Raw genomic sequence first — 71,647 nt, 5'->3', positions numbered from 1 at the left:
AGGGGAAAAATGTGTATGTGTGTGTGTGTGTGTGTGTGTGTGTGTGTGTGTATATAAAATGGTGTTCAAACCCAGTGCCTCCAGCATACTAGGTAAGTGCTCTACCACTAAGCTATAAGCTACATACAGCCCTTTTATAGCAAGAGGAATAGGCCAGCCGGCCCTATGGTGCAGGCCTGTAATCCCAGTGACTTGGGAGGGTGAGTCATGAGAATCAGGAATTCAAACAGCCTCAGCAACTTAGCAAGGCACTAAGAAACTCTATAACATCCTGCCTCTATTAAAATATAAAAAAGGGCTGGGGATGTAGCTCAGTAGCTAAGCGCCCCTGAGTTTAATCTCTGGTGCAAAAAAAAAAAGAGGGGCTGGGGATGTGACTCAAGTGGTAAAGCGCTCCCTGGCATGTGTGGGGCACTGGGTTCGATCCTCAGCACCACATAAAAATAAAATAAAGATGTTGGGTCCACCAAAAACTGAAAAATAAATATTAAAAAAAAAGAGGAATAGGTCAACTTTGGCCAACTTTTTTTTATTTTTTTAATATTTTTTAGTTGTAGTTGGACACAATACCTTTATTTTATTTATTTTTTTTTTATGTGGTGCTGAGGATTGAACCAAGGGCTTCGCAAGTGCTAGGCAAGTGCTCTACCACTGAGCCATAACCCCAGCCCTCAAGGAAAATCTTTTACAAAGAAATAAACTCTGTGTTCCTGATACAAAAGTTGCCAAAGTTGGGAAGATATATTTATATATTTATATATATATATATATATATATATATATATATATATATTTATTTATAGTAGTTGGACACAATACCTTTATTTTTAGAAGGTCAGATAAACAGCTCAGTTTCATCATAACCAATATATATATATTATATATAATATATATACATATATATGATATATATTATATATATATTATATATAATATATATCATATATATGATTATCTGAATATATATATATTTATATTTATATTTAAATAAGATAGATAACAAAGATTTTCCTCAACTGCCAGAGAAATTCAGTGTTGAGGATCCACCTACATTGTTTCAAGACACTCTACCTGGCAAGCAGGTTCTGAGTTTTGTTGGAGCTTATATGTGGCCATTGTTCTGGCTGGCAGGCAAAGCCACTTCTTGTCAACCAACAAGACATCATATAGAGTGGAAATTTTGGACATCTGAGGAATTTTCTGACACATTATGTAGATTCACAATGCAAATATAACACATTTAATATCAATTGCACATTTTTACATGTTTATACAATGGTTGAGTTGGAGTCCTACTTGAAAGTTACTTATTCCTTCCCCAGGCCCCTTCACTGCAAGGTTTTTCCCTAAATAATTAAGTGCCTTGTTCTGTTTGTTGGGGGGACTGAACCCAGGGCCTCTCGCATGCAAGGCACTGTTCCACCAGGAAGCTACAATCCCATCCCCAGACCAGAGAGTCTTAACCCAAGTAGGTGCTTCAGGAGTTATTTACGTAGGAGTGAGCGGGAAGGAGGGGGAACAACAAGTAAGCACAGCTCTGTATGACTTTTGGGTCTTAAGTGGCCATCAACTCAGCCTTAAACTCACTTCTAACCCGTAAGTTTCTGTAATAGTCCATTTTCTGTTGCTATAACAAAATGCCTAAAGCTGAGTACTTAAAAAGAACAGAAGTTTATTCTACTCACAAATGGGTAGCCCCATTTCTGGTGAAGGCCCCAGGGCATCACATCACGGTGATGGCATCATGGCAGGAATAAGTGAGAGAGGGAGAGGTCACATGGCAAGACAGAAAGCCAAAAAGAGAGGAGGAACCCGTCTTACTCTTTTTATTTGTAATATTTTGGGTACCGGGATTGAACTCAGGGGCACTCAACCACTGAGCCACATCGCCAGCCCTATTCTGTATTTTATTTAGAGACAAGGAGGGTCTCACTGAGGTGCTAAGCAACATTGCCGAGACTGGCTTTGAACTCGCTGTCTGAGCCACTGGGATTACAGGCATGCACCATGATGCCCAGCCCCTCTTTCTTGATCTAGATGTCAGCTGTAAAACATTTTCATTTGGGGATCATTCATTAATTCACCTAGGATTTGTGCATTTTTCTATACCTGTGCTATATTTAATTTTTTAAGAAGTAAAACATATAACTAAGTATATATTCAGTAAGGAGAGTATATAGTATGCCATACTACAGTGGAAAGCGCTATAGAGAAAATTAGAGCTGAGAAAGGGGAGAGAAAGCATGCTGGGTTTGGAAAAGGGCTTCCAAGACCACTTTGTGGTCATGGATGGTGTCCCTGAGATGGTGCCATGCTCATTTTGTTCCCCTCAGCTCCCCAGGCTTCATCTCAGGCTCTTGTTACCTTCTCCCTTGCTTTTCCACTAATATTTTAATTTTCTTTTAAAACCTCACCCACCCCACCCCACTTTTTTTTTCCCTTTTTCTTTTTTTTCTGTACCAGGGATTGAACCCAGGAATGCTTAACTACCGAGCCACATCTTCAGCCCTTTTTTATATTTTATTTAAGACAAGGCCTCACTAAGTTGCTTAGGGCCTTGCTAAGTTACTGAGGCTGGTTTTGAACTCTTGATCCTCCTGCCTTGGCCTCCTGAGCCGCTGGGATTACAAACATGTGCCACAGTACCTGGCTTAAAGTCCTTTTTTTTTTTTTTTTTTTTTTTGGTTGGGGGTGGTGGAGGGTAATAGGGTAATAGGGATTGAACTCAGGAGCACTCAACCACTGAGCCACATCCCTAGCCTTATTTTGTATTTTATGTAGAGGCAGAGTCTCACTGATTTGCTTAGTGCCTCGCTTTTGCTGAGGCTGGCTTTGAATTCATGATCCTCCCATCTTAGCCTCCTGGGCCACTGGGATAAAATCCCTTTTTTAAAAAAAACAAAAACAATATGTGAATTCCCATCATAAGCATGTTCACACATCCTATGGTTGATATTTCTAGATTTATTGGGGGATTATCCTGGATAGAATTTATTTTTTTCTCTGATCTTATGTAATTTTGTTACAATGACAAACTCTCATCAATCTCTTGCAGTATTTCCTAAATTTATCTCACTTCAATTTTTGTTTGTTTTGTTTGCAAATCTGAAGACTAAGCTCAGGTCATTACACATACTAGGCAAGTGCTCTGCCACTGAATTACACATCTAGCCTCAAAATATATTTTTTTAAAAACATGAATCTTAAGGCTGGGGTTGTGGCTCAGTAGTAGAGTGCTTGCCTATCATGCTTGAGGCACTGGGTTCAATCCCAGAACCACATAAAAATAAATATTTTATCTTTGAATGAGGATTTATACTTTTTTTACTGTCATACAAATTTCTAAGACTATTCCTGAGTTAACTAGTAAGTAATTTTTATTAGTACCATTAATGAAGAGACTTTATATAATTTGTATCTTTCTTTTTTTTTTTGCTGCTTTCCTTTAGGATGCTTTATTTAAATGACCTCTTAATTATGGTGGTTAATTAACTTTTTGAATTTCTTGAAAATGCAATCATATTAATCGCAAATAATAATACTTCCTTCTTATATTTTTTTCCACTCAGTATCTCGCTGTATTACTCTGACTATAAAATTTAAAATGTGGTAAAGTGATACCTTTGGATTTTGTTCTTGAGCTTACTGTATCTATCCAGTAGCCGGCATGAAGTATATTTAGACTGATGATTTGAATTAGAGTAGCTTAATCATGTTATTAAAATACTTGTGTATTTAGTGTTTTTATCAAAAGCAGATGTTAAGTATTTTATTTTGGGAACATATTGGAATAATTTTTCTTTCTTTTTTTTATTTATTTTTTTGGTATTGGGGACGGGACCCAGGGCATTTTACCATTAAGCCACATCACCAGCCCTTTTTTATTTTTAAACAAGGTCTAAGTTGTTTAAGGCCTCAATAATTTGCTGAGGCTTAACTTAAACTTGCAATCCTCCTGCTTCGGCTCCCAAACTGCAGGGATAACAGGCATGTACCACCCCACCTAACTGGAATTTTTCTTATTTTTAAACTTAAACCTTTAGATTTTCTAACTTTAACCTTTCCTGAAAATCTTTATATAGCTTTTATTTTATTTGAGTAGATTTTCTCATTAAAATTCATTTATTGTTATGTTTTAAAAATGCTGTCTTTTAGGCTGGGCATGGTGGCACATACCTGAAATCCCAGAGGCTCAAGAGGCTGAGGCAGGAGGATCATGAGTTCAAAGCCACGGTGTGAGACCCTGTCTCCAAATATAATACAAAAAAGGGCTGGAGATGTGGCTCAGTGGTTAAGTGCTCCTGAGTTCAATTCCTGGTACCAGACCCCCCGCAAAAATGTTGTCTTTTGTCAGGCTTTAGAATTAGGATGCTTGTTTCATTGACTGAATTAGCTAGCTTTCCTTCCTTGCCTGTGTTCTCTAACAGCTGGTTATAAATGTGAGATTTCCTGATACTTTCAAGTATCAGCTTGAATTTTTCTTCATAAGAAAATCTTCTGAAACTTTGATGAGGGACATGGAATGACTCTTGGATTCCTTATTGGACTGCTCAGATTGTATATTTTCGTGATACTGGAGATTGAATCCAGGGGCACTCTATCACTGAGCCACATTCCAGACCCATTTTAAGTTTCTGAGGTTGGCCTCTTTCTGAGGCTGATCCTCCTACTTTGCCTCCAGAGTCATTGTTATAAGGGGCATATGCCACCACTCCGAGCCTTCCTGTCTTTTGTCTTTAATTCTGTTTCCCTAGAGAACTATAAATTCACTAGATGTTTATAATACTTTATTGTTCATTTTAATATTACATTTTTAGCTCCTCGATAATTATTAGGATGCTTTCTTGGTTAGATTTTCTGGAATTCACCAATTTGCTTCTTCAAAAGATTACTTCTTGGATTTATTTGTTAATACTATTGTCTTTCACTTTCCTCCTTTTTTTTTTTTTTTTTTTTTTTGGTGGTGCTAGGGATTGAACCCAGGCCTTTGGGCATGCAAGGCAAGCACTCTACCAACTGAGCTATATCCCCAGCCTCCAGTTCCCTTCTTTTGCAAGGAGTGGAGGTAGAGGTGGAGCTAAGGGAGTTGGACAATAGGCCTTGTGCTTGCCAGGCAAACCTTCAACCACTGAGCAGCTTTCTCAAGCCCCTTATGGTTTTATCTTTAACATTTTTTTACCTTATTTCCCATAGACCAAATTCATCAAGTCAAATGACCAAAGTTGAATGCTTGTACCTTATTTTTCTTTAGTAAAAGCACTTTAAAGTTACAAAGCTAGGACGGAAGTCTTATATAGAATGTTTTAATTATGTGTCTTCAGTTATGGTTATTGATTTGTTGGGGGTTGGGGGATGTTGTTGTTGTTGTTTTGGTACTGGAGACTGAACCCAGGGGTGCTTTATCACTAAGCTACATCCCCAACACTTTTTATGTTTATTTTTTTTATTTTGGGACATGCCTTGCCAAGTTAGTGAGGCTGGCCTTGAACTTGTGATTCTCCTGTCTCCAGCTCTGAGATTACAGGTGTAGGTCACTGTACCTGGCTTGGTTTGCATATTAAAGATAAAACTCAATGTTGTAAGAAAGGAAATAAGAAGTATGTTTCAGGGACGGGGGTGGTATTGAGGCCACTTGTAAAATGGGTTTGTTCTGGAGATGAAATTAGTTAATGCATGAAAACTTCTAGAACAATTACCAGCACTTAGTAAAATACACTTGGGAATTCAGTTCCCATTGTTTCATGAGCCTCTTCATCTGTGTGTTCAAAATTGAACCCATTAGAGCTGGGCTTGTGCTCAGTGGTAGAGCGCTTGCCTAGCCTGTGGGAGGCCCTGGGCTCAACCCTCAGGTCTTAAGCCATGCTCTTCCGCCAGACTCTCTCTGGCCACCCACAGCACACTGCTCACTGGTCACTAGGTACCTTCCTTTCAATGCATGCACCTCCTCCACCTTCAGACTCTGCTAAATTCCGCCATTACAGAGACGAATCCCTGCCTTCTACTTCTAAAACGCTGTCCACTTCCAGCTCTCACAGCCCACGGGCCCCACGTGGTGAGCCACTCCCTCCTTTCTGTGCAGTTTGGCACAGGCAAAGGTTTCCTTAGCTGCCTTTCCCTGGGACTCCCAGCTCCTCGTTGCCTCGCGAACCACATCTCTGGGATGGCATCAACTGCTTGGCGCATTAGGTCTTCAAGCCATATCAGAGGAAGGCCGGAAGGAAAGAAGGCAGAGCAAAAGCAACTTAGGAAGGCTGTTCCCTGGTGCCGATGTTCACAAGGTAGGAGACAGTCAGGCCAAGCTGCTGCTGTGGCAGGGTAAGGACAGATGCCAGCAGCAACAAATGGGCTTCTTCTGGTCCCTGGAGGGCTTTCCCCACTGCATGGCAGCCAGTGACATCGTTGACTTCTTCCTGGCCCACACCAAGTGGCTGATTCCAGTAAGGAAATTGGGACACAACGGGATCCTTTTTTTTTTTTTTAAAGAAACAATACCTTTATTTTATTTATTTATTTTTATGTGGTACGAGGATTGAACCCGGGGCCTCAGGGCCTCGCTTGTGCTAGACAAGCGCTCTACCGCTGAGCCACAATCCCAGCCCTTCATTATTGCTGTTTTTTATAGTAGAGGAGAGACCACTCAGGAAATTCTCTCCCTCTTTCTCTTCCAAAGGGTGGAGAACCATTGAGGTCTGTTGTGACAAAGCAACACCAAGAGCCAGCTTCATGCTCTGGAGGGAACACTTCCCTTCCTCCGGAGGGTTTCCAGAACTCTACGTGACCAAAGAAACCTCTCTAGTAACAAACTACAGAAATGACCCCTGTATAATCAGCTGGGTCACTTTATCAACCACTGCTCGGGGCTTCCTCTATTTCCAGAGCACACTCCTGCATCCCTTATCTTGATAGAAGAAGTTTACTGGTCTGGTGACTGACCTTCCCTATAATACTCTCCACGTTAGTCATTCTCCAATTCTTTGGAACAGGGGAGGATGTCTCCCTCGAGTCTCTGTTGAGATGGTTTCTCATCCACCCTCAAGGTAAAACTGTCTGCCAAGAGTTGGGAGCACATCTTGCCCTTGTCTAGCTTAGGACCCACTCAAATGACTCAAGGAAAGACAATGACCCATACTTCTATGACCTTTATAGGACAATCACAAGTCCCTTTCTCATTTCTCTTCCCTTTGCAGACTATTTCACCGGATGACAAAACCTACCAGTGGGGTCAAGCTCCAATGGGAAACTAGGTCATCAGACCGAACCTAGCCGCAGGTCCTGACCAGGAAGCCCTGGACAAAGCATTCCATAGCTTCCAGAACAGACTGCAACATTTTCAGATCAGGTTTAAGCTGACTCTCCTTGTTCAACACCTGAAGCCTCAGTCTCACAGTTAAAGGATTGAAAAACCATAGAAAGGAGCGATAGGTAATGAACCCCAGGAAGTATCCCAGGCAGTAGAAACAAAACCAAACAAAAAGTAATAAAATTAAAAAATAAAGGATGTTTCAAGTGGTACTGCGTATAATGACAAAGTGCTAGAGGGAACAACCTGTGGGAAGAACAAATAAAACAGGACAGCGACCAATGGGTGGACTGGAACTTGGCTGTTGGAAGCTGGGACCTGGAGCAAGGGTATGTGGAACTGGAAACACTGGAAGTTCCCCTTGTTGGTGAAAGGAGGATTTCAGATCCTGCGAGAACGTCCTTGCCAGATTTAAATGTAAACAGTGAAGGATGAACATTATAAGTGGGATGAGCTGAATTAGGATCACAGCTTCAGCCACCCAGGGGAGAATATAGGAAGAGGGCACCTGGGGAGCCAAAAAGTAGTCCCTCAGGATCAAGTTGGTAGAAGCGAGAGCCATAGCACACTTAACAAGTCCCTAGTTCAGCCCAAGTCCCATAAAGTAGGGCTTAGGCCCACTTCCTCCTCCCTGTTGACTACATTCTGTCATCTTCATGGTGACTACTGAATTGAGGCTAGAAGACAGGTTGATCTTATTCACCAAGGATGGTTCTGGGATCCCCAATAGAAGTACACATACCTGGGTGTTATGTCTGAACTTCATTTCCTGAATAATAAACCTACAGCAGAAACTGGGAGTTTGAAATCCTGTCTCACATAACACCAATGAAGCTTTCTCTTGCAGAGACACTGGCTAGATGAACCGTTACAGGTATAAGTTCTAGAATCTAAGTATGTGACTTTGGTAACATAATCTCTCTAACCATCAACTCCTGTCTACAAAAAGGGGATAGTTGTGTGGGACTGATAATTTTATGGCACCATAAGCGCCTGGCATGTGTGAGGCCTGGGTTTGGTCCCGAGCACCACAAGGAGAGAATATTTAAGACTGTTAAGGATTAAATAAATAACCCATCCTGAAAGCCCTTAAACATGGGTGTGAGGCACAAATATTTGTCTTGATCAGTACTGGCTGACATCAGGGAAGCAATGCAAGGTTCCATTCTCAAGTTTTAAGACATCATAATTATTTTCTTTTTGTTTGGAGGCAGGGTACCAGGGTTTGAACTCTGGGGCACTCGGCCATTGAACCACATTCCCAGTCCTATTTTGTATTTTATTTAGAGACAGGGTCTCACTGAGTTGCTTAGCACCTCGCTTTTTGCTGAGGCTGGTTTTGACCTGCGATCCTCCTGTCTCAGCCTTCCAAGCCACTGGGGATTACAGGTGTGCACCACTGTGCCAGCCCACCTTAAATTCCTTCTTAAACAAAGCAGGAAATAAGTGTTAAAGAGATCAAGAGATGTAAATCACTCAGATGCCTCTGGGCACACCTGTAATCCTAGTGACTCTGGAGGCTGAGGCAGGAGGATCATGAGTTCAAAGCCAGCCTCAGCAACTTAGTGAGACCCCATCTCAAAATAAAATAAAGAAAAAGGGGAAAAGGGATATGGCTCAGTGGTTAAATCCCCAGTACAAACAACAACAACAAAAGAGGTGGTAGTCTATGACCCAGCTATATCATTTCTTGGTATTTACCCTGAAGAATCAAAGTTATCCTGCTACTGTGACCCATGCATCCCATGCTTACAGCAGCACAATCCACAATAGCCAAACGATGGAACTGGCCTAGGTGACCATCGATGGAAAATGTGTTATATATACACAATGGAGTTTTATTCAGCCATAAAAGAAAATGAAAATATGGCATTTGCAGGAAAATGGAACAAAATAAGTCCAACTCAGAGGGTTAAGGGTGGTATGCTTTCTCTCATTTGTGGAAGCTGGAGAGGAAAATGAAAAAACAAAGGTGGAGGTAAGTCTCCTAAAAATAAAAAGGGAGATCAGTAGAGAAGGACTAAGGGTTGGGAGACAGACAGACAGGGAGGGAGAAGTTTGGGGAAGTGACATTGGTCAAATTCTATTGCTATATTGTGTGCATGTAACAAATCCCATCAATATGTACACCTATAATGCACCCATAAAAATGTGGAGGAAAAAAAATGTAAAAGTCATTTGCAACTCCAAATCTAATCCATGATCTTAATACATGCACATTCCATTAAAACTTCTCAAACAAGCTCAGTGGCAGAGCACATGCTTACTACACAAGGTCATGGGTTTGATCCCCAGGACCAGAGGATAATCTTTTTAAAAAACAAAACTAGGTTAAGGAGTAGGGGAGTAGGGGAGAAAAGAAGAAAGAAACAAGAAAAAGACAAACTGTATATTGCCATCTCAACAAATATCTTCCACTGTTCCCTGTGGAAAGATTTTCACTGGCCTGCCTAATATCCAGGGCTGCCACAAAAACCTACACGAGAGACAGTTCTTAAACTGTCCTTCCACACCAACCTCCAAGAAGCTGTGATTGGTGCAAGGCATGCTTAGTCCCCCAACAGATAACTTTAAGCATGTCATTGCCTAGCATTATCTGGTCATCTATTAAAAGACAGATGTCCTATAAAGACTGAATCGGGTGAGCCAAGTGGGAATCTAGGTTATCACAGGATGCTCTTTTTCCACCAACCTGACCTTCAAAGAGTTGGCATGGTCAGAATACACCATTCCCTTTCCTGGGTTGTAAGGAAAACGAGATCGTTTGCACAGTTCTTATTAATGGAAGTCCAGATAGTGGTCTCATCACTTCCAGAGAGGTGACTGATCTGCACAGCAGCTTCCCAACATCTTTTCCTCGTGGAGTCCTTATTTTGAACATCTGACCTACCAATATGAAGAGCAAGATTAAAACCAGGGAACCATTTACAACCCACTCGCTCCTTGCTGGACACAGTAGTGCACATCCATAACTTCAGTGATCAGGAGGCTGAAAAAGGAGGATCACAAGTCCACACCGGCCTCAACAATTGAGAGATGGTTTCAAAAACTTCAAAAGGATCGAAGAAAGGCTGGTCTTGGTGGTACACACCTGTATTCTTAGTGGCTCAGGAGGCTGAGACAGGAAGATCAAGTTCAAAGCCAGCCTTAGTGATTCAGCAAGGCCCTAATCAACTCAGTGAGACCCTGTCTCTAAATAAAATTGTGTGAAGCACTGGGTTTGATCCTCAACACATAAATAAAGTCATTGTGTCCATCCACATCTAAAAATGTTAGCTGGAAGATATAGCTCAGTAGAGAGTGCCCCCCCTGTTCAATCCCCAGTACTGCAGAAATAAAAACACTTGACTCTCTTGTCCTGCAAATATAAGAAAAAACACCTGCCTTTCATCTAGGAATCTGTGAGGACACCTGTGAGGTTGACCCTTGAAGTCTGAGCATCTCAGATCCCGGACCCAAGAAACCCTCCCTGAGACACAGACACACTTGGCTTTCAATATAAGTTTCCTTTTATTTTGAAATTGAAACAGCGGAATAAATTGGTTTGTGGCTAAAACAACCTTCGGGGGGAAGAAAACTGGAGCACTTATCAAAAGAACAAACTCTAGAAGTCTGAAGCCAGCTGCCTCCCCCCACCCCCCACAGAGTGAGGAACAGATTATGGGGTGGGAGGAAGGGTACAATCAAATTCAAGGTGGTGATGGCTGGCAGAGTTCCAGTCAAGTACAATTTTCAAAGTCGCCGCAATTACAGAATAAGGTAGCACTCTTTTACAAAAAAAAAAAAGTCACAAGCAGTAGCCCTCCAGCACCTCCCCTGATTTGCAGTCATTCAATTTCAGTTTTCTACATAATGTCTCGGGACTGTATACCAATCCACTGTCTCAGCACAGGGGATGCGATGTTTTCTGATTTGGGGGACCAGGATAAAGATTCTGGAGAAAGGGGAGAACCCAAAGGGTAGTAGAGGATGTTTGTTATGCTAAGTCATAATCTAGTGAAATTCATTCCAAATATCATTAGGTAGCAGTAGCTTACATAAAATTAGAGAAATGTTACAAGTAGTACCCAAGCCCTGGTAAGGGAAAATAATGAGTCAAGACTTGAGTACTCCAACACATGGGCTTTTGATTGGGGGCTTGGGGGAGGGGGTAAAGTCAATTGGCCGGGGAGGGTAGTAAGAACATAGGTAAGTGTCATTGGCAGGAACAGATGAAGGATGCAGCAAGCCCAGGGGTAGGCTGGAAAGCTGTACCTGTGAATAGCTAAATCAGTGAAGAAGATTGCCAAAGAGTGAAATTTATGAGGGAAAAGGGAGAAAAAAGCTTGGGAAATTAAAACAATCCAGAAGTCACTGGAAAATGTCCCCTCTTAAATTTTTTTTTTAATTTTTTATTTTTTGGAAATTATTTTTAAGGTAATATTTTTTTTTCCTTTGGAAAAAGAAATCTTTCCCCCCCCCTAACCTAAGCAAGTGGAGTTGCCACTACCTACTTTATCTCTATTGTTTTGCTAAGAGGTAGATAAAACAAAAGTGAAACGGGGCTTCTATGAGGAGGTCCATTAGAGGGTGGGGAGGGGCTGGGTCGCCCAGAGGAGCTCCCAGACTACGAAATGGGAGTCCAGTGGACCAGTCCTTCAGACTCTCCTGGGGGTGAAGGGTCCTGCTCCACCTCAACTCCTTCCAGAGCCAAGTATCCCCTTGAAGATGGAGAAGGGGGGGTCCACAGAGGTGGGAAAGTCTCAAAAAACCTGTGGAAGGGGTCTCAGCTCTGGCTTCCCCAGGCGTCGTGACTGACAGGTTGCCAGGCCAAGCCTGAGCTCACCTCCAGCCAGCCCCATGTGGAGGAGTCCCTCACCGTCTGGTCCAACAAAGCGAATGCAGGTGAGAGGAACAAGCTGGAGGAAAGGGGTGAAGCACCAGCAAGGAAGGCAGAAAGGGGGGACCTAATGGCCAGCCCTGCCAACCCGACCAGTGAGTGGGGATGCTGGCAGGCCTGCCTGACCCCCAAGACCAACTTTGTGGCACAAGCCTCAACTCACTTGGGCTGGGACTCATACCCTCATGCACGAGTCCCTGCCCTTAGTTCCAATCTTACTGTAAAGGATTGAGGTAGTTAATCCATTTATACTCGTAGCATTCATCACCTGTGATCACTCAGAACACGCTCACGAAGAGCTTCCTGCTATTTCACTTAAGGAAAAAAAAAATTCTTTCTTTTGTCTTGTCCGGATTCAACCATACTAAGACACCAGTACTGGTGCCATCACACTGTGACCCACGGAGGTCCACAGGGCGAGATTCAGGGCTGGGGCTGTAACCCACCCCTCAACCCACCTCTGGCCATGAGGCCTTTTCTCTGCCCTGTACCCCCACTGAGTCTGTGTCCAAAGGAAAGAAACGGAAGTTTCAGCTGGTGTTAACTCTACGTCTGAACATAAGGAACATTCTGCATCTAAACCATCGAGTATTTGGAAGAGAAATGGCTTTTTACGTCCCCTGGCATCAATGAGGATTTTTTTTTTCTTTTCTTCAATCTTCCTGCAGTCATGTGTCAGGCTGTGCGGTTTTTCCTTCTATTGGTTTTCAACAGGCAAAACAGTCGCATGGTTTGAATGGCAGAGCCAGGAGGATCTCCCCGCGAACACTTCAGGGGAAAGAAAGGGGGAGACCCCGCCCCACGAGAGGTGGCAGGAAGGGTGGCCTAGAGGTGCTGGCTTCCTCAGCTCCCTCTGGGCTCGGTGAGGTAGTTCTTCGTAGCACTGCTGGTTCCCAGATTGGCAGGTCATTTTATGTCTGGGGTGGGAGGAGGGGAAGGCACCCTGGAGAGCTATCTGAGGCCCCTCCTCACTGCCAGTCTGCCAGGCCTGAAGGGAACTCCACGGTGCTATCTCTGCAGTGGGGACAGGGGACGAGAGCAGTCCCACAAACAGGAGCCCTAAACATCCCTTTTCCCCAAAGTGCAACCAGGAGCCAAAGAACCCCCTTTCTCAGCTCCCTACCCCTTGGCAAGCACCATTCCCAAGTCCCCTCAGAAGGGAGGGGACTCTCTTTAGCTCACACAGTTTCCAGGCCCCTCCCCCTCAGACAGCACGGGGAGATGTTGAAAGATGGCTGCTGCTTTGATTCAGAAATGGCCTCTCTCAGCCTGTCTGTCTGTCTTTGGCACAGAGGAAAATGGACATAGAACCAACCGGAGCCCCCGCGCTCCAGCGTCCTCTGGGTTTCACCTGTGTGGTCTTTTCTGCCAACAGCGAGGCATAAATAAGAGAATGGCTCCCAACTTCCCCCAGAAGCGTGGAGCTCAGGAAAAAAGGGAAAAAAAAGAAAAACATGGAGAAGGACTGGGAGGAGGGGAGCAAATAGTAAACGGGGCTATAACTCCCTGTCCCAAAGAATGGCTCTCTCCTACCCAGACCCCTCCTAGGAGCCAAGTTCACAACCCAAACTACAAAAGGCAACGGGACCCTAGAGGGGATTAAAGCCATCAGCATGTAACTGGCAGATGCAGCTTCAAAAGTTAAGTCAGTGAATCAAACCATTTTGGTTTTCTATGTGTTTCAAAGAATTTAAAAAATATATCCTAAAGAGATGGTCCTTTCATAAAAATATACATGTTGCGTACACACAAGTTAGAGCACAGAAGTGTCTTTTTAAAAAGTCGCTTTTTCTCAAAACCATCCAGATATCCCGAGTGCTTCTCAGGATAGCTTGTTGTCTTCCCAAGGATTGGGGGAAAGGAGGTGCCCTAAGACCTGATCCTCAGGTCACAGAAGGGCACGCCAAGACAGATGCTGCCTCCAGCTAAACCTTAACCCCCTAGCCAAATTCCTTTTGCTTTCTGGTAGCCTAATTTCCACAATTTTCCTGCTGGGCAAACATCAGCGATGAGTGGAGCCTTGCCTAATCCAAGTAAGTTTTCTGGTCCCCTGCCACACTTCCTCGTCTCTTCTGGGAGCTCAACCAGCCAAGCCAAAGGAAAAGGACTCGAACTTCCAAGGTATGAAGGGAGCAGGCCCCCCAAGGAACTGAACACTGCAACAATCACATTTCAGGTACTGTGGGATTTTTCTTTTTCCTGATGATCATCTGAACCAGATATCAAAGCATGCTTGCTGCTAGAAATCAGCTTTAAATCACTAAATGGCCGAAGTCTGAATCTTATCTGCTTCATTTGGGGACAAAGAATACAGAGCCAGAGATGGAAAACTGGGAGACCCTTTTTATGGTTGGGACAGGTGGGAGGCTTAATTCTGTAATCCTGATCTCATCCCTAAAATGCTTTCTTGCTTCTCTTCTTTTGGGCCTAGAGTTCTGGGGGCTATGAAGGGATTTCATCTTGACAAAGTGATCAGACCTTAGCAAGGCAGAAAATTGTTCCAATCACCTGTGTCCATTTCCCCTGTCTCTCTTGGCCACCCACCACCCTAAATCAAGTATTTCCCTAAGTATATGGGTCCACTTTTTGAATCAATCAGATCAATCTAAAGATAGGGAGTGGGGGTGGGACAGTCATCTGAGGATCTGTTTGCCCCTTGGTCTATGAACATACTCTAAGAAGAATAGCAAGTTGGGATGGAAATGAATCAACAATTAACAAAAAAATTTAAAAAAAATTGTATATGACAAACCAGGTGGACCTCTCTGAGGGTGAGAGGGTGGCCTTGTCTTTCTCCCATGAATGGAATCTTGGCTCCCATATTTTTAGACAAAGAAATATAGATTTTTTTAAAAGGGTTTTTTTTTTTCGTTTTTTTTATCTTTTTCTTTTTTTTTCTTTTTTTTTAAAGTTATTTTTCTCTCCTCGATAAAACGGAGGCAATATTTTAAAATATCACAACAGTACCACTGGTGGGAAAACCGGCTGGGAGGCCATCTAACCGAAGGCAGGAAGAGAGGAGCCCAAAGGCTTGCAGGTAGGTGGACACTGCTGTTTTGCCCCAAGGGACCCAGGGCTCTGCGAGGCCTTTGAATCCTGTCAAGCAGGATATTTCAGAAGGGGATCCCAAGTCAGAGATCAGAGCTGGGCAAGGCTCTGGACTGTGCTCCTTGGGGCTGTCCAACCAGGGCCCTTCCCTCCATTCCCAGCCTCCTACCAAGGGTCCAGTCCCTGCCGCCTTTCCCACAGGGCCTGTTCTCCATAGGGAGTTGCTAAGGGTTACTGGCTCATGTTGTAAGAAATTATGAAACATAACTTTCTCATTTTTCTCTTTCATTAAAAAAATAAAATATTCAAGACTATCAGCTTCTCTTTTGCTTTGCTTTTCTTTTTTATATAAAATATCAGCAAGCCGCAAAGAAAAAAAAATCAAAAAAAATAATTAAAAAATGGGGTTCAGGGGAACAAAAAGGAAAATAATTGCTGAGGTAACTTCATACCTTGAGGTAGTTTACTTCGCACACGGCATTGCCTGACTCCACCCACGCGTCATGGTTGTCCTGTTGTCACTGTTGTTGCAATGTCGGAAGGAGGGAAACTCCGTGCATGGGATTCTCCACATGCAGAGAGACCTTCCTTCCTTCCCAGCACACTTGATAGTATTGTCCAGGGTAGCTAAAGTGCATCACCTGGCTAATCTGAACTGACAATCAATATAGTATTACGAGGAGAGGCCTAACCTCGTTCAACTGATGGCTGCTGTTCTCCACAAGGGCTAAACTTCCAACGGGATCTTTTTGAGCCTGGTAAATTAATAAATTATGCTTATTTATCCCTTTTGTAAATTATGCTGCTGGTATTCTGAATTTTGTTTTTAGGCACACCTTTCATCTTAATAATTCATGGAGTCAGAAGCCGTCAGTTAAATACTCCTTTAGAATAAAACAGAAGCAAATAATCTCCAATTTCCTGATTTTACCAGATGATGGACTTTAGCTTTTATCGGGAGCTCAAGGTTGGGTTCCAAGTCCCACCACCACCACTAAGGAAACAGTGCTGTGGTGGGCAGTATCCCACAACCCTTGCCTCTGGGAACCAGCCCTTATGGGAGCACATAGGCTGGGGTGAGGGCACCTTTGGGCCACTCAAGTCCTCCATGAAACTGAGACTTTATCAAGGGGAGTTCATGTCCCCTTCCCAGTGCTCATATCCAATCATTAAAATAGACTTTAAAAAAAATATATAAAAATCCGCCTGAGAGTGATGGGAATCAGGGACAGTGGTAAGGCCCTACCCTGCTGAGTGTTCAGTGCCACCCATGTGCACCTGGACATGATGGGGGACCCATAGGGTTTGGGGGATGTAAATGTGGGGGAGGCCCAACAGCCTGAGGGGGAATTTCAATTGTGCCAAATTTTTAAGATGGTGATCTGAAATAGACCAGTCACAAGAGAATTTTTCTCTTTTTTTTTCCTTTCATTGTGGTACCGGGGATGGAACTACACAGGCTAGGCAACTGCTCTACCATTGAGCTGCATCCCCAGCCCAAGGGTACTTCCTTTTAAACGTGGATTACTATATATTTAATCATCTCTTTCCCTGCCCCTACCCCTTCTTTAATTCTTTGCTGTTCCCTGTTGGTGGGTTAGGGAGGGTTTGGAATCAAGCTGCCGATGAAGATGTGTCTTCTCTACACAGTCAATACAGAGTAATGCATTAGTTCTCATGTTCCTGGTAGTAGTTAAAACAGTGTAACTACAGGAAGAGGTGGTGTCAGGGCATGAGGATGGAAGTCTATTTCAATCAATTAACCAAGAAGGGGAAAGAAAGAAAGATTTCTGGGTCAAGAAACAGACCATCCTTTGAGGTTTTTATAAACCTGCAGGAAACTTTATTTCTCTTCCCCACCGGAGACTGGACCATCCTCTTGGTGGGATTTGGAGAACTTCCTTAAACAATCCACGTTTAAAAGCACCCTGAGTTAGAATTTGAATGGTGACACCCCAAGGTGTGGTGGGCCTGGCTGGGCTGGTCAGTCAAGGGTTTGGGACGGAGAGATCAGGGTTCCTCACCAGAACATCCTTTTCAAGCAAGTGGGCAAACCTGATCTCCAGCCCAGCCCCGAGGTCCCTGATTCCCACTCATTCTCAGGCCTGCCGGGAGAGCGCACTCCCCAGTTCTGCCCGGCATCCTGAAGCAAACGGGACGGGAAGGCGCTGGTCACTTCCTCCGTGCTTGGGCTTGGTTGCTCTGTCCCTTCTGGTGCTGTTGCTTAACTTGGGCCAGGATGTCTCGGATCTTCCGCTGAGCCATCTGCAGCAAGAACAGGCAAGCCAGTGGGATGAGGACCAACAAGGGGAGGGGTTCCAGGACTTATTAGAATATGTAGAAGACTTGAGGATCTAGGTGACCTTAAGTTTCTCTGCCTCCCAGTGAGCCTCCTCTGGGCAAAACAGAAAGTAAGCGGGGACGGAGAGGGTGAGCACAGAAGGGAGCGGAGACACAGCGGAAATCTATTAATCGGAATTTAGAACTTGACAAAGTTCTAACACTTTGTCATGATATTGAACTTAGAAATGGAACAACTTGAGCTTCGACCCAGAAGTACATTCCTGGTGTCCAGTCATAAATTAGCAGACAGCATCACAAATCCAATAGTCATATAATGCCAGAGGGAGCGAACATAGTGCCCGGCTGTGGCTTAATAAAAAAAAAAAAAAAACAAGTCAAATAAATAAACTCCATTGTGGACTGGACTGGATTGAAATACCAAAGGATTTCCCCTACCTTTAGCGTATCCTACTTTATAGAATAATATCCTTTATAATAATAATATCCTTTATAGAATAAAGTTTTGCAAGAGAAATCTACTGCAAGATGGAATTCATGTCTACAAATGTATCAGAATGTTTCCTTTCCATAAATTGAGTGCTTGGTTTCTTGGTTAAAGAGAAAGTAGCTCTACATTGGGGAAAAAATGTGGAATTCACTAGTAACAAGTTCAGATTCCATCAGACTGGGCCTGATGTTTTAAGTATTTCATTTAATCCTCAAGCAGATCAACTGAAACTGCTGCAGTATTTAATACACCCTGGTGGTATACATCCTTAAATCTACCCTCATTTCCTTGTTGGTAAAATCAAACTGTTATAGGGATTAAATCAATTAATACACAAAAACCATGATACAATGCTGGGTGTGTTTCTTAAGTACCCACAAATTTTAGCTATTATTCCTGCGGTCCTTAACAATACTTCTCCCAGAATTATAACAGAGTAGGCTGCTAATCCAGGTAACAAAGCAGAGAGGCTATGTGGGGCCTGAACTCAGTTTTCAATGCTGCACCAACTATGCACAGAGGTAAGGGGGCAGTTTTGCCTTGGATTGTGACAACCTGCTGGAACGGTGTTCAGTGGTCTCAGAGTCCTTACTCTTAGGGCTAACACGCAGAGCATTTCAGATTTTTTGAACTACGCTGTCAGTCACCCTTTCCTTGCCTTGCTGAGGCCCCAGTAAAGTTTGAAGCTGAGATTGGATGTCAACCCAGACCAGGGAGGGCGGTGTGTGGAGATCAGGAACCAGGGTCTTGTGCATGCTAGGCAACTCCTCTACCTCTGAACTACAGCCCCAGCTCCCCACTGGCATGCTTTCTTGGATAGCATCCGTGAGCTCTTTGTTTTTCCTGGCCACCCCCAGGTGAATGAGTTGCAGAATCTGACAGCCGCTGAGGTGGAGTTGGCCGAGGTACTTGATCATTTTCATCAGGCGTCTGGTCCCTCGGCACTACCACCTCAGCGGCTGTCAGATTCTGCAACTCATTCACCTGGGGGTGGCCAGAAAAGAGCTCAGGATGCTATCAAGAAAGCATGAGTGGGGAGCTGGGGTGTAGTTCAGAGGTAGAGGAGTTGCCTAGCATGCACAAGACCCTGGGTTCCATCACCAGCACCACACACACACAAAAGCATGGTTGGGACTGGAGTAAGACTACCACCAGGGGCTCAAGCATTGAACTTGGGGAAATAGAACTGGAGCAAGAGATAAGAGCGCTCGCCTAGTGTGTGTGAGACCCTGGGTTCGATCCTCAGCACCACAGGAGTCAGGCATAGAACTTGTGGAAATAGAATCAAGCAGAAGGGCAAATGGGCGTCCTGCAACTGAGCAAAACAGGGGAACAGGAGGCCAGAGAGGCCCTGTTGGGTTTGGACTCCAAAGCCCAAAGCCTTCAACTTGGCCCTTAGGGCTCACCGTTTTGCCGCCTTTGCCAATGACACGGCCAGCGGCCGAGGCTGGCACCCGGATATGTGTCTCCAGCTTTACTTCTTCCTTAGGGCCAAAGAAGTTCTCTTCCTTGAGTTTTCCATATATTCTCCCCTGAGCCTGGGGAGAGGAGGTCATTGTAATCAGCAGGTCATATATCTGTGACTAAAGTGAAGAGTGGTAAACACCGAATTTAACCCCACACTCCAGTCTGTCCTTTTCCGCTCTTTGGCAGGTGGTGTGAAAGGCCCCATTCGGACACCAGTCAAGGTCCCCTCCGCCTAGCTTCAACACTGCAGATCCTGGAGCATTATTACGAATTGTGAGTAACTGAATAAATACGTCTAGGAAGACTGTAACTCACCAGCTCCAAAGCAGACCTATAAGACCTGGGAGGACTGCATTTATTTGGATGTGGCGAGACTAGCACACCAAGGCCTTTAATGGCAAATCATCAAGTCAAGCAGAGGGCAGCCCTGCCTGGGCCTAGAAAGCTGTCCCAGTTCTCCATCCTGATGTAGGTCAGGTTAAGCTAATCATCACCTCTGGCCTTCTGATCACAAGCTCAACAATCTACAGATATGGTAGACACTAGGGAATTGGCATCAAATGCCAAGACCTCAGATTTCATTCCTCTCTAATTCCTGTATGAACCTGCAGGAAGTGAAGGGGGAAGTAGAAGTTGACATGAAAAAGAAGTTCAATGCCACTTTGAAAGCAGCATCCTGCTGGAAAGAGTGAAAGATGTGACAAGAATGGGACAGCTATCAGAAGCTGCTCCAGGCTTTCTCCTGCACACATCAGGTTCCCAACCTAAATTCCCCCTGTAAATCAGTTTGGAAAAACAATATAAACCCAAACCTTGAATTGGGCCTCTGGGGGTCCAGTGATGATAACCATTCGAACTTTGGAGTCAGGTGTTTCCGGTGGAGCAATCTAAAAAACCAAACAGCAAAGAGAGACCTTCTAGAGGGAGACACCTACCATCTCTACATCCTCCGGATCCCTTCCCTACCACACTCGCTTCCACTGTCCATGCTGAGAACTGGGAAAGGGAAGAACCTGAAGCCTAAGTCACTGCCCAGGTGCACCCAGGTGCACCCAAACTGTGACAAGGACACAGGTGGTCAGTTACAAGGTCCTGCTTGGTGACATTTTCTCATTAAGTTTTCCTGGCCCTCCCCACTCGGCCTGTAGTGGAGTTTCACTGTAAACTGCTGAGGCAGAGACACAAGGTGAGATGACCAATGGCAGAAGGGCAGTGACTGCACCTCCACAGGGGAACAATCACAGCTTCTCCCCAAAGATTCAAAGACCACTCATCACTTGGAATATGGGTTTGTGAAATAGCACCTTTGCTTCATGAGGACACATTCTCCTTCTCTCCCCTCTACTCCATATCCAGGGAAGGTAAAAGACAAATAAAATTCATTTAGTGTTACTGTAGCAGAGTGAGCCGGGGGTTCTAACTGTATGGTTTCCTTGTGTACTGATGAGAAAAGGGAGGTCACTGTGCGGCTACAGGGTGGGCCTGGAACTGGAACCCAAAACACTCTGTGGCAGAACCCAGGCTCTTTCCACACTGAAGTCCTGCCTTCTATCCAGTCTGAAAACCCAGAAGCACTGAATTCAGGCCACAAAGGACACAGCAAATTGGGAGAGGTTGTGGCTCAGTGGAAGAGCGCTCCCCTGGCATGCGTGAGGCACAGAGTTCGATCCTCAGCACCACATAAAAATAAACAAACAAAATAAAGACATATACAACTACAAAAAAATTTTAAAAATCAAAATTAAAAATAAAGTTATTGTGTCCATCTACAACTAAAAAAAAGTAAAGAAGATTGCAGTGGGGGGAGGGGGGCTGGCGGCACAGATCCCTAACTAGAGATGCAGATTTCTCCACAGCATATGGGAATCTGGAACAAACATCCCAGGAACTGGAGGAACACAGAGCAAATCACCTTGATGGAGGCACTGGCAAATCTGGAAAGTTGCTTGATGTGCTGTCCCTTCTTGCCGATGATGGCACCCACCGCCTGGGCAGGAATGAACACCTGCACCATCTCCTGCTCTGGAGCCTGCTGTAGGACAAGGACTTCTTACCAAGGGCCTGAGGGGGGGACCCAGGGGGTTCCTCTATTCCCCTGCCTTGCAGCCTCAAGGAAGAGGAAGTACAGGTACCCAGCAGTACCTCTGTGCTGCTGATGCATGCATGAGCCTTTAGCTCATCCTAAGCACAGCAGGCCCAAAGGTGAGAGGCTGAGTAAAAGTGTTGAGCACCCGGGTAGCAAGTTCTGCTGGGCTCGGCAGTTAGCATTCTGGAGTCAGAGCCCAAGGCTGGGAGCAATGCAGAGGAGGGCTATCTAAGAGACCTCCCATCCTTCTCCTGAGCACAGGGAGTTGGGCCTCTTAAGGTAGACCACCCACAAGACTGGGGTCCCTGAGATAAGACCTTCCACTTACCATAAAGGAACTGTAGGGAGCAGCACCAGTAACACTGCTGGGAGGTGGCGGGACTGCACTGGACGAGGCTGGGAAAAGCCCGACGGCGGCTAAGTTAAGGCCAGGGATGAGGTGAGACTGCAGCTGGGGAAAGAAGGTAGGGAGCAGGTCAGCTGAGAGAGCCCAGTGGTCCCTTGCCTGTGGCCCTGGCTGGTAAAGGTCAAACAACTCCAGAGGAAGTGGGCCAAAACCTTGAGAACTACATGCTTTTGCATAAAAACCTGCCTGTCCTCGTGGTTTTCCTGTATTCTCACACTACACACCTGTGGAATTGTTAGTGAGGTCATGTCCTCACTGGACTAAGAGCCAGCACCTCCAACCCGAAGAGCCAAGCAGCCCTGGATGTCAGTGGCTCTTCCTCTATGGTGGGTTCACCCACTCTAGTGGAGACAGACCAGACTCATAATGCAGTAATCTAATGTTCAGCAGGGCAACAGAGCTCCCCCTGACTTCTAGAACTCATGGTTCTGTCATATACCACTTCCACCTACATTTTCTTTTTTCTCTGTACTGGGGATTTAACCCAGGGGCAATGAACCACAAAGCTACATTCTCCGCCTCTTTTTTAAATTTTGACAAGTAGAACATCCCTAAGTTGCTGAGGCTGCTCTTGAGCTTGTGATCCTCCTGACTCAGCATCCCAAGTCACTGGGATTATAGGTCACTGCACCTGCCTGCACTCTTTTAAAAATCAGATGAAAAACATCAAACCCTCTCTCCACTAAAGTGCACATAACCACAAAGTTTACAGGAGGTTCATTCATAGCCACCTAGCCCAAGACTGAATCTCAACTATAGGAATCTGTGATACTCAAGACTGGATTCTCCACGCCAATCTAGGAAACAGATGAAAAGTCCCTGTTAATTAAATGTGGTGAAGTTATTTCTGAGGCTGAAAATGTTGCTCAGTGGTAGAGTGCTTGCTTCAGGTTCTGCCCTTCCTTGCCTGGATTTCATTCCCAGCATGGCGGGGGTGGGGGGGTGGGGGGGAGAGCCATTTCTGATGAGTTCATGTCCAAAAAACAGAAAGTGATGCTCCAAGGCCTTACAGGATGCTGGGAGCCATCAGCCAAGTAGGTATGACAAATTCCTTGCCAGCTTACTCCCATGCTGTCTAGTGGAAGGACTTCTGAAAGGTGACCTTGCTCAAGGACCAGGGCAGGATCCGTGTTTAGGGTGTTCCCCCTTTAGAATAGGGCAGTTTAGCATAATAGGAGAGTAGGGTGTTTCCCCTTTAGAATAGGGCGGTTTAGTAATAGGAGATTAGGGTGTTCCTCTTTTGGAATAGGGCGTATCCTGCTGCTGAGTTCCTCTTGAGTGCTTAGGGTCAGACAGTATATTTGGGAGACAGAAGCCCATGCGGAGTGGATTTAGGCAGGAGAGGATTTGGGCAGAGAACGGAGTGGATTTGGGCAGAGAACGTGGATTCCCCCAGAACGTGTTTGTAGACGGCCGGTGTGAGTTCGGGAATAAAGAATTGCTGTTTGAATCTACAAGCTGTGTGGAGACTCGTGATTTGTGCCCAGCCAGAGACTGCGCCAACAGCACAGGGTGCATATGACTGTCACCTTCCTGTCCATGGCCAGGAAAGGGAACACAAAGGAGCAAGGCCTAATACTCACGCTCATGGCAGCCACGTCATTCTCATAAGCCTCCCGAACTTTCTTCATGATTTCCTGCTCAGCCCTGCAGCAGTTCTCAATGGCCCCCTTCACGGTGATGGTTCTCTCCGGGTTGTAGAGGGTGAGGTCCTGCAGCCTGGAGAAAAAACAGGGTGGTCTCAGGCTTTCACTAGCAGCCCAGGACCTGGCAGGGGATAAGACCCAGAGACCATCCAAGTCCCAGGTTCCCCACTTCTGTAATCGGTGTGACTTATGGCAAGTAATTCTCCAATTCCAGCCTTCGGGGCCCTGATTTTGTAACCAGGTCAGAGACAGAGGTACAGGGAGATGAGATTGCTCCACTGATACCCTTCTGCCAGAGGGGAGCCAATCCTGGGCAGGTTCCAGTCACCAGCCAACCCCAGCCAAGCCTAGAACCTGGCCCCAACCTGTTAAGTCTCCAACATGGCTGGAGGCAATGGTTTTTAAGAAGATAGCAGTTACACTGCCCACAGGCTAGTAACTGAAGGAATGAGGAGACTTGGTACTTGCATAAAGGTAATCCACCCATCCACCCCTTAACTGGTTCTTCCAGGGAGGCTGCCCACCACAAATTCTTATGGGGACAGCAGGCCTCCACATAAACAGGGAAGTGGGGGCTGCCTTACGAGGAGATGGTGATTTTCGTCTCTGTGTCCTGCTCCACCTTCTTCAGGTTCCGCCCTTCCTTGCCAATGAGACGTCCCACAAAGTTATTATGGGCCAGGATCTTTAGTGGGACTTCATCAGCCCTGGGGAAGAAGCAGAGGTCAAGAGTTCTTTTGGTGGTGGTCATCATGTCACTCCCAATATGGGGCTTCCAGGACAAGCCACAAGACAAAAGGTGTTGGAAGGTTATAAAAATCAGCAGGTCAGTGGTTGCTTAGGAATAGAGAATTGGAAGAGGAGGACAGAGCACAAAGGAAGTTGGGGGCAAAGGCTTTATGTTAACTGTGATGATGGTTTTAATTGGTATAATACATATAAATAATAAAACTCAAAATGTATGCTTTAAAAATAGATATCATTAAGTGCTAGGGTTGGCTCACCAGTAGAGCGCTTGCCTAGCACATGCGCGACAATGGGTTCCATCCTCAGCACCGCATAAAAATAGATGAATAAAATAAAGTTATTGTGTTCAAGTTCAACTAAAAAAAATTTTTTTTAAATTGATATTGTTAAGCCAGAAATAATGGTACCAGCCTACAATCCCACTTACTTAGGAGGCTGAGGAAGGAGAACTAATTGAGCTCAAAAATTCAAGTGCAGCCTGGGCAACTTAGTAAGAATTTATTGAGGTCCTAAGTAACTTAGAGAGAACATGTCTCAAAAATAAAATTTATAAAGCAGGGCTGGGGGCTGGCACGGTGGCACACACCTGTAATCCCAGCAACAAACGCAGGAGGCTGAAAGGCAGGAGGATCAAAGCCAGCCTCAGCAATTCAGCAAGGCGCTTACAACTCAGTGAGACCCTGTCTCTAAAATACAAAATAGGGCTGGGGATGTGGCTCAGTGGTGGAGTGGCCCTGAGCCCAACACCCAGTACCCCCCAAAAAAGTGTTGCTGGAAACTGAAGATTTGGACTCAGGGACAGAGCACTTATCTGACATATGAGGAGGCCTCCCTTGGGTTCTAATCACAGTACCACACACCAAAAAAAAAGTTATAGGGACAAGAAAGTGTGTGTGAGCAGTAAGTTAGCATTCTCTGAAGCCAAGAAAAGCTGGAGCCTTACGTTTTGGTGTCCTTTGCCTCCTTATGCATGATCTCCAAAATCATCTTACAGGCTGAGGAGCAGCCCTCGGGGGTCGAGTGGACGCTGATGGCCTTTTCCGCTGCACCTGCATTCTCCTTCCTATGCACATCAATCCTGACCACAAGGACAAAGCCAGTTAGTTTTCCCCAGTGACAGTGGTCCTTAGGCTCCCCCACCTCAATCCATCAAAAGCAAAGAACATGCTCTTCTTCCAACAAGGCCAGTCAGGTACAGAACTGAGAAGGGCCAGGGAAATGTGGTCAGGCTGTTATTCTGACTCTCTCAGCAGGTGCCAAGGGACAAGTATGTCATCTACAGCACTGATGCCAGGGTGGGGTTACCAGGACAGGCTAATAAAGCTGCATTTCTCCTTGAATTCTGTATGTCCCCCTTGAAGGAATGATAAGGTACATTGTACCAACAAAAAGTAAGGAAAAACGGGATTTATTATGAATAACGGAATAATGTGACCTTTTCTTTCCCACAGAGCACACTGATCAGCTATGAAAACTAGAGAAAGGTGGTAATTTATGGAAATGTGAGATGGGGGATAATTATAGCCCATATCGTATGGCTCTATCTTTAGCCAGGTTTGACCAGGCCTGTGGCCACCAAGTGGTCATGAAGGCATAAGCATCAAAGAGCGACTGACTCATTACACTGGCATTTGCTTGAGACTTTCTGTGAAACTATATAGAACCCTTCTTACTAAGAGTGCAGAACCCAGTCACTATCACCAGTGGTATACCCCAGATCCCTTGTCCCCTGCCATCTGCCCACGCTAACCCAGGAGGCAGGACTGGAAGCAAGTGACCCATAAGTATCCCAAGCAACTTTAAGAGGAAAATGTTAATGCCCCAGGGTGCTTCCAGGAGGCCTCCCGAGGAAAGAGGGAGTTCCCGCACCTAGCCTCTGTCCCCAGCAAACAGACTCACTTAGACTGTGTTTGTTTTGTGATGTTACGGATAGTGGCACCCTCCTTGCCGATGATGGCACCCACATATTGGGTGGGCACCAGGAGCCGAAGGGGGATGTCCACCTGCTGCTGCTTGGCTGGGGCCCCTGTTGCCACAGGGGAGCCCTGGCGGGGCTGACCACGGGAGCCAAAGCCTCCTCGGCGCCCATTCTCAGGACCCTGAGCTATCTGCTCATCAGGAATGTAGGAGACCTTCAGGGCATGATTCTCCAATTGGTGGCCGTTCAGCTTCATGATGGCTCTGGGAATAGAGGGGAAATCCACTGGTCACTCCAACCTATTGCCAATCACACCAGGAGCCCTCCTTATTCAATAGCATTCTACCCAGTTACAACATGGAACACAGCGAGGAAAGGAAGGTAACCACCTCCTACCACCCCCATCTACTGTTTAAGAAAGCCTTCCAGCTTACATGATAAAAGACATCAAAAGAATAAATATAGATATTTCGATGGGATGGCCTTCCATTTACACTATCAGAGAAGTGGCTTCCAGTACAAGAGAACATACAGTGTTACCAGGCTTAGGAGGAAAACCAAGTCATAGTTTAAAAAAGAACCACATGTGGGGCTGGGGATGTGGCTCAAGTGGTAGCGTGCTTGCCTGGCATGCGTGCGGCCCGGGTTCGATCCTCAGCACCACATACAAACAAAGATGTTGTGTCTACCAAAAACTAAAAAATAAATATTAAAAACAAATTCTCTCTCTCACTCTCTCTTTAAAAAAAAAAAGAACCACATGTGAAGTGACTTGACAAAGCTGATGGGACTCCTACCAGAGGATGAGGAAACCAAGTACTAACTACTACAAAATCTTGATATTATAGATGATGAAGCCAAGGCTTAAAAATGTGTTAATCCTGTCCTGGCTTATCCCAATAAGTGAAGATACTCAAATGAGTTAAGACACTACTGGTTTGTGCACTAGGTAATTTATAACCTAGTCCACACCCTACCTAGTCTAGACCTAAGTCTCATCAGCTGCAAAATGGAGGTTGTTGCCTGCCCTGTCTATCTTATAACTGTGACCCATTCAGAGTCACTTTGTACATAAAGGGCAAGCGATGGCCCAAATTCGTGTTTTTGTCTATGTATATCAAATTACCCTATGTATGTCTATGTATATCAAATTCCTTATAAAGACTAATTTCCCAGTGAATTTTTATAGCACCTCTTTTTAAAAAAAGACAATGGTTGATTCTCAACCTAAATGTTTATTTCTAGATTCCATCGATCTATGTCTATTCTCCTGCACATAACTCATTTGATTATTGCAGCTTTGAAGTAAGTTTTAAAATGTGTAAGTTCAACCTCAAGACTGTCATGGTTATTTTGGGTCTCTTGCTCAATTTAATATCAGCTTTTCAATTTCAGTCAAAATGATATGTCTTACAGGATGCATGCAAGAATCACATGTGAAAGCACATGATAAAATAAGAGGCTTTTTTTTTTTTACACCAAGTCTGCCACCTTCAGTAGTTAAGAAAATTTGGTGTAAAACCCATTAGTAGAAATCACATTTTGATGTCAATCTATAACAAAGATGCTTTCTTTTTTTTTTCTTTTTTAAAGAGAGAGTGAGAGAGGAGAGAGAGAGAGAGAGAGAGAGAGAGAGAGAGAGAGAGAGAGAGAATTTTTAATATTTATTTTTTAGTTCTCAGCGGACACAACATCTTTGTTTGTATGCGGTGCTGAGGCTCGAACCCGGGCCGCACGCGTGCCAGGAGAGCGCGCTACCGCTTGAGCCACATCCCCAGCCCCAAGATGCTTTCTTAAGTATATTAACAGAATATTTGTGATTTTCTGGTAAAAGGTAACCCAAGACACAGGTCCCACTGAGTTGCTATGTTGCTGAAGCTGACTTTGAACCCATGATTCTCTTGCTTCAGTCTCCCAAGTTGCTGGGATTATATAGAAGTGTGCCACCACACCCAGACGTGATACCAACATCCTGACACACAAAACCCCAGCTTGTTACCAGTTTAAAAAAAAAAAAAATGCGATCTGTAACAATGGTTGAGAAGTATAAATGCTTGAGAAGTATAACTGCTCAACCATGCTAAGGAGCTAGAAATTGTGGTTGTGATGGGACTGAAAAAATCCTACAAAAAAGCTTTAAGGAGGCAGCCTCCTGACTATCAGGACAATCAAATGTGAGGTAGGATATCACTGTCACAACCTTTGAGTCCAGCATTTCCCCTATTCACCACTTGGTGACGCCTTCAACAAAGAATCCCACATTTCCCTGGGAACCAGTAACCTAATCAGAGCCAAGGGCTTCTCCCAGACTGCCCACCTTTCCTGGAGGGCTTCAGGTTCCTTCCTTCTATGTATTTTTGCGATCAATCCTAAAGACTGCCTGAACCTTTGAGATCCCTGAGGAGGTCATCTGAAGTTGATCAAGTCAATATTGAGAAACACAACTAAGACCCTAGCCTGCCTGGGATTTCCCACATAGCTAGCTGAACACTTTACCCAGACCTGTTGAACTGTCTAGTCCGAGGGATCAGATAACCACTGCCCCACAAAGACACCCCACTTACTGCCTGGTCTGCTCCCGGTTGGAATAGGTTACGTTCACCACTGCTGTCTCACTCTCAGTGTTCACTGCAAAGACAACAGGACAGGGTTATCAAGGTGATATCTGCAATCCCTACAGATAAACCGCCCCCAGCCGAGTTTACCAGGTTTTGAGGTCAAGAAAACATCCAGCTAGCTACTGGAGGTTATGAAAGACTCCACTAAATGATCAAGTTTCTGCCTGAGGCCCCTTCCACCAGAAATACTGGAAAGTTCAAACTAACTTCCTTGCATTCCTCCTCTCCAAAAAGCAGGAATACAAACGGTATGGCCCCCACATCAGCAGCTATGCAGAATGGCAAACCCCCACCCGCAACGTACACTCACACCTGGATCTGGGAGACAGATTTACCCGTGGAAAGTTAAACTAGTTAAAAATCAACGCACAGAGTGAGATTAGCAATTCAAAGAAGTAAACATCCCAAGGTCTGTTAAGATATGGCTGGGGAACACCCAAATCCATTCTAGAATCCTACAAATCCCCAAGGACACACTCAAAGTGTATGAATATACAGCTACATGGATGAACAGGAGTGGATGTTGTGGAGTTTAGAAGAAAATCTGTCTGCATCTTTTCCAGGAGAAGATCTCCTGCCTGGAGTATTCTAACATCTTAGCAGTGAACTAGACACAGTGGGTCATCATAGCCTCAGAACACTGGCCATGAATCCCATCAAAGTCAATCTTTTGGCTTTCCTTTTCCCCCCATGCTTTTTTAACCTTCCGTCTTTTACACCAGTGCCTGTAAATTTGGTTCTTCTAAGGCCAGCTCATCCCTGTGTGTGGTACTGACTAGATAAATGAAGCCTCTGCCCTCTGGACCCTGATAAGGTCATAAAAGATCAGTGCAAATCCCTCTAAACCCCTCTGGCCTTCAGCAATGTTTTCCCAACTCAATGGTGAGGGACATTCTGACTTAACAGAAAGGAACCTCTGCATTCATGGAGTATACATTCCAGAGAGGCAAACAACAGTTATAAGCTAAGTGATTATAACCAGTTATAATCACTTTTAGCTTTCCCCTTTCCACAAAGAATACGGAAACCAATATTTAAATCTCAAAGTGACCAAAACCAGTATTTCTCTATCTAAACACCTCAAGATGCTGAGTACAGTGGCACAAGCCTGCAATCCCAGTGACTTGGCATTTAAAAATCTACTTGGAGGGCTGGAACTGTGGCTCAGTGGTAGTGTACTTGCCTTGCATGTGATGTGTGAGGCTCTGGGTTCGATTCTCAGCACCATGTATAAATAAATAAAATAAAGATCTTTCAACAACTAAGGGAAAAATATTTTTAAGGGGCTGGGATTGTGGCTCAGTGGTAGAGTGCTCGCCTAGCACCAGCGAGACCCAGGTTCGATCCTCAGCACCACATAAAAATAAAGGCATTGTGTTGTGTTCATCTACACCTAAAAAATAAATATTAAAAAAATATATTTTTTTAAAAAAATCTACTTGGAGCCAAGCACATGCTTGAACAGATATATGAGATGGGTTTGATCCCTGGTACCAGAAAAATAAAAATAAAGAAAAAATGACCAAAGACATGTAGCTATAAGAGCTTCTGAAGAGAAATGACCAATTAATTATTTCAGCCATAACCCAAAGATGGGGAAAACTACCAAAAAAAGGGGGTGTGGGGGTGAGGGGTAGGGAAGTACTGGGCATTGATCCCAGAGACACTTTACCACTGAGCCTCATCCCCAGCCCTTTTTATTTTTCATTTTGAGACAGGGTCTCACTAAGATGCTTAGAGCCTCACTAAACTGCAGAGAAAGCCCTAAAACTTGTGATCCTTCTGCTTCAGCCTCCCAACAAGAGGCTGGAATTACAGGCATGGGCCACCTGTGAAAGTTTAAAAAACTTTTAAAATAAAAAGGCTGCAAGCAGGCAAGGTGGTACCCTCTTGTAACCCGAGAAACTCAGAAGGCTAGGCAGGAGGATCACAAGTTTGAGACCAGCCTCAGAAACTTAGCAAGACCCAGTCTAAAAAAAAAAAAAAAAAAAAATGCTGGGTAGTAAAATGCCCTTGGGTTCAATCCCCAAAAACCCCAGCAGAAAATAGATTAGATAAATAGACAGAAGACAGAAGAAAAAACCTGGGTCCAGGAATAAGTGGTAGAGCTAAAAGGGGGCTTGGTTTCCTAGTCCCCATGCCAGCCAATCTCCCTCTACATCCCATTCTATCTGGATCTTCCTGGATCTTCCTGGTGTATTTATTTTATCTCGGAATAGCAATCAGAGCAGGTCCCCAACTCCTCAGACACCCACTTCTCACCCTGATCCATCTTACCTTGCTCACAGTTCTCTACTGTTCCATACTGAGCCAGCAGACTATCCAGTACCTAGGAAGACGGAGAAGGTGAGAAGACAGAGAGAAGGGTGAGAATCCAAGCCAGGATCCCACTCACCCCAAAAGGCCAGGGCACAGGCAGAGCCATAGACAAGGACTGGGTATTACTGCCTTGTAACAATAATGGTGGCAGAGAGTATCTTTGAAGGGATGTACTGAAGCTCTGCCTTGAAAGCTTTTTTGGAAGCACATCCAACTACCTGGGGCCCTATCAACTCCTACCATCACCAAGTTTAGAGAACACCCTTCCCACCTTCTTAATGTCTCTAGCCTTAGAAATAGCCCAAAGTTGGAATCCAAGATGAAGGAGACCCAACCAACCCCAGAGACTCCTCCTTTAAATTCAAGCCAACCCAGACATGCTGCCACCTGACCCCACCCCAACCACTTACTTCCCATCGGAGCTGAGGTGGAATATTTCGTATCTGGATTTTTCGACTCCTGAAATAAAACAAAAATGAGTCAGAGAAAGCTCTGGGAGTTTTAACTAAGACCCTGTGAACTAGTAGTAGTTTCTAATCTTTGTCCTAGTTTTTACCTCGCTCCTTCTGGTCACCAAAATGAAATCTTACAGTAACTTTTCAGTAATGCAGCTTGGAGATGGGGTTGTCTCAAATTAGACCAAATTATACCACAGACAGCTTGGGAACAGTGGTGAATTCCTGTACTCCCAGGGGGCTCAGGAGGCTGAGGCAGAAGGATCACAGGTTCAAGTCTAACCCCAGCAATTTAGTGAGACCCTCAGCAACTTAGCAAGTCCCTTTCTCAAAATAAAAAATAAGAAGGTTGAGGATGTGGCTCACTGGTTAAGCATCCCTGATGCAGAATCAAATGCTAGGAGCAGTTAGGTAACAAAATTCCCTAAAAAGTCACAACTGTTTTGTTACTACTTTAGTGTTCTCACTCCATTCTTGTCATCAGAACCAGCCACTACAATGCCACGCTAAATAAGACAAATTTAATTAATCTAACAACTCTCTAAATGGTACCTGCTTCATGCTCTATTTTATTCAAGAGGCTTGGGGCACAGAAATGAACCAAACACAAAATGCTTGGCCTGAGGTGCTCACCAGGTTCTAGGGTAGACAATATATGCAAACAAATTACAGCAGATAATAACCAGGTTAAGCCCTTGGCAGGGATATGGATTTAAACCACTTATTAGCACTGATGTTGAAAAGATTATTTAACTTCTTTGAGGCCCAGTTTCCTCCCCTGTAAAGCAGGGATAATACCTATTCACAGGTGGTAGGTGGTGTTAGATATTTGTAAAGAGCTTAGCAAAAGGTTTGAAGTAAGTACTTATGCTGTAACAATAGATGCATCTGTGAATACTAAGGTGGCTGCGCTGCTAGGCCTTAGTACCACCTTCCCCCTCTCCCAGTTCCCTCTCCTAAACAATGGTTCCCCCTCCATCACATCTTTCAAATTCCTCTTAAAAATGTCCATTTTCCCTGAGGAAAGCTTTCAGGTTCAGGGTTGCGTCCCAGGGCAATTGCTTACCACTCAAATCAATACCCTAATCTCTGAGTTTGAGACATTTAAATTGGCTTGATGTGTTAGTCAATTGTCATTTAGGTCTTTGGATATCATCGATCATAAAGTCTTAGTTCAAGAACAAGGTCCAACAAAATTGTCGCAGTTTGGAGGAAAGTTGGACTAGAAAGCCAGAGTCCAGTTCAAGCCCTTAAACTCTCTCCATTGGGATGTTGGTTGATCAAACCTCTTAGCCTCAAGCCCCAGTACCCTGCAGGATGTGCAATGGGGACCATATGCAAAAGGCACTGGGCCAGCTCTTGTTCAGCTGAGAAAGGGATGCTGAAATTCTAATTGTAAATTGTGTCCACTTTGGCTATCCTGGTCCTGCTTACACCATTCACCAGTCTCCCCAGATACAAGGTGCAAACAGAAGGCTCTCTTCTCTAAGATCCCTTCTAGCTCTGCAATTCTGATAGGAAATTTTTATCCACAAAATATACTAATGAACATCCCTTTCTGAAATGAAATAACTTGTGGAAAGGAGAATAGGAGAAGAGATTCTTTGTGGCATTCTACTTTGGTTAGTTCACGAACTTCACTTAATTACAGCAAGACAAAACAGTGAAGATCAGAAACAAATGCAGTTCCATGTTCTCAGATTCTATCAGGCCAACCTGTGATTCAATCCACTGGCCAAGAGGAAGCCCCACATCTGCCCAAGTGAGCAATTTCCAGTAAGTCTTTTGATGACCAGATGGACAGACTATTTTCAAGCTGCCAGAGAACTGGAGAAATAAAATGACTACACCATTTTATGATGGAGAGAACTGATTTAGCTTAACAAGATAACAGGGACATCCCAGACCCATGATGCCTCCCTTAACAGTATAGGATGAAGGGCAAGGAGTTGGGGACTGCCTGCCTGGGTGTTCAAGCCAATAAGGACCTAATGTAACCCAACTGCAGGAGCCTAATTTAAAGTAAGCTCTTTCAAGACTATCCCTTGCTATAAGCTTAGGCCAAAGGTCAATACGTCCCTCTTCAAACTGTTTTAGAAACTTTTTTTTTCAGGGCCGGGAGGGGGAACGGGAGGGGTGGTAGTAGTGAAATCAAATCTCTGCTGGGATGTTAATCCATATCCTGAAAGCAATGTCAGGCAGTTTGTCTGGAATGTCTGGAATGTTCCAGGAGAGGGAGGGGGAGGAGGGCAGGGCCACCCAGCCAATGAAAGAAAAGATATCCTGGCAGCCCTCCCCCACCCCTCTAGGGCACATACCCCACCCACCCTGGGAACCCACTCCAGGCCCCTCCCAGACCTCTTTTCAGCAAAGCCCCCAGCCCCATACAACACAGCTAGGAGGGCCTGGAAGAGCTGAGGCCATGAAGAACCTTTGTCTCCTGGGCCCTTGGCCTGGTTTCTATTAAGTTTGATGCTACCTAATTTACTTCAGCCACAAAGCTCATGGGGCAATGCTGAAAGTTGTAACCTGCATTCCCTTGCACTGGACCTTTTAGGTGACTCATTCATTCCAGAAACAAGTACAGAAGGCCCAGGATAGACTGGGTCAAAGCAGGGTGCTGAGGGCCTGGGGGATCCTCATGGTGGAAAAGAGGCACCATAAGTCACTTTTTCACTCCACCTGCGTTTTCTCCTGTAGAAACACGCGCAAGGCCTTTGTAAGGACTAAATAGAGAAAAGTGAATGAAGCAGGGTGCCGGCCATGTAGTAAGTCTCCATCCATGTTCAAGTCTCCAGTTGGCTACAAGTATCCAGACCAGAATGGAAAAGGGTCGGTAAGTAGTGCTGACAAAGAGTTAATGGGTGAGAGGGATGACAACCATTGATTAAAAAAAAAAAAAAAAAAACCTTCTGAGATGATGGGAAAATAGTGGAAAACACTACTACTGCCTAAAGTCCCACTCCTGCTCCTCCACCTCCCAGACCAATGGACCCCTCCCTCTCCAGGAACCAGTATCTGCCAGGGCAAAATGAGCTCCTTCTATACTAGAGAGATAACAGACCCCCTACCCTGAGAACCATCTCTGTACCTGGAATGCCATTATTCAACAAAAGAAAACTCCCCACGGTTCATCAACTGCACCAACCACCAGGAGCTGAAAATCTGTTGAATGAAAGAATGAAGCTTCCTGTTCCAAGAAGGCAGAAGACTGCACCAGCCCAAAGGCTGAACTGCATGCCCACAGCCTGCCACTTGCAGTGCCCTCTGCCTACCCTGCCCATCGGGACACTTAAAAGGCCCTAGAGGGCTATTCACCAAATACATAGCCATTAGAGAACCCACTTTTCAAATGCTGCTGGGCCACCATGCCAAAGTGGTCCTTCTTTTTGGAAAACACAGAGACAATAGAGAATGTCACTGCAACATATGGCTACATAGGAAAGCAAGGGATTTGGGAAGCTCAGGAGCTGTGCCCAAGAAGGGGAACGTAAGAGCTCTAGTATCACTCATCTAGTATCACTCATCTAGTATCACTCATCTGGACTTCAGGGAAAGGGTCACAATTAGGGAAGAGCCTGATTAGATTTTATAACAAAGAGATCTAACATTTGAGAAGCACTTACCACCTGCCAGATCCTAAGATTATATAATCCTCCCACTACCCATGAAGGTGGTACCAGTGCTTCTATTTGAGAGACCAGGGCCAAGAATAAGAGGCCGAATATTTCAACCAAGTCTCACAGCCACTAAAAGACAGAGCCAGGATTTGAACCCCACATCTATCTGTTCCAGGCTCCTTGCACTGACCCTGTGCTACATTTTCGATGGCATAAAAGAAACAAAAAGCCTTTTGCTATAGTTCCATCATGTTAGGCTTGAAGACCAATTATTAATACTAAGAGCTCACACACTGAAAAGTAGGGCAGCCACGAGGGTGCTGTTTTCCAATAAACCAAAATATCCCACCTAAGACTCATTAAGCTGTTAACTTCTTTTCCCAGCTACGTATTTCCACACTTTATTGAAAAGTGATTTAATGGCATATCCTAAGCTTATTAGTTCGGTGACATGTTATTCTCTAAAATCACATTGTGATTTGGGAAGTTCTTTGCCTCTGCCAACCTGCTCCTACCTCTTTATACCCCTCCCATCTCACAGGGTAAGGTGCCACCTGCTGTGTTGATGGCAGGCCCTTCCTAGACTGAGGAGCTCCTTGAAACCAGGGTGGCAACAGCAGGTTTTAGAATCCTATCAAGTTTGGGCCCCCATTCCCAGAAGCCCTTGTTCTGAGTCAAGCCTGGACTTTCATCTCCGGTGGAAGTAGGATTAAACTGGGATATTCAGATTAGATCCTTCACCTCCACCTTCCACAAGGCCATGCTTCTGCCTCAACATATGGTCTTGGGCAAGTCAAGCCTTCAACTCGCTGAACCTCAGTTTCTTACATCTGGGGAACAAGGAATAGAATTATTCTATCTCCCACGGTCTTCTGTCCCTAGGCAGGTATCAACCCTGTCTATCAACAGGAGAACTTTCCTGGGGCTGGGGTTGTGGCTGAGTGGTAGAGCACTGCCTAGCACGGGTGAGGCACTGGGTCCGATCCTCAGCACCACATAAAAATAAAGGTATTGTGTCCACCTACAACTAAAATATATTTTTAAAAAAAAACAGGAGAACTTTCTCAATTTCAGATTATCTGTGCCTTAATGTTCTGAATAATTAATTGACTGTTCACTTTCTTTCTTTTGTCACCAGGGATTGAACCCAGGGTTGCATAGCCACTGAGCCACATGCCCAGCCCATTTTTAAAAAAATAAACAATTTATTTATTGCTTTGGCTACTTGGATTGAACTCAGGGGCACTCAACCACTAAGCAATATCCCCAGCCCTTTTTATATATATTTTATCTAGAGGCAGGGTCTCATTGAGTTGCTTAGTGCCTCGCTGTTGCTGAGGCTGGCTTTGAACTCGTGATCCTCCTGCCTCAGCCTCTGGCCACTGGGATTGCAGGCATGCGCCACCAACTCCACTCTTTTCACTCCCACCAGAAAAATTAAAACCATTTTCACATAATTTCAAAACTTTAAGGGTTAATGAAAACCTTGGGATCCATCCAAGGTTACGACACACATTCACACCTACAGGTAGGGCTTCATGTAAATGATGTCCAAGTCTCAGACAAGCCTTATACTGAGAGAGGATGTAAGAGGCAATTAAAAAATAATAAAGGTGAGGAGGCCTTGGGTGTGGCTCAGTGGCAGAGCTCTTGCCTAGCACGCAACAGTTTAGAGTGCCACAAAAATAATAATAGTAATAATAATATTAAAAGCTACACTGTGAGTGAGTTTGGTGTTACACTAGGATGCTGCAAGAGTGAGAAAAAAAAAAAATGTTCCAAAACTGCAGGAACACACCAAACTCACTTACTTAACTGGTACCAATTTCTATTGAGTCAAGAAGCTGGCTACCATGGCTTCTCTCCCAGTCTCTGGAACAAGTCCAGCTGCTGGGGCTATCCATTCCACAGAGGTTATCTTGGTATCTACCACACTCCAGGCCTATGCTATCCATCATGGTAGCCACTAACCACATGTGGCCTTGGAGCACTTACAATGTGGCTAGTTTAACTGAAGAACAATTTTAAATTTTATGTCAAGAGTTTATACAATTTTTTCAATTGTGAATTTTATGTAATCTAAATACGGAATGAGTATCTCCAATAAAACACTTTGATTTTGTGATGGGCTAAGTGTAAAAAAAATACACACTGGATTCCTAAAACTTGAATACTCCCCTCCCAAGATAAAGAAAAAAAAAATCTTGTTAACCACTATTTATATTGGTTGTATTTTGAGGGTACTAGGGTTTTAATCCAGGGGTGCTTTACCACCTGGGTACATCCCCAGGCTTTTTTGAGACATGACAGTATCTCATCAAGTTAGTGAGAGTCTGAGTGTCTGCTAATTTGCAGACATGGGCCTTTAACTTATGACCCTCTTCATCACCCTGGATTATAGGTTTGTGCCATAGTGGCCAGCAGAAATAATTTTTTGATATGCTGTCTTTAAAATTTCTTCAAGAGTAATTTCAGCCAAGTGTGGTGGCCACGTGTCTGTAATGCCAGTGGCTCAGGAGTTTGAGGCAGGAGAATCAAGAGTTCAAAGCCAGGTCTGGGGATATACCTCAGTTGGTAGAGTGCTTGACTCACATGCACAAGGACCTGGGTTCAATCCACACTATCACAAAAAAAAAAAAAAAACAAGAATTCAAAACCAGCCCTCAGTAAGTTAGCTAGGCTCTCAGCAAGACACTGTCTCAAAATAAAAAATAAAGTCTGTGGATGTGGCTTAGCGTTTAAGTTCCCCTGAGTTCAATCCCTGGTACCAAAGAAGTATTTTCACCTGTTTCATTTTCAGTATGACTGGAAATTAACACTCATGCGTGAGGGTTAGGGATACAACTCAGTTGGTAGAGTGCTTGCTGCACATCCAAAAGGCCCTGGGTTCAATCCCTAGCAAAACACACACACAAACACACACACACACACACACAAAAGCATCTCTGCGTGGCTCATCTGTACTGCACAGTGCAGTGCTGGGCGCTGTCTGCATGCTGAGCACAGAGCGACTCACAAGGCTCCTGCTTCCCTGCAGTTTCAGTCCCATAGGAACCCCTGTGTGAACAGGGAGGGATAAAACAAGGCTGACTGGGGAACAGAAGGGCTGTCTATTGGGTGCCTGCCTTCAGAAAGGGTGATTCTGCAGGCTCTTCAACAAAAGGGTCCCAGTGAGGTTGATGTGGGCGTGGAAGGGTCCTCACAAAGCTGGAGCCCTTCAGGCTGCATCTCCAAGCTGGAAGTTGTCCTAAAGGACCCAGCTCTGCTTTTTCTAAAGATCACCACTGCACTGACTCAGTCCTTCCTCCCCACCCTTCCCATCCCTATACACAGGATGGAGAAGTGGCACACACAAACAACAAAAATAACTTGCCCAGGAAAACTTCTGAAGGGGGCGAGCCTGGCACGCTCCAGGCAGGGCTCTAGTTGAGAAAGGGGGCGGGGCTGCAGAGGGAGGAGAAGCTGGCCCCATGCCCAGGGCTCTGTGCCAGGCTGATCCAGAGGCAGGGCAGCCAGACAGGCGGGGACGGCGGGTGGCTGGCGCGTAAGGGCTAGAAGTTGGAAAACAGGGACCTACTAGGTGATGTGGGACTAACAGAGTAGGTTCTGTTACTAGGAAGAACATCAGTATGGAGGGACTGGAAGGCAGAGACACCACTGGAATGTAACTGTGGCACTGAGCATGTGGTCCTTTTAAATGAAGGGTGGCATATCCAGAGTCTCACATGTCCCCTGATTCCTGTACTAACTCTGAGTAAAAGAAAGTAGGAAAAGCACATCTCCAGGACCTCCTCTGGCTCTCTTTCGGAGGGGTCTTCTAACAGCGTGTAATAACAAGTCAAAGGAGAAAGGGAGATTGCCCAGCTTCTTACATGACCAGACACACCACACACACTACCCCTTCACCTATCACCAAGAATTTCCAGTTGAAAAGAATCAGATTCATAGTTTGAGGCTGGAAAGCAGGAAGCCCACACGCCTGATCTGAAGTCATCCTTATTTCATGGGAGAAAATGAGCCTCAGAAAAGGAAAAAAGCTTTGCCAATTTGGAAGTAGAACTAGAACTCACTCTCCAAGCTCGTCTGTGTTCATTTTACCAAACTACACTGCTTCCCCTCCGAAGAGGAGGAGTGTTGATACAGCAGAAGCTCATAGAGCCTGACGTCAGGAGCAGGAAAAATGCCCATATTCTGTATGGCTAAATGAGTGCCAACTGGCATTTACTGCATGCGGCTCTAATTTGGGCAAAAGATTTAATTTGCAGAAGAGCTAACTACCCTATAATACGGCTGGATGGCTGTCAGAGATCTGTTAAGAGGGGAAAAGGGTAGTCACCAGAAGTTCTTATCTTGCGTACAATGCCAGCTAGGTCTAAGGTAGATAAGGAAGCCAAGGAGTAAGCTGAGGGAGAGGTGCTAAGGTGTTGACTAGGGTAGAGAGCAAGCAGCAGCCATGAATACTTCGCTCAATTCACTCATCTCAGGAATAAATGGGTTGACAAGAAAGCCTGAAGACTTTTTTTTTTTTTCCCTTGCCCATCTGGGCAGCGCCAGAGGAAGCCAAAACAGAAGCTCTGGGACAACCGATCTGTTTCCAGACAAATTCTGAGTCTGCCTGGGCCAACTGGTGTCCCCTCCCCCCCATCTTCCTCTCTGCCTAGAATCTTACTCTTTAACCTCAGAGTAGCTACTGCAGGGGACTGGCCATGTGGAGTTACACAGTGGAAAGAGGGAACCAAGAGAACGAAAAATCTGAGGTGTGATAAATGTGCAGGAGAAACCATCAGGAGGGAAAGAAACTTAAGTATGTGGACATGGCGAAAAGGAGGTGACTAGTGTAGCCAGGCCTTTCTGGTGGAGGCAGAAATGGTGCCCTGGAGGATGCTGCTCCCCATCCTTCTCAGACTGGCAGTATCCGGGATTCTAAGCTCTGAGAAAGGAAAAGACCACATCACCAGAGATGCTGGGTGAGCTCTCATCCCAGTGCAGATGTCAGCATCTCTCCAGGAAGCCGAAGAGCCAAATGGTCGGGCATTCTGGGGCCCAGAGACCTGTCTAAGGATGGAGCTGCCACTCAGTGGATGGTGACATGGGAGATGCCTTGGAAATGGAGAGGAGGAATCTCTCCTCAGGAGGAGTAGCACGTGTGGAGTGCACAGCTCATGGTGAGGATTTTGAGGGGGAAATCACAGAAGAAAGGAAAAGGAAACCAGCTCACTTTTTGCAACTGGTGACTTGGTCCTGCCAAAAAGACCCTCTTAAGAATGAATTTCGTGTTTGGAAGAAGTGTTCCCTGTATAAGGATGGGAGTGTGTCCTGGTGTACACTAAATAGTAACAATTTAATTCATCCTATTAGTGGAAAGGAGCTCTGGTTGCCTCCCCTCCAGATGCCAACCTGTAGCTGGTGGGACACTTCAGGAAGCCAGGTGTCTGTTTCTTCCTGGTGGAGGAGTTCTGGCAGGGATGTCCATCTGATTTCTGCCTGGCTTGGGGTAGGAGGAAATTTTTTTTGTTTTTCTTCCTGGTTCAGGGTTCTGAGCCGCAGGTTTGACACCACCGCCTTCCAAGACGGTTGTCAACGCCCTCGGCCAGGAGAAGGCGCAGGGCTCCCGCAGCCTGAAGGACCTGGGCCCGACCCAGCCTTCCCCCTGAGGGTTGGAAAGCCCAGCAGTCTGGGCCACGAAGAGAAAGAGGTGCCTGGGAAGGGCGGCAGCAGCTGAGGGTGGGGGAGGGCTGGCAGCAGCTGGGGGGGAGGAGGGGAGTCCTGTGAGCCCGCAATTGAGAAGGTCTGAGCAGCTGAGAGGCCAGGCCTGTGCCCCATGGGGGCGGACCCTCCCCCAGCCCCTCTCACCTAACCAGGGAAAGCTGAGCGCTCCCTCTCCCACCCCAGCCTCTGGGTGGGCTTCAGCTGCGGAGCGCCGGGAGGAGGCAAAGGATGTCCCCCAAACGCCCCGCCTCCCCCGTTAATCTAGAATGTTCTCCAGCCAAATCACCCTCGTTGTCCAAGAAGCTCCAAGCTGGTCCGGCGGGCCCCGCGGGCCCTAGGCTACCAGCGCAGGGCCCAGAGGGGGAGGGGACCTGCGCCAGGGGCTGCTGGGTGGGGGTGGGGACCAGGACTTTGCCCTTTGTGTGTGTCAGTCTCTCTCTCCCTTTCTCTCCCCACCGGCAGAAATCCGACCCCATCGGTGAGCCAGGCAGCCAGCGCGGGGCAGGCTCCCCCTCCGGGGTCCTTTAGTAAATCCAGACCCGACCTCCCTGTGGTCAGGGCTGTGACTGAGGTGGTCCTGTGGGGGGAGGGGGCTTTCCGCCTGCAAACAGGCCTGCAAGCATTTAAGTGGGAACCGGTTGGGGGTAGGGAGCCGAGAAGAGGCTGGAAGTGGGGCCCGCAGAAGCTGGAGGGGAGAAAATGGCCCGGGAGGCGGCATTCCTTAGAGACCTCGGCTGGGCTGCGGGAGGAGGCAAGACCCGGCTGGGGAGGCCTCCCACTGAGAAGGCCGGAACCGGGCCCGGGAGTGGGATAGGGAGGAGCGCTGAACTTAGGGGTCTTCCTAAGAGAGGCCAGGTCCCCAAGGCCAACCGGGAAGGCTCCCAAGCAGAGTAGATAGAATAACCTTATCTGCCAGCCCTTTTGGAGTGTCATCAATTCATAATGTTATTTAATAACGCACCTAGGCATGCTACTTCAAGTTAACAAAGTGCCTCTTTACCCGTTCTTTCTTTCTATGAACCTGGATTAACAAAAAGATGCTGGTCTGAGGCCCTCAAGCACCAAGGACGGCAGAATATTTATTTATTATTTCGATTCTGCAGGTCCAAAAGAGGTCAAGTGACTAGCCCGAGGTGACACTAGCCAGCAAGTGTCACTACATTGTGCAGCCTACTCCTGCTTGCCAGAGAAATTTTTGAGTTATTGCTCAACATGTACCGCCAAGCCGCTCTGGAGGCTGAGGCAGGAGCCTGGTGAGTTCAATGCCAGCCTTAGCAACTCAGTGAGGCCCTAAGTTTCTTAGGGAGACCCTGTCTCAAAATAAAATATACAAAAAGGGTGGGCATGTGGCTCAGTCCTTAAATGCCCTTGTGTTAAATCTAGGTACAAAAAAAAAAAGATACTGTATCAACTATGACTTGTGATTCTGCAATCCCTGTAACAAATGTCACCTCTTTGTCCCTGCAGGGGAGCAGGGGAGAAGAGAGGGAAACCATCTCAATCCCGGTCCTCTTCTCCAAACTCCTATTTCCCTGAGTTGAAACCATACAAAACAGGAGAGGCAGGAATTAGCCAAAAGTTCCAGCCTTGGTGCCTTGTGAAGTGTGAAGGTTCTTTCTTAGAACCCAAAATACTCATTCAGCTTATTTCGTGAGGTTTCTGGAGATGGCAAGGATCCAGGTGAAGAAACAGAAACCTGGGAAAAAACAATGACAATAGATACCACAACTGACACAGCTGGGGGGAGACAGGGCTGGGCTGAGACTGACATCTGCCCGTGCAACCCACTCAGGTCTTTCCTCCACTTGCTTCAGCTCCCTCTCTGTGGCTCTCACACTCCAATAACAGAATCCCCTTTCCAATTTTAGGGGCCCAGACAAGGGGAGAGAATTCTTGGATCCATTATCTCACTTGAGATGCCCTAAAATCCCAACAGGGAAAGGAAAATGCAATGCAAAGCCAGTGTTCCACGACTGAGAAGGGAAGGAGGTACAGAGCAAGCAGTTGTGTGATTTCATGTGGGTTTGTATTTATATTTGCAAAGCTTATGGCCCCCCAACAATGTTAAAGAAAACTCGCATTGTGAGAGGACCACCTGGCCCCACCCCTAAGAGAGCTCAGCCTTAAAGTCAGAAAGGCCAGAGTTGAATCTAGCCCTACTCATTCTTGCACCACTAGGCTTCATATTATTCTATATTATGAAAATAATGCCTTTGGGGTTCTTATATGGCTTCAATGAAATAAGAGTTCTTAGAGTAGATAATATAAGTTTCCTATAATTATAGAAAGACCATCTTTTGACCTTCCTTGCTTCTCATAGTGCTTAGGAGCAAAGCAGATGTTGAATGAAGTAAATGAAGTAAATAAACAGGGCGACTGCACTACCTACCTATAACTTATCCCTGAGATAAGTTACTGAATGCTGCCCCACCCTCATAAATTATTTTGCCACAAATTCCACCCTGTCCATTTGTCCACCAGGCTCTCCGTAATGCAATCCTCTTTTCTGCCTATGCTCCAAAACCTAGTTTAGCTACCACCTCCCTCTTCTCTTAGTCCTGAGATGGCATATGCCTATTATTATAATCCCCCAGGCTTCCATGCTGTCCCACAGATTTCCTGGATCTAAACTGGTAACACTGGAGGGCAGGAAGTTTCCCTCTTAACCCCCATGCCTGCCTTCTCCACCCAAAACAGGAGATGCAATACTACTAAATATAAATTAAATAATTAAATATTCAATTCAGGGGAGGGGGTCAATATTCCCACATTGCATGGGAATGGTGGCACACATCTATAATCCCAGCAGCTCGGGAGGCTGAGGCAGGAGGACCATAAATTCAAAGCCAGCCTCAGGAACTTAGTAAGGCCCTAAGCAACTCAGTGAGACCCTGTCTCTACATAAAATATAAAATAGGGCTGGGGATGTGGCTCAGTGGTTGACTGCCCCTGAGTGCAATCCCTAGTACCAAAAAAAAAAAAAAAAAAAAAAGCTGAGGATGTGGCTCAGGGGTTAAGTGTCCTGGGTTCAAGCCTTGGTACCAAAAACATTGTCTAGGATGAAGTGTCGCTTCCATGTGAGTAAAAGCAAAACCAGCAATGGTTTTGAAACAGTGATTTGTTTGTGAGGTGCAATGATGCAAGCCTGTTGTCCCAGCTACTAGAGACTGAGGCTGAAGGATCACCTGAGCCTAAGAGTTCAAGACCAATGTGGGTGAGTAACATTGCAAGATTCCCATTTCAAAAGAAAAAAAAAATGGCAAAGAAAAAAAAGTACTTGATAAATTATAGTTCTTTTCACATCCATTGTAAGACCAAGGTCACTTATTCCCCGTGTATTTCTAGTATGTAGTAAAGGGAATGTCATACATAGTAGATTCCAAACAGATAAGCAAAAGTGGATAAATGCGCAGAATACAACAGACACCAGAATGGCAATATGTAAATCAATGGTTGTGCAACTGATGTGATTCTGCAATCTGTATATGGGGTAAAAATGGGAGTTCATATCCCACTTGAATCAAAGTGTGAAATATGATATATCAAGAACTATGTAATGTTTTGAACAACCTACAATAAAAATTTTTTTTAAAAGTGGATAAATGCATATGCTCGTGGATGATTAGAGGTATCAATATTTGCAGCAATATGCAAGCCATCACAAAGTACCATCTTCAAGGATGCCTGTAGGTTTGTTTTCTGTGGGGTTTTGTTTTTGTTGTTTGGTATAGGGATTGAACCCAAGGGAATTTAACCACTCAGCCACATCCCCCCAGCCCTTTTAAAAATATATATTTTATTTAGAGACATGTCTTTGTCTTTTTTTCCCTTGTCTTTTTTTTTTAATTTACATATCTTTTATTAAATACAAGATATCAGACAAGTGCATTGAATAATATTAGTGATCTTTTTTTTTTCTGTTGAATAACTATGCCTTGTCTTGCTGAGCTTGGCTTTGAACTCATGATCCTCCTTACTCGGCTACCTTAGAATTGACTTCTGAGTTTGCACCACTGCGCCTCACAAGTCACTACCAACTTGCTAAATAAATTTCCTCACGTGCATTTTTAAAGTATTAGTTGTAGATGGCTTATCTATTTTTTGTGGGGCTGAGCATTGAACCCAGTGCCTCACATGTGCCAGGCAAGTGCTCTACCACTGAGCTACAACCCCAGCCCTCACGTGGATTTTGGTTGTAATTTTTTTAATATTATTTAATAGCCAATGGTTGAGTAGCAAATGCACTCCGCAGACCCCGACCAGGCAAAAGATGCTGACTTTTTTTTTTTCTTTGAAGGAGAGAAGGAGCTTGAACTAGATAGGTGGCATTCCTCTTCTAGTCAGAAGTTGAAAGGAAACTACTCATTTAAGATGGCTAGAGAAAAAGGCAAGGGTAGAAAGTGAAACAAAGATCATCTCTCTGAGATATGGGTTTGTGAAGATCATTCTCCCTGGCCTCCAGAGCTCAGAACTCCCTCCACTCTATTTCCAAAAAGCCAGCAGCAGCAAAATGGTAATAAACAGAGGAAAAGCCTCTAGATAAGTTAGCTTGAGGGCTAGATCTTCCTTTTTTTCATGTGAAATAAAAAGTTGCTGAATGGACACCTAAGAGTGAACACGGGCTGGGTGCCGTGGCCCAGACCTGCAATACCACTCGGGAAGCTGAGACTGGAGATCACAAGTTCAAGGCCAACTGGGACAACCTAGCAAGACCCTCTCTCAAAATAAAAAATAAAAAGAGCCAGGGATGTAGCTGAGTGGTAGAGTGCTTGCCTAGCACATGCAAGATGCTGGGATAACTAGTGTGCACAAACACAGGGCACAGGGCTCCCCTTCCTGCTGCCTCCAGTCACCATCCTAGTACAGCCAGTCCTTGCTCAGAATACACTGGCTGCAGACATCAGCAGCCACAGCACTGTGAAAGAACATCTTTGCCCTTTAATTTAGGGTTCCATCTCCAAATCCTGCCCAAACAACTGGTGTCTTTTTACATTTGGACTTCTCCTCCCAACCAACTTAGAGTCCTCGAAAAGAATAAATATTCTAACATTGAATAGATAGCCTCAAAAAGTTTCTTTTACCCAGCAACCCCCATTTCAGTTCCTGTCTCCCCTCATTTTCTCCTTCTCAACAGAAACTAATGGGAAGTAGATGAGCCCCAAGCAATCTCAAATGCAACATACATCACTCTGCATAAACTAATTGTAAAACTCTTTATAGTAACTGATTAAAGTCACAAGCCTGTTAAAGGGCCAGAAACCACATCCGTATTGGAGGCCATTCCCCCTCTTCATCCCAAGTAAGAAAAGATTCGATTAATCCCTGGCTGGGTCCTGGGCACCAGTAATGAACACATGCATATTCCCACAATGTCCAGGGTATGGTGTGTGTGTTTTGAGGAGGGCCGACTGAAAAGAGGAAGTGGTCACAAAGTTGGGTTCTGAATCGTCTTTGGGAGCTGTTTCCAGACTAGTATAGCAGACCAGGGGAAAAGGAAAAGCTTCTACAAAGGCAAAGGAAGGAAAGAACTCACCTCCTGGGCCTCCAAGAATCCAATATACTCATCTCCCACCTGGTATCCTCTCAAATCCCAAAAGGACTCAATTCTTAATACACTTTCCACATTTGCAGATCCAGGTGGACCCCTAAAGTGTCCCTTTTCTAATGCATCTTTGATAGTGGTCGAAAATGTGAAATTTCCGCTAGGAACTTGGCCCAGGTTCAGAGAATCAACAATCTAAAAGGCTCATTTCTCCTAATGAAGAACCTAGGATTCCCACCATGCTTGCCCCATCTCCCCAAGCCTGTCTCAGATTGATGGGCAACAGTACTGACAGGTTCATGATCCAGGTTTCTCTAGTGAGCTTCCTCTCTCTCCCCAAAGATAGCTTTTGCTTTTCCTTTCAGCACAGGGGCAGAGTTTTAAAGGAACCCTACACAGATCCCCTTCAACATATTACATAAAATACACGCCAAATGCACCATAAATATACTTAAACACCAACACAATGCCTGATATGTACCACACACTGCCACACTCTCATGAACCATTTTCAAATGTCAATATACTTGATCATTTCTGATTCTCTTGGAATTACCCTCAGCTCTACAGGGCAGAGCAGAGAACTGCAAAGCTTGAGGACAAAGACTGGACAAAACAGGAGGCAATGACGTCAACATCCAAAGCAAAAGAATATGATCATTATAATAGCTACTGTGTATTACTGTTAGGATCACTTATAGAAGTAGAGCTCTTGCTTTTAAAAAACTATATCCTGGGACTAAAAACAGAGTGGTAGAGCACTGGTTCCCGAGCACCCACGAGGGCTAAGTAACCCCAAATAAACAACAAAAACAAGTTTATATACAGGTATCCTGGGAGAAAAAATCTGTACAGGTATGGAGGATGAGAGATCTAAGATGGTCCTAAGCCTCTGATATTATAGAGCTTCTGCCCTCCTTGAGCCTTAAGAATTTAATGGTGGCACACACCTGTAATCCCAGTGGCTTGGGAGGCTGAGGCAGGAGGAGCTCAAATTCAAAGCCAGACTCAAAATCTTGGGGAGAACCTGTCTCAGAAATAAATTTTAAAAAATGGGTTTGAAATGTGGCTCAGTGGTTAAGCATCCCTGGGTTCAATCCCTAATATTCCCTCCAAAAAAAAAAGAACAAGAATTACTAACCAATCAAATTTCACTCATTCATTTTCCACTTAAAGTGGCCAAAATAACCCCCGTGAAGAGCTGGCCTACTGAGGGGAGCTTGCTCTGGGCTGGAGGCAGTGACTTTAGAGGTCCCACTGGTTGAGCCAGGTGTGCCCTGGAGGTCTCCCTCTCTCCTCTAGCCCTCAGGGGTGTGGTGTTGGCCATTGATAACTCTGTTTCTGAACCCTGCCTGTGCTGATTAACACACACTGGCCCACTCATGTAGAGGTGGCATCATTCATGCAAATTAAAGCTCACAGGTTCTTTATATTTTAAAAAATTAAAAAAATAATAATTAAGTGGCCAAAATATCTTGATAGTTTGTAACTTAATTTGCAATGAAAAAAAATTGAAAATTCCCCTTAACCCTCTTTAGACAATGTGGAAGATTAACTACAATGCATAGAATCAACAGGGTAGAAGAAAAGAACACTGAAATATTCACCCACTTCTTGTGCCTCTGCTGTTATTTTCTTCTCCCACAACCCTAGTCCAAACTGAGCAAAATTCCCAGCCATCTCTTATCAGACCGTCCGTTATGCCTTCCAGGTACCAAAATGCCCCTTGTCTAATAAGATTTGTCCCAAGGAGTCTTGATATCTGGACAATCCAGCCAAAAATTCGTTTAATCATCCTGCTGTTTGCTCTGTATTTCATTCAAAAGCAGTTTACTAATGGCTAGTACACTGCTGCTGGGAGCTGGACCTCTGCAACAGGACTGCATTTCTCATGGTGTTTGTCTGCATAGTTAGATCACAGGGTAGAACAATGAAGTTTTTTTTACTATATTCAAATCATATAGTCCAGGGCACACTCCTGTAACCCCAGCAACTTGTGAAGCTGGGGTAGGAGGATTTCAAATTCAAGGTCAGCCTCAGCAATTTAGTGAGACCCTGTCTCAAAATCAAAAAAAAAGGCTGTAACGAGCTGGGCATGGTGGCGCATGCATGTAATCCCAGCGACTAAGGATGCTGAGGCAGGAGGATCCTGAGTTCAAAGCCAGCCTCAGCAACAGCAAGGTGCTAAGCAACTCAGTGAGACCCTGTCTCTAAAAAAATATATAAAATAGGGCTGGGGGGTGAGGGATGTCTCAGTGGTCCAATCTAAGTTCCCTAAGTGGTCCCTAAGTTCAATCTCTGGTACCAAAAAAAGAAAAATAACCTCCTACTTTTCATCATGGTTTAACCATAACCAACATTTTTATATAATTTTTTTTAGTTGTAGATGGACATAATACCTTTATTTTCTTTATTTTTTTTTGTAGTGCTGAGGATCCCAGCGCCTCACAAGTGTGAAGCAAGCGCTCTGCTGCTGAGCCCCTACCTCAGCCCCATTACCAACATTTTGTTATCAGCAGTTTGTGTTTAGAGTAATAGCTCCTTCTAGGCTGTTCTATTTACTGCAAATCTACTGTAGTTCTCGAAAGGTAGAAAACAAGTCTTACAAAGCTGGCTGTACTATACGTCAAAACCAGAATCACCCTTTCTAACCTACTAACAAGTAAATATTCCCCCTTGATCAAAGCCTCAAAAATCAATTTTTTTTTTTTTTACTAGAAAGAAGTTACTGAACATCTTCCTGATGGCAGTCCATACTTGCAACCATGTTCACTTATAGGATCATTTATAACCAAATCAAGCTTTATCAATAACCAATCAGGTGTGCATTTTCTTGGGTGTATGTTTTTTTTAAATTCCTTTCTTTGGGGAGGAAAAGTGGAAGTGCATAGGAGCAAGTTCTTTTCTAATAACATGAAGTCCAACATGAGTTTGAGAATGGGGCTGAGACACCGAGTAAAATCCTCAAAGCCTCACCAGTGGCCAACTGGAGGACAGGCATTGCAATCATGTTTTCTCCAATTTCTAGATGATGAGGTCCAGGACAACTTTTCCCCGATTTGTTCAAAATCAACACACATTTTATATAAGCAGTGCTTAAGGTTAAAACTCACTCTAAGCTTTGTGCAATGGCAGTATCGTAGCTGATGAGGTTTATCCCAGGCATGATTATTACTAATCGAAAACTCTTCCCAATACCCAGCCATGACAGCTTGAAATACAGTCAGTACTGACCAAAAAAAAAAAACTTGCTCTACCCTAACATGTTAACGACACTTTGAACTGTTATCTATACACAAAAACTTTCATTCTGTTACTCCCTGTATTATTGCTTCAGTCAGTGATTATCTGCCTGCAGGCTGGGGAGGCCGAGGCAAGAGAATCACAAGTTCAAAGCCAGCCTAGCAACTTATGAAAACCCTGTCTTGAAAAAGTAAGAAAGGACTGGGGATTTAGTTTAGCAGTAAAGCACTCTTGGGTTCAATCCCCAGTAACAGAAATAATATTTTTTAAAAAAATATTATTTGAATTGACAACTGTTAACTCTTAAAAGTTTGATTCCCCAGATCTAGAGACCTCTCTGGTACCCAGACACAACAGCAACTACCTTCATCTCCATTTTCTTCCACTTTTGTGCTCCTTTACCCACTCAATTCCCCTGTCCTCTGCCTCTTTCACTTCACAATGAGCTCCTGGCCTCTTGCCTTAGAATGAAAGAAAAGTCTCCGAAGGGGTCTATACCCCTGCAGCAGGACTTGGGGAAGTCAGGCAAGGTTTGGGCTCCGGCACGCTGGAGCCTGGCGGGCCGTGGGAAGCAAGTCCTCAAAGATGCACGCTGCGGATGTCCTCTGCCCGGGAGGAAGGCAAGGCGGGAGGCCCCTCAGCCAAGCCGACCGCGATTGCGGGGCTGGGGCAGTTGCTGGGATGGGCGGAGAAGGGTTAGGGCACGGGAGCGCGGGCAGCGGGAGATCTCCAGGAAGCCCTCCAGCACCGCTGCCACTATCCTCTCCCTCTGTTTTTTATTTTAAAGGGGAAGGGAAAGCAGTCAACCCCAAAAGCAAAAAGCCTTTCCCTGCGCTAAATCAATCAACCACGGTTTCCTGAACCTGGTGTCTGGGAGCCTCCAGCAGCTCCTCTGGAGGCGAGGGGGTAATCCACCCCATCCTCAGTGTCTGCCAGGCAGTAGGTCTGTCTATTTCTTTCTCCAGTTCCCACCCCTACAACACTCCATCACAAAATTTAATTTTGAATTTTGGAGAAGTCATTAGCCACATTTTAAATTTTTTTTAAAAGGATGGGGAGTAAAAAAGACAATTTAATTTAATTTTAAATTCTAACAGTTGGAAAAATGAGTTCCTCAAACTTTTCCTTTGGTTCATTTATTTATTCTAAGACACCACCACTAACACACAGAGATGATCAATAATTTCTTCAACTCAAAAATCTCTAAAATTTCTAAAAATATCATTTGCTTTGTCTCCCCCTTTGCACTCAATAAAATGAAATCTAAAATTAAAAAAAAATTTAAAGCCTATACTCACTAGCCTACCTCAATACTATCTTTGTCAGCTAGCTCTTACCCATTAAAATATAAAATAACCTTTTAAGTCTTAAAAGAACCCACACACATAGAACAGATTAAAATGATATATATTAAAGTAATTTTAGAAGATTAGAAAGCTCAGAAACTTTGAATCAAGATTCTTCCCATTGCTAATGTTATATTTAATCTCTGAAACATGATTATAAGAAAGAATGTTTTACTTTTTCCACCAAGAGCTGTGTCATACCTACACATTTGGAGTAGTTAACTCTGAATAAGTTAATAATGGGAATTTCAATTCTTTCCCTTCATTACTACAGTCCTCCATCTGAGAAACCATCAGAGTAAAATATCATCTTTCTAATTTGGGTCAGAAAATCAGGGGTTATGGAAACTTCCAAGAGACAATCAAATACTACTGCTCTTAGGAATGTCTCATCTTGAAATACTGAGCAACTAACACACTAAGGATTTTTCTAGCAAAGAAGAAAAACTACACATTCATAAACTGAGTTAATTTCTAGGAGGAAATTAAAAATGAGGGCGAACCCAATTTCCACCTTTACTCCATTAGTGCAGGAAAATTTAAGACTCATTTCTCATTTATTTAAAGAAAGAAAACCAGAACCTAATGGGAAACCTTTTTACTAAAAGAATCAAATTGTTTCAGTTTTAAACTTGTTGAATATTAGCCACGTGTATTTTTCCCCTATAAGTTGTTAACTTTCTTTTTGATTTGAAGGCTAACTCACATTACAATCATTAAAGTAAAAGTGCATGGAATAAAAATTTAATCCAGCTCTTGTATCTTGCAAACTCCTTTCATTTTAGCCCCTAACTACAAGTTGTCATGTTGTTATTGTTGTTTTAATTTTATTAAATGTGAAACTATACCTAAAGGTAAGAATTTTAGTTTGAGACCATTCAGCAACCCAAGTTTTCTTCAGAGCCTCTAAAATTCATTAAATAAATTGAATTTTTTTTCAATTAACAAGACAACCCTTCAGATTTTTAAACCTGTAACATCAGAAAATTCAGCTGTAAAATAGGAAACAAGTTCTAACCCTCACATTGAGGGTTACCATGCTTTTATGAATGGGTATGAGACTAAAATTCATTTTAATAGTTAAAAATGAGGAAAGAAACATTAACCTGACTAAAGAAACCAAATTAGGACTATTTAACTTCAATATATTTCACCTTGAAAAAACACTTGTGCATCTTTTTTTTTTTTTTAACAGTAACACCTTTTATTTTGATGACACACGTTGACAGTAAATATGCCATCCTTAGGTCACAGTCCTATAGGAAAAGGCATATAAATAGTGGCAAGAACAAAAGTTGAATTCCCTCAAAAAATAATTTCCTGAAGTAAACAAGTCTCATTAAGGTTGTAGCCCTTCACCTCAACTTCTTTCATGTCTCTCAAAAGAAAACACATACACAAACTCGCCACAACTATTTTTTAAATGTCTTGAGTTTTTCTATTTTTGTACCAACATTTGACAGCAAATATATATCAAAATTCTCAACAAAAAGCCAAAATTGTTAACCAAATCCCAATACAGGCAAAACAAGGGTTTGAGAAGAGGACAGAGAAACTTAATGTCATTTTTTTTTAAATTCAAATTAATTGCTCTTTTCAGTTTAAGATATTGTTTAAATTACATGAAAAAGATTCAACGTAAATACAAAATAGCAACACTTTTAAATCAAAACTGCTCAGTTATAACATCTATAGCACATCTTTTGTTTGACTTCCTCTTCTTTAAAACATGTATATAGAGGTACATTTAAGTTGTTGAGGTTTTATGAGTCTCAGAAATTTAAATCATAATTCGTTTAGTACTGAGTGTTAGATCTGAGAAAACACTTTATCTTAGATAATGAAAACAAGTATATGTACACATATGTATACATAGTATATATGTGCAATTGTTCATTTTGCTTAGAATGTCATAATTAACTAATTTCTCTTCTGTACTGAGATTGAAAGTCAGTAACCAACCCAAATGAAGGAATACTTTCAGACTAAAGACACATACCACAACATGCTTCCTCAAAGAACAGAAAATGAGAAAGCACACCGACTTCATGAAAACAAACTTTTTTAAAATCTGGGACTTCAAAAATTGATTCATGCTAGAAAAATGAAGTCCCTCTCACCACCACTATCCCCCCAACCCCCCCAAAAGACAATTGTCTCAATGTTTGGACTCAAAATTATTTCAGAAAGGGGGAGAACACACAAAAGATCTAATTGAATATGGGTATGGAAAGGCAGATTTTTACCCAGTCTTCTCACAAACCCCCTCCCCATTCCAACTCAAAGAGCCCTTAGCAATGCATTTTGGAGGGAACAAGAAGGAGCCTAGAAATAAAAGCAAGCAGATGGCTTGAGAAAAAAGATCCATAAATATAGGGCACCATGAAAATTAAAATATAAATGTTTTGAGTTTCATTTCATCACATTTTGCTATTTCAAGCTTTTCACTTCATTCTCTTTAAAATGTAAACCATCCTCTAGCAAAAAAAACATAAAAGGTCCATATATTTCAAAATCCCAGTCATTAGGGATATTTCTCAGCAATATTCAGCTTTCAATTCAAATATCCATAATCAATAAATCTACTAGTGTCTATGTGTTTGCATCTTATTCTCATATTCAGAAAGTTTCAAAATATTGAGACTTCTTCCAATTTTATTGCCTCTTTACTCCTAACTGTAATTGTCCTCCCAATAACAGTATTTCAAGCATTTGAGGATAAATCACAAGCTATACAAACACAGTAACAAGCCATATTGATCATCTCTAGATATAATAGTTGCAGGTAAAATATCTTTAAGCTAAACCAATGCACAGATTCTCACATTAAACTTTCTAGATTCTTGAACTACCCCCCCCCCAAAAAAAAAAACCCAGCCACCCTCTTGTCTTCTCTTACCCAGGAAAAGTCCAGAGACTATGCAAACTTCCAGTTTTGAAATGGGGGTTGGGGGGAATAAAGATTTACTGGGGGTTGCTTCCAACCAAACACAAGAGAAAACTCTGTACTGTCAATATGTTTAAAGTCTGATGTGAGAAAAGTAGAAAGACTGCCCTACACTCCCAGCCAGAGTGCAACATACAATTTCAGAATTCAAAATATCTGAAATCCACCATGAATTTTCATAAAGCACTTTAAGAGATACCCCATTTTGCTGGTGAGAGGGGATAGTGGGTACTGGAACACACCACAACACACACAACCATTCATCCACGGAGTTCTAGACCCTCCAAAGAGCCCCAGCTCACAGTCTGAACACAAAGCTCTCACCCCAGATGGTCCCCTTGTAACAATGGGCTGAAGGAGTGGGGGTGGGGGGGCTCGAAAAGGATAGTACAGCCAAAGCATATTCTGTGAAAAATCCAGTTGGGGAGAAAGGCGATCTAAGATCTGAGGGACTATGGGAGGGGGTCTATGGGGGAAAAAAAATGTTTTTGCCTCTTACAGAAATAAAAATAAAGCACAAGCATAAGAGGATTCTTGGGGGAGAGTAGGAGAGGATCATTCCACATCCCCTAGGGAGTAGAAAAGATGTACCCCCCCCAATCCACTTAAAAATTATGGTGTGGGAAGGTGAGAAAAAACAGAAAATGAGGCCTGCTAGGAAGTTGTAGAAATCGCCTTCGCCATGAATCTAAACTCTTCACAGATTTCAAGCTTCCCAACAAACATGGCCCCACACTTTGAACAAACTCCACAAGGTTTTTCTCCCCTATTGATTTTTCCCCCTTTATTTCTACAAGTAACATCTTTAGCTCACCCCCAGCCCCAACTTTTTTTAAAAACAAGCTGTAAACCACCCATTACAAGATCTTGGCCTATCTTCCCTCCCAGCCCCCAACATCCGGAGTTGGGGGTGGGAAGGCCAGTAATGGTTTTCCACTGGAGACATTTATGAACCCCCGAACTGTCTCTCAGCCCCCCATTAGAATTCTTTCCTACCTTTGTTTTTTGGGAACGGAGTGTTCAATCTCCAGGCGTTTTCCTTGCAATTCGACTTTGCCTAAAGATTAAAAAAAAAGAGACCTGAACATTAGAGTGAAGCGGGGGTGCTGGTGGAGGACACACACTTGGGTATTTCAAGAGTTACTGGGATTGGAGATCTACATAGGAATCTAGGCAGTGGCTTCCGCAATCCAATGGGAAAAGATTGGACTTGGAATGGTGGAATCTATAAATTCGTTGTTATGTTTTCTTAATTTTTAATCCGTTTTGCTTAATCACAAAAGCTACTTGAGAGGGTCGTTTGGAGAGCCTGATTCCGGAAATGTGCGAGGGCATTTGTGTGAAGAGTACTGCCTCCATGGCTCCCAGATGTGGGGAGTAGGTGCCAGGAGAAAAGGGCTCCCCGTTTCCCGTAATGGGGGGGTGGGGTGCAGAATGAAACTTTAATTTTCTTTTGAGGCATGGGAGAAGGGCTTCAGGCGGTGGGTCGTCACCTGTCGGGGCTGGTCCGCAAGCAAAGAACCTGAAGGAGACATGCGGGGCCCCGCGGGGAGGGTCCCTTGCGGCCACATCGCGCGCCTCTTGGCCCAGCCTCGGCGTCTCGGGAAGCAGCATGGCGACCCGGCGCCGCCGCCGCCGCCGCGCCACCCCGCTCACGCCCCACTTTCAAATCAAAATGGCTCAAGCCCCAAGCCCTGCGCGGGAGGCGGGAGCCCCTTCCTCCCATGCCCTGCCGGAGGGTTGCAGTTCCCACCCAAAGAGGGGGAAACCCGAGACGGTGTGGGGACCCCCCTCACGACTGGAAAGGCCCAGGATTGAGAAATGGGAGCTGGGGGTGTTCAAGTTGGGGGGCCATCCAGCGACGCACAGGGAGGGGCTGGCCGTGGAAATAACGCCCAGACTGGGTCGTTTGAGCCCCTAAAGCCACCACCCCCACTACTGCGAACAGGGGCTCCCGCCCCGTCGGTGGGGAGTAAAGGGAACCCCCTCCCCATCTTCCCATCTCCGGCTGGAAGAGGGGCGAGGAAATCCCTAATGTTTCTGCTCCGGGGTGTGGTTGGGTGAAGGGACGGGGGCGTCGGAGGTCGGTAGAGTGTGGGTACTGAAGTGGAGCCCCACAGGCCCAGGGAAGAGTAGAGTTAGCAGGCAAGGAAAGAGGAGGTGAGGGTCCCCGTTGTTCCGGATTTCGATGTGTTTTTTCCGGGGAGGTGGCTACGCTCTTACCCGAGAAAGTTTCGATGGCCTTCATCGCCCAGTGCTCGTCGGGGCAGTCCACGAAAGCGTAGCCGGATTTGACCAAGAACTGGCCGCTGTAGGAGATCTTGTGCTCCGCAAATACTTTCTCCAAGTCCGCGGGGGTCACGCTCTCGTTGAGGTTACCGATGTAAAGCTTGTTCATGGTTGCGGTGTCGGGGCAGGACGCGGTCCGGGTAAGGCCGTACGGGCAGGCGCTGGCGGCAAACCTCCTAGGCCCAGAGGCGGGGAGGCTGGCGGCAGGAGCCGCAAACTTTCTTTGCACCCCACTCCAGAAGTTGTCCGGAGCCCAGGGCAGGAAGGGCGGCCTGAGGGCGCGCGGAGATCGCCGGAGAGTTCGGGGAAAGCTGGAGAGAAGTGCCCGTGGTGCGCTAGGAGACGGACGACGCAGCGCGGATCCTTCCCTTCGGTCCGAAACCCCTCCGAGCGGGCTGGTGTGTCACGTTTCTCCACGGCCGCCCTGGCGCCGCCTCTAAATAAAATCGACTTGAAAAAAAAAATGGAGCGGAAAAAAAAGGCTAAGCCACGTGGTGACAGCCCCCACCCACCCTGCAGGGGAAGACCCCCGACGCCGCAGGGCTTCTGGGACCTCCAAATCCGCCAAACCCAACAACCTTTCTTCTTGGAGGGAGGGGTCATTCAACTCACCCCCAGGGTAAAGTGGGACTTTGGGTGCGGAGTCCTCTAAGGTCTCTTCGCCCCCTCCCCTTTTGCAAAAACCTGGCCCCTGTAGAAGCGCCCCGCCCCCACCCCTCCCTCTATCCCGGGCAGAACTGGGGTAGGGGGTCGAGCTCCAAATCTCTTTCTAAGAGTAAAACGTACGGTAATTTTTTATTCGTTTTGGGTGGCTGGGTTGCCCACCCCACCCGGGTTAACTGCTAGCGACTGACAGGCGGGGGACGGCCGAGATAGACAAAGAGAAGCCAAGGACTCTGGGGTCTTCAGGAGGGGGGTCGCACGAGCCAGCGATTTAAAAAGGCGCCTTTTCCCTTGATATTTAAGTAGGGATCTCCACGTTTCCCGACCAACCCACTGTCTCCGGGGGTCTAGGACTAGGGGGTTTTGCAAGCGCGGCACTGGGAACCTGGAAACATTGGGGATCGTGGTTGGGAACGACAGATCGCAGGAAATCGTGTTTCAGGATCCCCACGAAAGAATGAGTGGCCTACACCCCCAATCCAGCTGTTACATTAACATTCTGGGGTTCTGGGGAAAACCGCAGCCCGAGATGACCCCAGGAGCGAGGCAGGGTGAGAGAAGGTAGAGGAGTGGTCGCTTGGGCTAACACGAGCCATCCAAAGGGGGAGGTCTTAGAGGAGGACCGGGTGAAGATTCAAATGGTCCCCTTTTCCCTCCCTGATGCAGGGGCAGACAGGTGGAGTACCCGGCGCCCGCTCCATCACGGACAACAAGAGCAGCTCTCTTAGCGCAGGGTTTGGGTCTCCGAACTTTGTTTGGGGTGCAGAATTCGCGAAGGCGGGAGAGGGGCGGAGGGCGGGGGCCGAGCTCGAAGCCCCGCCTACGTCCCCAGGTCAGACCCGCGGGGGGAGGGCGTAATTTCCGCTCCGCGCTCGGGGAAGCGAGGGGTGGGAGCTTAGAGGAGGGGGCTGCGGCCCCTCCCCCGTCTGTTCCAGAGGAGGGTAAAGCGGATCCGCCCTGATCCCCTCCCTCGGCTTTGACCAACTCGTTCCGGATCCTTAGTCTCCTGGAGCCCGAGGGAAAGACCCGACTGGGCAAGGGGCGACACGTGGGCGGTCGCACCCGGTCTGGGTGGTGGGGGAGGGGGCAGCTCGCCGCGCGCTTCGGAGTCCCGGATACTCTGCGGAGCGCGGGACGCGCGCTGCAGGCGCAAACCGGGGATCCCCGGCAAAGCGGCAAGGGAGGCCGAGGAGTTTCTAGCATCGGGAATAGGGATGGCCCCAGGGGGTGACGGAGAGCCCTGCCGGGGGATCCCCAGTATCCCCTCATCCCAGCCAATCTGTAGAAGAGGGGCGTCGACCCCCAGGAATGCCGGAGTCCCCTGAACTGGGCGGGTGCTGGGTCTTACTCAGATTTGCAGGAGGGAGAATAATTCTGTTTGGGGCAGGCATGCTGTGAGGACAGGTGAGGAAGGGGGTCACTCTCGTTTCCCCGTCCCGACCCCATTGTCTCAGTCGCCTGCAGCCCGGGCCGACTGTGTAACACGTGTTGACTACACAGATATGAATGCCTTGAATTTTTTTATTGTTATTATTTTTCGTTTGCAGGGTCAGTGAGCCAACTCCCACTTCGGCCCCCCGCCCTTCTGCCGGATGATTTTATGCCGCTCAAAAGTCGGGAGTTGAAAGACAACATCCAGCACCTTTGTCCCCCTCCCATTTTTTGCTGCACGCTGAAAAGAAATGGGGGTGGGACGTGGGCGGAGGACTGCTTCCAACTCGGTTTCTCTATCTCCTTCACCACCTTCAGAACCCACCCTCCCAAATGAGCGTTTTGTTCTAGCCAGACACGTGTTTGTCGAATTTTTATTTTTGTGGAATTTTTCTTCCCATGAAGCAATAAGGACAAAAATACTATAAGCTGTTGGTTGCTGTGTAGAAAAGAATGTTTTCTGTCCAAGAGGTGGGAGACTTCTGTGTCTCAGCTCCCACATCTCCTCGGACCCTCCCCCTTGGATCCCGATTCTTAATGTTTAGTCAGCTCTTGATCACAAACATAATTTCAAAATAAATAAAACCAATTAGCTGAAAATGGTGCCTACCACATAGTAGGCACTCAATAAACACTTTTTGAGTGAAAAGCAAAAAGAATTCAGAAAAAATTAGTCCGGGGGTGGGGGTAGGCAGAGATGGGAGTTCTCTTGGCCAGAAAGTATGGGTCTGTTTGCCTGGGGACTTTTCTTGGTGATGTATGTGAATTTTTGAAAGGGCTATAGACATCTCCTTGGCCTTTTCCTAAATAGTTGCTCCAATCTCCTTAACTCTTTTTTTTTCCCCTGTTGCATTGGGAAACAAAGAAGATGCCCTAAGGAGAGCATCCTAGTTCCCAGGAACTTTAAGTGCTGTTTCATTCATTTTGTTTAAATCTTTAGGTGTTGATAAAAACACCTCTCAGATTTTCTCCCCAGGGAAACACATCTCCTACTATATCTCTTTCTTCCTAAAACAAAGGCAAGTTACACCCCACCAAAAAAAAAAAAAAAAAAAAAAACCCACTCCATCTAGACCTGCAAATAGCAGCCCACCAATTACTGCCCTAGAGTTAAAAAGAAACAATTAAAAAAATAATAATAATTGAGTTCAGTTCACTTTTAGATTGACTTTTCCATTTAAAACAGTATAATAAAAATATAGCCCAAATTTTAGCTGAAACCACTTAGTTTTTTAAATATATTTAAAACAAACAGTAGAGAAGAATATATAAAGTGACTTAAACTGCTTAAAAATCCTTATTTAATTAACAATGTAGCAATTATTAGTCTATTGAAACTGATTGATTCTTTTTTTTAATCAGCTGTGTCACTGAATTCTAATCCTCTCCAACCACCCCCCACCCCACACCCAGGGGCTTCTGTTTGTGTAGTTGGAAGCTGTAAAAGCTGCAAAAGCTGCAAGAACACAAGAGAGGAGGCTACCAGGGTGAGAGACAGGTCTTGGTCCCCACATCAGTTTTGCCTCAGTGACCTGGCTATTTCAGGCTGGGATGGGGGGATACTAAATGGTGTTGATTGGTGCTTCATCTCTCCCTCTGCCTGAGCCCAGCATTAAAATTAACCTAAAGGAAAGGTTATTTCTTGTCAAGACTCACATCCTAGATTGGGGTAGAAATGAGTAGGCTTGGAGTACCTTTCCCTTCCAGCTTCCTTTCTTGTTTTTTTTTTTTTTTTTTTTTTTTTTTTCTTTCTTTCTTTCTTTTGTTTATATCAAAGACAGCTAGCAAACATTGTATTTGTTTTCCATTTTTTTTCTACCTTACCTTTCTGGATTGAGATGGAGGATTGAAATGAATCCTCAATGCAGAGTTTAATTTTAGTTTGTGTAAGGGTCAAAATACAGCTGCCAGAAAAACTGTTCTTTAATAATAATTATTATTTTTTTAACTGTACTTCACCCCTCTTTTTTTTTTTTGTTTAGTTATTGATAGACATTTATTTTATTTATTTTTATGTGATGCTGAGGATCAAACCCAGTGCCTCACACATGCTAGGCAAGCTCTCTACCACTGAGGCACAACCCCAGCCCTCCCCCTCTCTTATTGCTGGGCTCCTCTTCCTCCTCCTCCTTCATCTTTCCTAGAGAAGTGTTTGGTCTACTTATGGAATTCAACTCCCCTCTGAATTCAGAAACACTGAAACTTGACTCCATTCTAATTCTGATCCATTTTCCTCCAATGTGAGCATACAAATAAATGCAGATTTTAAAAATTATATATATATATATATATATATATATATATATATATATATATATATACACACACACACACACACACACACACACACACGGGCTGGGGTTGTAGCTTAGTGGTAGAGGCACTGGGTTCAATCTTCAGGACCACATAAAAATAAATAAAAACTTAATCAAAAAGAATAAACAGCTTTTAAAAAGTATTAGTTGTAGATGGACACAATATCTTGGGGCTGGGGATGTGGCTCAAGGGGTAACCTGCTCCCCTGACATGTGCAGGGTGCTGGGTTCGATCCTCAGCACCACATAAAAATAAAATAAAGATGTTGTGTCCACCGAAAACTGAAAAATAAATATTAAAAAATTCTCTCTCTCCTCTCTCTGTCTTTAAAAAAAAAAAAAAACAATTAAAAAGAATAAAACAGCTTTTAAAAAATATTTTTTTAATTGTAAATGGACACAATATCTTTTATTTTGTTTATTTTTTTTTTTTTAATGTGGTGCTAAGGATGGAACCCAGTGCCTCACACATGTGAGGCAAGCACTCAACCACTGAGTTACAACCCCAGTCTAAAACAGCTTTAAAAAAAAAAAAAAAAAAAATTGGAAATAAAAAATTTTAAAAATCAACAATCTCCACTACTGTCATATAAAATTGATTGTATTCATAAATGTTTCCATCATTTGTTCACTTATAATAGTTTTACATTTTGTCATCTCATTTTTCTATCTTAATTTTTTACTTGCTATTGTAGCACAGGACTTTTCAATGCTGCCTCAGTTTTTTCATAACTCATTTTCATTCAGTATAATAGATGTAATTCATTAATCATTGTTTTTAGATATGTACATTACATCCAATTTTAACTTTTATAAATAGTGCAGAACAACTTTTTTCCTCCTTTGGCTTAATTCCTTTGGTTGAATATCCAGAATATGTATTGCATTTTCAATTTAACATTTATCAGTGACTTTTTTGTTTAAAAATTTTAGCATATTTTATGACAGAACAAAAAAAATGAGAAGCAGAGGAAAATACATTAGAATAAAATTTTTATTTTATATTTCTAATTAATCATAATCAATTTTGAAATAAAAATGGTTGCTGTAAAATACAGAAGAAAAAATGACATTAGTGAACAACTTTGACTTCAAAGGTTTTGGGGGGTTTTGTTTGTTTATTTGGGGGGTTATTTGATTTATTTTTGGTTGTTTGCTTGTTTTTTCATTGTTACTACCTTGGAATGTTTTGTTTCTTCCTGCAATTTGAAGTCTTAGTGTGGTTCTTTTAAATGCCTATAAACTTTGAAAATGTGTAAATTAGTCCCAGTTTAAAAGCACATGCAGCATTTTCTCCAGTCAAATCAATAAGGATAATTATGTGTTTGGGATGTCTCACAAAATGTAAGAGAATCATAACTAGAAAAGAAGATATTCCTTCTTCAAGTTATCATTTATTCAGAAAGGATTCAATGTGTTTCAAGCCTTAAAAATAAGTGTATTGCTGAGATAAAAGACTCAAGGGGAAAAGGTAACTTTAAAAGATAATCGTTTGTTTTTCTGAGGGTCACACACCATGTGACAAAACCTCTCAATTTTTTGTTTTGGCTCAGGTTTACAATGTACAAACTTTAAGGCTAGGAAGGACAAAATTTATTCTGTTAATTTTTTAAAATGGACATTTCCAAATTCATTTTGTGAGTAAATCAAACTACTCCACTCAGTCCCTATTGAAAAATGTAGAATAGTCAAGAACATTCTCCACATTACACTAACACTGCCTTTTCCATTTTATTTAACTCTAAAATCATTTGATTAAATGATAATGAACAATTTTATTTAGTTCTTACAGCACAAAATGTCAAATAGATCACTAGTTCATTTGAGGGAAACTATACAATTCAATAAAAGACAAATGTTTTTCAAAAATAAAACAAAATATAAAAAGCAACAAAAAAAATTATTACCTAAATATTATTTAAGATGGAACTACTAATAAAATAATTTTGTACTTGAAATGAACATATCTTCTTAGTATTTGAATTATTTTAATTCATAATGAATTATTTATAACATCAAACCACATTAATTTAATTCCAGTTTATCTACACAACACATGTGCCTAAGAATTTTTTCTGACTTTTTGAAAAGAAAATTATTTTTGTTTGCTCTTTAAATTTTTTACTCCTGTTAAAATTCATTGATTTTACTCTTGTTTCTAGTTAGAATTTTTTTTTCCCAGGCTTTCAAAAATATTCAGAGTTCTTAAGAAAAAAAAAGAAAAGTGTTGCTAAGACTTCTTACTTTTTAATTTTTAATGAATCAATACAAATATTGTTTCACAAATATTTCATACCACACACAAAAAAAAAATCATTAAAAATTTCAGTCTCCCTTCATATACAAACCAGTTTTACAAACAAAGGAGACTCAACCTAATAATAGTATGTTATTTTTTTTTTTTTAACTGGTTGTTTGACTAAAGGTGGATAGAATTCTTAAAGTGATTTCTGGTTTTCACTAGTTAATCTAGAATTTGTTTCGATTCACCCACCTCTCCCATAAACACTTAAAATTTTTAAGAACTTCTATTATAACAAATTAATTTCCACTCTTAAACATAACCTGAAAATAGTTGCTCAGCACTTACATGATAAATTACTGAATACTTTTTTATGATTTTCTTTTCCTTTCTAAAGCATGTCTATAAGGTGTGTAGGAACAAATATGAGAGTTATTTCTAAATTGCTTTCAAATGAGGTTCCTAATCCCACTCTTTCCCTTCCTCTTCCTCCCAGCCCCTCCCCTCGCCCCTCCCCTCTCTCTCCCCCCCCACCTCCTTTTGTTCCTCCATTTTTCTTCCTGCTCCCGACACTGTCAATTCCTCTCCTCCTCCCCCTTTACCTTTACCCTCTTTCCAATTTTTCTTTTTCCTTTGTTGCTTCTCTTCCCCCTTTATTATTCTCAGGCTCCTCTGTCCCTCAACTCTTTTCTCTTCTCTTTTAATCCCTGTTTATCCTCACTTCTATCCTTTTCTTCTCTCCTTCTCTTTCCTTCTTCCTTTCCCACTATTACAAACTTGTTATCATTCAGCCTGTTATTTCTGGTGAAGGGAAGGATGCAGAGATGCTTGAATTATTTTATACACCAAAATAGGAAACTTGTTACATTTTTTAAGAGAACCCCAGGATGATTCAGACCCCAGAGCAACTCCATGACTATACTCCTGGCATTTGTTGTCTGAACATTTATTAGACACTTTTACTTGTTTGTATCATTTTTTTTGTGTGTATCTTATGTTCTTTAAAACATAATTTAATTTTTAATTTTGTTACCAGTATTTTATGTATTAAATCCTTGGATGCAAAGACTATTGTATCTCTCTGAGTCTAACACAGTGCCAGAAAGGTGTCCAATGAAAATACTTTGGATAAGTATTGTTTGATACTATCTGAGAAAACATGACCATTATGATTAGATAAAGTGCTGTTCAGCCTGTTAGTGCCTTTAAAAAAACCTTAGTAAATAAGGTACACCACAGTCGTCAGATGAAATATCATCAGTGTAGTCACTTAAAAGGTTAACTGGTCTACATCAAGAATAGCAACCAAGGGACATCTCTTGGGCTTGCCACTCCCTAGTTCTGTGCCTATGACAGTGTTGTATGCAGTGTTAACTGATGAGCATCCTCTTCCCCCTGTGACTGATCATATAGCCTCAGAATTCTCAACTCAAGATTTCATTGGCAACCATCAGAGTTATGTGTTGCAACCCCTTTGCCTTTCTGGTCTCCCCTTATGCTACTCTGCCAAGATGACATTTCAAGTGGGATATCCACATACACCTTTTGCTAAGATCTATCTAAGGGATTTCCTTCTGGGAGATCAAGTTGCATCCAATTAACCAAGTCAAGATTTGTTAATTGGTATGTCACTCAAATCCAAAATTTCACTCCGGATAGATCGTCTTTTTTCTTAATGATTCCCTGGCCCTCTTAATGCCTACTTGTCCATATTAGATGCTGACTGAATGTTCTAACTATCAAAACTAGCTGTGAACACTCGGAAAGCAAATCACTTTTTATAGGGATAAATTAAAACAAAAGTGAAGGAGGTCATGAAAATAGAGTTGGTTTTTTGAAAATGTTTCTAATATTCATTAGTAGCAAGAATATAGTGAAATAAGCATTTTAAATAGCTGTGCGGGAGGAAAAAAATTGTATTAAACTTTTGGTGCATGATCTAGGAAGAAAGAATGATTTAAAAACAAGAAGGACCTTGAAAACTTCATAGTTTAACTTAGAGTTTGTACTACTGCACAACCTTTCTACCAAAAATTCTGTTTAAAAAAAAAAAATTCACCCTTTTAGAGCAATAAAATTCTGCTATCTACTACAACATGGATGAATCTTGAAAATGTTATGCTAAATAAAATAGGCTAGACCCAAAGGGAAAATATCATATAATTCTTCTTACAGAATTTAAATTTCAGATGATTAAAAATGTTCATGAGATAAACAGTGTGATGTTTGCACTATTCTTAATGCTACTGAATTTTACATGTAAGTTATTAAAATTATAAAATTGTGCATATTATACGGTTAATTTTTAAAAAAGAATTAGCTTCTTAAAAAGAAGTGGAACAAAGACATGTTATTATTGTCAAGAAAAAACTATTAATGATATAATGCTCAAAAGTAGGATAATATTCAAGTAACTTCTATTACAGTCAGTTGATGAAATATTATGTTCAAAAAGACTTAGAAACCCTTAAAGAAAAGATTATCAAAAGACTGTAGCACAGAATTGAGTATTGTGTTCACATATTTCATTTTTTTAAAATTTGTTCTAATTAGTTATACATGACAGTAGGTGTTCATATATTTCTATTGATTGGAAACTTTTTAAACTACATGAGCATAAAAGACTAGAAAGAAATTATTCTACAAAAACTCCTGCACAGTGACCTAGAGAGAATATTAATAGCAGCATTGTTTATAACAAAACTAGAAATCACACAAATGTCCATCAACAGGAGAAGGTAGAAATAAAACCTGTTACTTTTGTTTGTTTGTTTTGTTTTTTGGTACCAGGCATTGAACTCAGGGGCACTTGACCACGGAGCCACATCCCCAGTCCTATTTTGTATTTTATTTAGAGACAGGGTCTCACTCTAAGTTGCTTAGCGCCTCACTTTTGCTGAGGCTGGCTTTGAACTCGTGATCCTCCTGCCTCAGCCTTCTGAGCCTCGGGGATTACAGGCATGTACCACCCTGCTGGGCCACCTGGTATGGTCTTGCTATGGAATATTAATGAGCAGAGACAATGACCTTCAGCAACATACAACAACATGGTGAATCTCACAATGCTGATCCAAAAAAAACTAAAACTGAAGAATATACACATTAATATTGTGTTTATATAAGTTAAATGTGCAAAACTAAACCACATATTATTTAGGGATACATCCAGAAGAGAGAAAATTTTAAAGAAAACAAAGGGAATGATAAATGCAAAATTCCAGACGATTTTTTTTGTTTTTTGTTTTTTGAGAATTTTAATATTAATTTTTTAGTTTTCAGCGGACACAACATCTTTGCTTGTATGTGGTGCTGAGGATCGAACCCGGGCCGCAAGCATGCCAGGTGAGCACGCTACCGCTTAAGCCACATCCCCAGCCCACCAGACTATGTTTAATTCTGGAAAAGTAGAATACATCCAGGCTGCTTTCAGAGGGGCACACAGGGCACCTTAAAGATATTGAGGTTGTTCTAGTTTTTTTATCTGAGTGATAGCTTTACAAGTATTGACTTTAATATTCTTGAAACCATACAGGTAAATTTTATATTAGCTTTGTTAAGTATCAATATTTCATGATAAAAACTGAAATAACGAAAATTATTGGAAGGAAACTGTTATCAATGATTCTTTTTAATTTTGAGAATATTAGTGCTTGCTCTTTCTCTGTGTGTGTGTGTCTCTCTCCCTACTCCTTTCCAGACTGAGTCCATTATATTTTTGTTTTGTTTTGTTTTTAGTTGTAGATGGACACAATACCTTTATTTTGTTTATTTATTTTTATGCGGTTCTGAGGATCGAACCCAGTGCCTCATATATGTGAGGAGAGCGATCTACCACTGAGCCACAACCCCAGCCCCCAATATATTTTTATAACAAACTATTAATAATAGCAAATGAAGCTGGGCGCTGTGTTACACAACTATAATTCCAGAGGCTCAGGAGGCTGAGACAAGAGATTCAGGAGTTCAAAGCCAGCCTCTGCAAAAGGAGGCGCTAAGCAACCCAGTGAGACCCTGTGTCTAAATAAAATACAAAAAAGGGCTGGGGGATGGGATGTAGCTCAGTGGCAAAGCCTCTGCCTTGCATTAACAAAGCCCTGGGTTAGACCCACAGTTCAAAAAAAAAAAAAAAAAGGGCAGGGGCTGGGAATGTGGCTAAGTGGTTGAGTACCCCTGATTCAATCCCAGGAACCCCCCCCTCCCCGAAAACAATTCAATGGAGAAAGGGTAGACTTTTTAACAAATTAGTTATTTACATGGAAAAAAAAAAAAAAACTTTTGAAATAAATACAACATAACAGAGAAAAATCATAAAAGAAAAAAATAAGCCTCCATTCATACCTCACCCTGCTGTAATTTCAGCATCACAGGACGCTGAGGCAGGTGATCATTTAGTGAGGCCCTAAGCAACTTATCGAGACCCTATTTCAGAATAAAACCTAAAAAGGGCTGGAGATGTGGCTTAATGGTTAAGCATCCCTGGATTCAATTCTCAGTACCAAAAAGGAAAAAAGTAATGAGTAAAATAAAATTGCTATCATGACAGAAAAAGACTGAAGTACTGATTAAAGAAGAATTAAAGAGACATAAAAATTAAATGCAATACACCAGCCTAGAATGGATCAAATAATGAAGGGGAATTCCCTAATGACATTACCAGGATAATAGAAAAAATTAGATTTTGGACTTCACATATCAATGTTACATTTCTTGAATTTGATGTCTGTATGTACCTTGGTTACATAAATTAATACATAAGTGAATATCCTCATTCTTTGGAGATATACATGAATGTATTAAGTAGTAAAGAAGCATGATTATGTGATCTACTCAAAAATGTTTAGAGTGGTTTGTTATCTAGGCAGATAAATGACCTGATAAAACAAAAATGGCAAAATTTTAAAAGTTGGTCAATTTTGGTAGGTGATGTGTTAGAGTTCTCTGTATTATTTTTTTCAATTTTCCTGTACATTTAAAAAAAATTAAAGAAAGAATTTAAGAGTCCCTAGGAGCTAATTAGAACAAATTTTTAAAAAAATAAAGTTAAAAAAAAAAAAATCCCTAGGAAGGATAGGCACAATGGCACATGCTTGTAACCTCAGTAGCTCTAAGGCAGGAGGATAGCAAACTTGAGGCCAGCCTCAGCAATTTTGTGAGGTCCTAAGCAACACCTTGCTCAAAATAAAAAATAAAGGGCTGGGGATGTGGCTCAAGCGGTAACATGCTTGTCTGGCATGTGCGGGGCACTGGGTTCGATCCTCAGCACCACATAAAAATAAAATAAAGATGTTGTGTCCACCAAAAACTAGAATGTTTAAAAAATAAATAAAATAAAAAATAAAAAGGGCTAGGGATGTGGCTCAGTACTTAAGCATCCCTGCATTCAATCCCTGGTACCAAACACACACACACACACACACACACACACACACACACACACATATACACACACACACACACACACACACAGAGACTCAAATAAAGGGGGTGGATCTTTGGGTAGCAGGGTGAAGTGGTATGTACCTGTAGCCCTAAGTACTAAGGAAGCTGAGGAAGGAGGATTGCTTGAACCCAGGAGTTCAGAGTCAGCCTGGGTAACATAGCCAAAACCTAGTCTTTTACAAAAAAAAATTTTGAACCAGGCATGGTGGTAGGGACCTGTAAACCCAGTGACTGGGGAGGCTAAGATGGGAGGATCCCAAGTTTACGGTCAGCCTGGGCAACTCAGCAAGATCCTATCTCAAAATTTAAAAAAATAATAATAAAGAGGGGAAACTTGGGATATAGCAAAGCACCCCTGGGTTCAATTCCTAGTAATACTAAATCACCCGACTATTACACAAAGTTAGGTTTGTCTCCAAAGCCCTTTCTTCCAAAATAAACTTCCATAGCCCTCTGTGCTGGGCTGAATCAGTGGCTTCCTAATTTCATTTTATTTAATTTCAACAAGGAAGCCCAGCACAGTGGTAGAATCCCAGCAACTTCAGAGGCTGTGGCAGCAGGATCACAAGTTCAAAGCCAACCTAGGCAATTTAGAGAGACCTTGTCTCAAAATAAAAGGAAAAATAGGGCTGGAGTTTAGCTCAGTGGTAAAGCACCCCTGGGTTTGATTCCCAGTTTTTCTTTAATGAGGAGGGGAGATGTTCTTGCCAATACTCTCAGGCTACCTTCAAGTAAAGAAGACATTAACTTGACACTTATGTATAAAGCAGGCAGGACAAGTTTTGTTTTGTTTTGTGCTAGGGATTGAATTTTTGATGCTCAACCACTGAGCTACATCCCAAGCCTTTTCAATTTTTTTTTTTTTTTTTTTTTGTATTTTGAGACAGGATCATGCTAAACTGCCCAGGGTGTGCAATCCTCTTGCTTTTTTTTTTTTTTTTTTTTTTTTTTTTTACAATTTACAGGTTTGTCAAACTGTAATGTTTCACCCACAATCCTTTTGCTTAAAACCACCCCACCCTACCCGGCTCCAATAGCTGGGATTACAGCCATGCACCACCATGCTGGGGGAGGAAGGGTAAATTTTGGTGTCCTTTTCAACTTGGTGACAAACTAAGCCAAACCTAACTTTAAAAGTTGGGGATCCACCTAATCTTCTTTCCCTGCCCCATCAAGATGTTCCCTAATCTAATTAATAAGGGGTTTGTTTTCTTAGAGTTGTAGCTGTCCCTACACATTGCAGGATGGGGGAGTTCCAGTTGAGATTTTGGAAACTGCTCCAAACCCCCAGGCTCCAAGCAAAGGAAAGGAAGAGAAAGACTTTCTTCTCATCCCTCCCCTCCTTTCCCTGGGATGTTTTCCCATCAGGGGACAGAGAGGCTCAGAATTCCATTCTCTCTGGGAGCCTCAGGCCTTTGGTCTTCCTTCCCAAATGGATAAGATGGCCCTCAATTATCTCTTGCCTCTTGGTATTCACACCTGTGTGAAACCCTTTCCCTCTAGCAGGGTTCCCTGGAAGTGAGGATCTGGTGGCCACCCCCTCCGAGTTCTAACTTTTTACTTCATTTCTCCTCCTAGGGATTAGGCAGCAAATGCTAAAGTTTTGAGCTATTTCCCTGACAAACAAAAAGTCTTTGAAAACAGCAAGAGGGATTAGGATAAGATCTGAGAGAGAACTTCCAAACTGATTGCTTTAGCAAATGGCCAGGAAAGACTTAGAGACCAATCTGGAAAGTAGCTCTCTTGACCTAAGTGGTGGTGGGGGTTGGTATGGCCAAAAATGTTTGGGACCATGACTGTGGTTGTGGTGTAGCTGGGAAGGAAAGCAGGAGGTAGTCCTTCTAGGAATCAGGACAACCAGATGACTCAGGGCCATGTCAATTCTTGTCTCCTGGTCTGCAGGAGGTATAAGAGGGATCAGAGGGGGAAGCTGACTTTCTGAGTCAGCCAGTGAATATGAAAACCAAGGGAACTTCAAAAGTAGTGTCCACGTAGGGAGGGCTGAGGCCAGCATTCTGAGTCAGGGGGACTGGCTTCAGGCTGGGCCTGGAATGTCGGCAGTGGCTGTGGTGGGAGGTGGAGGTAGTGAGTCACCACTGGGGCCAGGAAGAGCCAGCAAACACCAAATGTTATTCTTCTGTTCAGTTCACATTCCTGGGCCTCCATCTCAGCACCCATGAAGGGCTATGTGTCCCTCAGATTTTAATCACTGTGATAAAATAACCTTGAGAAAATCAACTCAAAGGAGAAAAGAGCCAGGCATGGTGGTGTATGCCTGTTGTTCCAGCAACTGGGGAGGCTGAGGCAGGAAGAACACAAGTTTGAGGCCAGCCTGGGCAACTTAGTGAAATCCTGTTTCAAAAAAAAAAAAGTCTGGGGATGTAGCTCAGTGGTAGAGAGCCCCTGGGTTCAATCTCAAGCACTGCAAATTTTAAAGAAAAGGAAAAAAGATCTGCTTTGGCTTATACTTTCAGAGGATTAAGTTCATGGTCATTTGCCCTCTCACTTTGGGCCTGAGATGAGACAGAGAGCATGTGACAGAACAGAGCTGCTCTCCTTATCGCAGCCAGGAAACAGAGAGGAGGAGAGGAAGAGGCTACAGACAAGACATATCTTCCTAAGGCATGTCCCCCACTTCCTTCAACCTGTTCCACCTCCTATAGTTTCTACCACCTCCCAATAGTTCAGTTATGAGCCCATCAATGAGCTAACCTATTGATGGGATCAGATCTATCCAGTCACTTCCCAAAAGCCCCACCGCTGAACATTGCTGCACTGGGGACAAAGCTTTCAAAACAGGAGCCTTTGAGGGACATTCCAGACCCAAGCTAGGAGGCAGGAGCCTGGGCACTCTCTGGCCCATCACTCCTTCCTCATCTTAACCTGTGAACTTCTGACTTTCGTGACTTCACCACCCCCACCTCTATACATTCCCTCCACCTACCCGGGTTTGGGGGCAGTTGGGATGTCTCCCTGCCTCCCATCCCGCGTCCTCTCTGACTCCTCAGATCCTGGAAATTCTCTGTAGTGGTACCGGGAGGCGGGGGGCAGGGGGGGATGACTCTGCTCCCTCTTGAGCTTCCCATCCCCAGCCCACCCCGAAACGGCACAGGACTCTGCACATCAAGGCCCTGCTCTTTATGATGTGGTCAGATTGGATGAGCTGCCAGTTGGATTGGTT

The 71,647-nt window shown here is 43.7% G+C and overlaps 1 protein-coding gene and 2 pseudogenes across 5 annotated transcripts; 1 reads left to right on the top strand and 2 right to left on the bottom strand.

Moving 5' to 3' along the window:
• Positions 1–6,632: 6,632 nt before the first annotated feature.
• LOC143411142 (small nucleolar RNA U3) lies at positions 6,633–6,833 on the bottom strand (annotated as a pseudogene).
• A 10,566-nt stretch (positions 6,834–17,399) lies between these two features.
• Igf2bp1 (insulin like growth factor 2 mRNA binding protein 1) lies at positions 17,400–56,485 on the bottom strand. 5 transcript variants are annotated; one of them, XM_077110519.1, is made up of 15 exons: positions 56,311–56,485; positions 55,084–55,144; positions 31,636–31,684; positions 31,184–31,235; positions 28,853–28,916; positions 26,270–26,551; positions 25,314–25,448; positions 24,208–24,330; positions 23,561–23,696; positions 21,900–22,022; positions 21,398–21,517; positions 20,298–20,372; positions 19,425–19,556; positions 18,927–19,002; positions 17,400–17,530 (listed from the first exon to the last, which is right to left on the bottom strand). In XM_077110519.1, the coding sequence occupies exons 1-15, from the start codon at positions 56,483–56,485 to the stop codon at positions 17,400–17,402; spliced, it is 1,734 nt and encodes a 577-aa protein (XP_076966634.1). The 5 variants fall into 5 exon arrangements, with proteins under 5 accessions (XP_076966634.1, XP_076966636.1, XP_076966635.1 ...); XM_077110521.1 differs by having other exon boundaries at positions 17,400–17,508; positions 18,905–19,002; positions 21,398–21,514; XM_077110520.1 differs by having other exon boundaries at positions 21,398–21,514.
• On the top strand, positions 49,669–49,783 carry LOC143411148 (U4 spliceosomal RNA; annotated as a pseudogene).
• Positions 56,486–71,647: the final 15,162 nt, after the last annotated feature.

Source organism: Callospermophilus lateralis, chromosome 11 (assembly GCF_048772815.1).
Source record: "Callospermophilus lateralis isolate mCalLat2 chromosome 11, mCalLat2.hap1, whole genome shotgun sequence".
NCBI lineage: Eukaryota > Metazoa > Chordata > Mammalia > Rodentia > Sciuridae > Callospermophilus > Callospermophilus lateralis.
The sequence above is the reverse complement of the archived record's forward strand: the minus strand, read 5'-3'. Positions and strand labels throughout refer to the sequence as shown.

Coding starts and splice junctions, on each gene's coding strand:
- Igf2bp1 (XM_077110519.1), bottom strand. CDS start 56,485: ATGAACAAGCTTTACATCGGTAACCTCAACGAGAGCGTGACCCCCGCG. Junction 31,685..55,083: donor TCCGTTCCCAAAAAACAAAG/GTAGGAAAGAAT, acceptor GTTTTATTTCAG/GAGTCGAAAAATCCAGATAC. Junction 26,552..28,852: donor AACCGGGAGCAGACCAGGCA/GTAAGTGGGGTG, acceptor CTCTATTCCCAG/AGCCATCATGAAGCTGAACG.